Raw genomic sequence first — 72,089 nt, forward strand, 5'->3', positions numbered from 1 at the left:
CATTGGAAAAACAGATTTTGATTCAAAAGGATTATTCTCTCCCCCAAACAAGTGCATATGTTACAGAGTTGCTGCTATGGGTTAGGTAGAGACATCTGGAAGCAATTGGGGCAAGACTTCCGCAATACTCACTAGAAAGCAAATCCTATGCCAGGGCCCTGGATTTCTGAAGGACTAGGAAAATTTAGGGTCAGAATTAAGTGGAAAGTTTTTAAGGCAATAATATGAGAAATTCATTTAAAAATTATTTTAAAGGTATTAATAGCAATGCTTGAGATTTTGTTTGAAATTTGTTCAGCTTGACCCATGTTCATTGGTATTTGTTGAAAGGGCTTATCTGTCTCATTTTGCTGAATAGACACAAAATAAACTCATATGCAATCATGTAATAACCTACAATATAGTTCATACAAAAAATGTTCTAAATTTATGATATCTCAAATGGGCATTTTGGAGTTTTTGTTGTTTTTTTCCTGTTAGTTTTATTTATTTATTTATTTTTCAAGATTTTATTTAAATTCAAGTTGGTTAACATGTAGTGAAGTGTTAGTTTCAGGTCAAATGAGCATTTTTCTTTATTTGTTTACTTGCTTATGGCTGAAATAGTAGCTGGTTCATTACAGATGTTTAATAGATTGGATGTTTTAGTAATTTTTCAATCACTATTGTAAATTCCTAACAGATATTATCTTGTACTATATTGCCTTTTTAACTTAACTTCAACCAGATATTTCAGGGTTATCCAGTTTGGCTACATTCGGAGACATGATATGAAAAGAGCATATAGATATATAGATGTGGGTGGTGATTAAGGAGAAACTAGTTGGAAGTGACAATGTTTTGATGGATCAAAAGTAAGCAGGTAAATAAGCCAAAAACCCAAATGCTCCTGTTACTAGCTCCACAGGATCCTGTAATTAAAATCAAGTAAAATGCTAATCATGAAGAGCAAAATTAACATAGGTAGATTTCACTGAAACTGTAGAACATATAAATCTTTTTGATAAAGTTAATGTGGCATAAACGTTCCCCAAACTTCCACCTTAGAGCATATTATTTTTGCTCTAAAAACCCTTTAAAAAAAAAGCTCTGATATTTAGTAAACCATTATCTAAAATGTATCAAAATTAGAAGCTGAAAATAAGTATTTTAAGATAAATAGAAATTAAAGAGGCTAAAATTCCTCTGACTATAGTCAATTGGTCAATTATGTCTGTCTTATTATAATTTTTAATCTACTACAACCAGCTCTTTTTGACCCTCACTATTCAGGCAATGTTTAAAAAAATTTAATAATCAACATATTTATAAATAGTTCAGCATGTACAATTATACACATTTTCTCAAGTTAATACTCTAAACTTTGTCCTTAACTTTTTGAGACACGAAATTAGCAAAGTTCAGTAAACCCCTTGAGGTTTTAAATTTAGCTTTACATGATTCATGCCTCTAAGGACGGGGAGAAGACCATCTTCCATTTGCCTTTTCCTATAGAAGAGATCCAATTTCTGCCTGTTTTATAAAACATCTACAGCTGAGATCTCTTAACATTTTTGCTCTTATACCCCTATCAGTTAAAAAAAAAAAAAAAGGCAGCACTCTACTACATCCTTGATAAAACATACATAAAAAGACGATTTTTTAAAAGAATGAAATAAGGTTAAACTAAACAGTATCTTAAACATTATTAATGGTGTTAAACAATATCTTTTTGCTTTAAGACTCACTGTGCTTTTTTTTTGACCATGCTTTTTTTATGAAAAATCTTTGAAAATCTTGCTTTAATATTTTGTAATAAAGAGAGTTAAATGGTTATCTTCATTCTTTTTTTTTTTTTAAGATTTTTTTTTGAGACAGAGAGAATGAGAGACAGAGAGCATGAGAGGGAGGAGGGTCAGAGGGAGAAGCAGACTCCCTGCCGAGCAGGGAGCCCAATGCGGGACTCGATCCTGGGACTCCAGGATCATGACCTGAGCCAAAGGCAGTCGCTTAACCAACTGAGCCACCCAGGCGCCCCAGTTATCTTCATTCTTGGCTGTAAGAGTCCTGGTGGCTGAAGCAGGCAATACTCAGTTACATCACTCCAAATGGAAGAAACTTTGTATTGGTTGGGTGTTCTAAATCATGGCATTCATTTTTCAATCCTATCTACCAATTTTATCAATGTTTCCATTGAAATTGGCTAAAAAATTTCCATTTTCTTATGTCAATCAAGACTTTGAACTATTCTGTTTCATTGCAAACTAATCAGAAAGTTTTACATTTAATATTTGGGCATTTAGTTGGACAGTTTAGAAACTTTTCTTTCCAAGTGTTTTAGGGGTAGAGATATGAAGGTATTTATACTATGTTAGCAACAAAATCATATAGTGATTACAATAATTGCAAGGATATATTTTCAATATTTGAGGGTAGAATAGTCTCTTTTGAAAACCAGTTTCTCCCTCATTTATTATTTTTAAAGTTACCCTTGCTTGGAGGGTAATAAGTAACTGCTGATTACTTATTTTTGAGCCTCGCTTTGTCAGATTACTTCTCTCATCCACCCCCTCCCCACCTGTCCCCGCAAAACACCCTGCTAGGTAGCTTTCCATTGACACGGACTTATGGTTAAAGAAAAGGTCAGAGTTTCTTGGGCACCTGGGTGGCTCAGTCGGTTAAGCATCTGCCTTTGGTTCAGGTCGTGATCTCAGGGTCCTGGGATGGAGTCCTGCATCGGACTCCCTGATGAGCAGGGAGTCTGCTTCTCCCTCCCCCTGCTCTTATGCTCTTGCTTTCTCTCTCTCTCTCTCCCTCTAAATAAAATCTTTAAAAAGAAAAAAGAAAAGGTCAGAGTTTCTCAAGCATGTTGTTCCTCATTAATAAGAGAAAAGATACAACTTATTTTATAATAGATAACTCTCCTAAGAACGTTCCCGTAAGACTAACAGTCAACCTCAGGGTGGTATAAAAGATCTGTTAACTCACAATCTCCTTACAGAGTTTTATGAACATTCCCCATCTGAAGTTCTTAGTTTGTGAAAACAGCAAATCAAAGACTCCTAGGACGTGCACAGCTGTGCCCCAGCGGGCAACCGGCACCTGTGAGGGTCCTGCCCAGGCTGCGCGTTTGAGCCCTGAGACCCTGCGATACACAGACCAAATGAGGGTGACAGGTCAGCTTCTGTATGAAAAGTTAAGAAGCCTCCATCTTTTTTCTTATTTTTGACACAAGAGTAAAAGTAAGTACAAATGCTGCCGTCCCCTTATGAGGCAGGAAGTACACACGGACCACTTTGGAAATAACTGTTTTGTGGCTTTCCCAGTCATGTTTGTGTATTCCATCCTCCTGTCTCTGATCTGAGGTTTGGGACGAAGCAAAAGTATAACCATGTTACACATCGGGCTCCCTGCTCCGCGGGAAGCCTGCTTCTCCCTCTCCCACTCCCCCTGCTTGTGTTCCCTCTCTCGCTGTGTCTCTCTCTGTCAAATAAATAAATAAAATCTTTAAAAAAAAAAAAGTATAACCATGTTATATGATGTTAAATCAGCCCCTGCCAGTTATATTCGGAGAAAGCTGATGTTGATAACTCCTTCCTCTCCACGTAATGGACCTAGGAGTGGGGAAAGCATTGAGGATCTTTCATGGATTTTCCTGGTTTAAGTAGGAGTAAAAGCTCCATGAGCACCCAGTAGGGGCACGAGGAGCTTCTTTAACCCTCAGCAGTACACAGGGTTGGGACAATCCATGCTGGAGCCATGCGACAAGGCGTAAGCTGCTCTGAGCTGAACTCCCGGCAACCCAGGTGCTCTCCCCCTGCACGGGAGGATAGCCAGTGATACGCTGGGGATTTGGAGCCTGTTCTCTCAGCTGACTTCCCTTCTCAAAATCCAGTGGTGTCTGGATGAATATTCATATTCCCACATACTGCTTTCTATTCCCGCTGTGTATTCTGTCATTTAACCCCCTAGGTGTCTTCTGCAAAGAGACCCACCAGTTCCCACTTTCTAAGCTTCAGGGAAGACTGAGACCATTACCAATGGGTGGGCTGAAACATAAGAGCCCAGCCACCACCCCATCCTCAAATATCCCTTCTTGAGCCACAGTTGCCAGGTGCTGGAATGAACTTGATTCCCCACTGCAGAACCAGACAGCCCCTAGGGGGCAGTAGCGCAGACAGCCTGAATAAGAAGAGCCCACCCTTCCCCAAAGGGTTCAGTGTCAGTGGTGTGCACGGGGCATTCCTCATGGTCTGGTCCAATGACGGCCGTGCCTGTGTCTTTAGCAGACCAGCTGTGTGCTTTCAGTTTAAATCAACGAAAGTTGATCTGTGCTGCTTTAGAGCCAAGAACACTAACTTGTACAATGAGCGATTCAAATAGATTCCAAGGAGAATGTGAAGAGTTGCCACGGGCTCTCAGACTGGCTGCTGGCACGAGTTAGCACCATTAAGAACTCATCTGCCTCGCTTATCTCAAAGGCTGCTCAGCTCTTCCCACTAAACACTTGTTTATTGGCATCCGCTAGGCGCCAGGCACGGTGCACAGAGCTTTGGGTGTCATCTCAGCTAATCCTCACACGGTGCTCTGAGATCCTCACTGCTGTCCTCACCATTTTACAAACGAGAAAACAAGGTTTTTGAAAGATTGAATAATGTGCCAAAGCCCCACAGCTGTAGGAAAGATTTGAAACCGGTCCCATCACACACCCAAGTCCACGCACTGACCTCCAGTCCTGCCTTCTCTTTCCCCCAGATGCATAGTTATTTACCACCATGCAGACCAACAACACGTTCCTGACCCTCACTGGACCTCACGATTTGATTAGTACAAACTAATTTTAAAACTGGGAGCAGTTTTCAACCTAGACATTCAGACCTTTGCTGCCAAAATGCAGGTTTGAGAAATAGCTGTCAACTTGGCTGGTTCAGGTCACTGTAGCTGTGGCCATGACTTTCAGTGTCACTGAAAAAAAAAAAATTGCCTAAACCATGGTTGACTCCGCAGCCTTACGTAGCAGAAGAGAAACCTGTCTCCCACCGTGCAGCGGTCTGTGGTTCTCTCTGCTGGGACAGATTACTCCCTCAGGACCAGATACTCCATCAATGAATCAGGTGGTGAGTGATCTCAGCTGACCGAATGCTTACCAGGACACATTATCAGAATTTGTCCTAAGCATCTACTCAGCAGCCTTCCTGCCTTGTCTGAGTCAGTCCAAACCATGCTGGTGCTACCTAATTGAACATCTCTTCTGTCATCTGTCTTGAGGCTGAGCCATGCCATTACTGACATTGGGACAATAGAAAATCAGTGCACTGAATGCTCATTCATCGCAGATCCTAGCCCTGGTCACGCCTCCCTGTGCACTTGTCTTGCCAAGCAGATGGTTTAGTTTACTTTTACAAAGCTGTGTTGTCTAATCTAGTGACACCATCTACACTTCATACACTTCAGGAAAGGAGTTGGTTCTCTTCGCCACGGTTTTAATATTTTCCCTCTTTGTATGAATGTTAGTGCTAAAATGCTCACAGGAGATTGTCAACTGGCTGGCATATGAACTTCATCCAGTCCTGTTGTGTTTTTCTCCAGTTTATTCATATTACCACGTGTATTCCGTGAATGTATGAAGCAGGCACCCCCCCTCACACCCACACAAAGCTTGATTGTTTAGCAGCTGCCTGAAGATCATTTCACTGTGTAGTAAGATACAATGTCCTTTAATATGATCATTATTTTTCTTTGTGTGTGTAATTTCAGGCTAGCTTTTAGCCATGCTGTATATTTTATGGGTTATAAGTAAAACTAAGCCCCCAGAAGCAAATGAGTTAAAGCTAAACTACTCTGTTTCTCCTGTTTCCATAGGAAATTACCTGAATACACTGAAGATGCTACATCTTCAGATTACTAGAAGAAGTTGTTCTATTTTGAAAGAAGAAAATAAACAAAAGGGAAATTTTAAATAAACCTCAACAGCCCACCTCTCAGTAGGACAAAAAAAAAATACCACTTTTCTTTGCATTTCCTATCTCATAAAGAATCACAAAGCTTACTGTAATCCAGAGAAATGTTTTTCGTTTTACTGTTTGTTTTCTGTCTTCTTATTTCTATTTATTTTAACTTCAAAGAGCTTTGCATCCAAAAGGAATAGAAATTGTAAAAAGTTATTTTGGAACTCTGATACGAAAATGTCTCTGTTTTCATCCACAAAAGGGCAAACCTCTTTCCAAACGAAAGAAGTGGTAGTAAGTTGTTTGCTAGAGTCTGTCCTGTTTATTTATTTATTTAAGCCAGGTACGCTAATTTTCATAATGAGTTATAAGTAAGTTTGTTATAGCTGACATTTATCATACCAAGTCCCACATGTAAAAATAGACTCTTAAATTTTCCTTAGTTAATACTGAAATAGAGTAATTTTCTTAGATCTCAGGCCAGGCAAACCTTAGCTCCAGGCCACCATCACCACTTGCAGGGTCTCTGACCCACCTTGAGATTCATCTGAAGCCTGCAAAGTCCATCCCGACACAAAGGGCTTCTTCCAGGGGTCATCCATATTTTCCCATTTCATAAAGTGCTCTTGGACAACAGGGAAGACCATCAGCAGATTCAATGATGGGACCATCAACCAGCTCTTGAAATGCACCAACTTCCCCATCTATTACAGGAGAACTCATCCGTGATGCCACTAGCCAGTAGAGAACAGGAGCCAGGAATCTCAATCCCAGCTTGCTGATGATGGAGAAATCGCCACTGGGAAACCTAAGATATAGCAATCTGAGCAAAGCAGGGCATGAAAACCAGGTAGAGCTTCCAGTTATGCCGTGTATGTCAAGCCTTTCCCCAGTAATACTTTAGAGAAGATAGTGACTAGCCAAGCGATAGTAAAAGGAGAGGAGAGGAGAGAACCTCCTCACATGTGAGAAGCAAATGATCCTACAAATATAACTAAATATGGGAGCACCTGGGTGGCTCAGTCGTTAAGTGTCTGCCTTCGGCTCAGGTCATGATCCCGGGGTCCTGGGATCAAGCCCCACATCGGTATCCCTGCTCAACGGGGAGTCTGCTTCTCCCTCTGCCCCTCCCCCTGCTCATGTTCTCTCTCTTTTTCTCTCAAATAAATAAATAAAAATCTTTAAAACAACAACAACAAATCTAACTAAATATGTATGGCGACTGTCTGTAGCCCTGTCTCATATTCCTCTCTGCTTTCGTGTGGGAAAGGGAAGGGTTTTGCAACCCAATTAATGGTTCAGGTAATCTAGATACTGAAGTTATATTACATAAAGTGGAAAACAGAATAGAACGAGATAACATTTACAAGTTAGAACAGAACCAGAAGACAACACTGCAGTGGTGTCACCAAATTCTCCACCCCCAGCTAGAAATAAAACGTAAACGAAAGAGAAATCTGGCTTCCCCGGAGTTCAAAATAAACACAGCAAAGACAAGTCTACACCACTCCTCACTCACACCCCCACAAGGGAGTGAGCAGCCTCTTAAATACAAGCACAGAGGCTCACGGGCAATGTGAGTGCTTTGAGAAGATGAGGTGCTCTGGGATCTGGTGGTTACTCAAAATGGTGCTTGGATCTCCCTCTACTTCCAACCGAGATGCTCTGGGGTTGGGGTGGTCACTCAAGATAGTACTTGGATATTCTTCTACTTCCAACTGAGATGCTCTGGGGTTGGGGTGGTCACTCAAGATAGTACTTGGATATCCTTCTACTTCCAACTGAGATGCTCTGGGGCTGGGGGGTCACTCAAGATAGTACTTGGATATCCTTCTGCTTCCAACGGAGATGCTCTGGGGTTGGGGTGGTCACTCAAGATAGTGCTTGGATAGCCCTCTACTTCCAAACGATCCCTGAAATTCCATCCCTCCAGTTTCATTCTGGGTCAGGGTTTCATTTGCAGTTTAAATGCTGACACTTCAGACTTACTAATTATTTGCATTTTATGGGTTTATGAGAATAATTCTTGTTTTGTTAGGGAATAAGGGCAGAGGACATAGGGCACTCTGGTATCTTTGGGGAGGATGGGGCAAAGGAAGGAAGGAGGCCAAGTCAGATGAGTGCTAAACATGACCCAGGGCAGCACCAGGGAGAAGGGGATCTTTTTAAGACTTCTTCTAATCCTGATGCTCTTCTGTGTTTTTCTGTTGAAAAGAGTGGTGCACTTATGTAAACAGCGTCTGAAATACAGTGGATGCTAAGTAAATGTTTATTGAATGAATGCATGATTTAAAGTAGATGAGGAGGCTCATAGGCTGTTCAAGCAATATTATAATAGGAGGCCCACTACGCGGGAGGGCATAAAAGGAGGAAGCCCAAACTGCAGCCCCTTGCATCCAACCCTTTGATTCCTAGAGGGACATCAGTAAGGCTCCTCTGGGGACCAGGCACTGTGCTGTGCTTTACATAATTCACATCCCTCATCCATCCACCAGCACCAAAAAGTAACTATTTCACTATTATGACCATTTCCCAGATGAGAAGGCTGAGACTTGGTTTGCACAAGAGCTCACAGATTGTAGAGTCCGAACTGTAATCCAGTCTGCCAGGACCCAGAGCCCACTATGCTGCCTCCACTGTTGTAGAAAAAGTGAAAATATGCCATCATGTGTATCAGTATGGTTCTTTCCACTCTTTTTTTTTTTAAGATTTTATTTATTTGCGAGAGAGAGAATGAGAGATAGAGAGCATGAGAGGGAGGAGGGTCAGAGGGAGAAGCAGACTCCCTGCTGAGCAGGGAGCCCGATGCGGGACTCGATCCCGGGACCCCGGGACCATGACCTGAGCCGAAGGCAGTCGCTTAACCAACTGAGCCACCCAGGTGCCTGGTTCTTTCCACTCTTATCACATGTGTTTGGAAAGGGCTTAGATGTAACGTAGTAGATCTTCAGGGGAAATTTTAGGAAACTAATGGTTTTCCAATCAGGAGCGTATCTGCCGGCAAGTGATTCCCATACATGTGTGACTATACTTGTAACCGCAGGACTTTAATTTTCAAAAATATTCTCAAAGCCACATATATTTGCAAATGTGTAAGTGCGTGTGCATGTATATGTGTGTGGCACACATGCGTGTTGCTGTACGTGTGTGAAAAGAGGCGGGAACAGAGATGGCCAATGTCTTGCGCCTTCGGGTCCCATGTGCGTCTCACCTTTGCCCTCACCTCTGGGACAGTGAATGTTCACCCACACATCCGAGCATCATGGGGCACTCGCATGGGCTGGTGGAGAGCGTGCACAGATCTTCTGGGGCACTCTTTGCCTCCTATCTGTCCTTTGCTGCAGCAAGCCTTGTTTCTACGCACCTGTTGTAAACTGAAATCTCACTGCCATTCTTCTCGGCCAGGAACACTGGGAAATGGAGGATCTCAGCTGGTCAAATTTCCACCCCAAACACAAGGATGCCGATCCTAAATCAAAAGGCTAGGACAGGTGTTAGACAAGCAATCAGCCGCTGTCCAATACACCCTGGGTTATGTACTTTCCATATCTCATATGCACACCCTGGCCCCATGTATGTCCTTGATTGCAAACTTAGAGATGTTGAATTAAAATGTCACTGCCTCATCACAAGAGTAATATCCTTTGGAGAACATATTTCTTAAGATCAAGTTCACAAGCTACACTTTCAATGGCTCCTGAACAGTACATAGCATAATGCTGGGAAATCAACAAAAAGATTAGAGTTTCCCCTGGCTCCATTGTCTCCTTCCAGCAAAGCCCAGTTGATTAAAAATTCTTCTGCTCCTCCTTCAGGACAGGACTCAGTGCTGGGAGCGGCCTAAGAAAACCCTGGTTTTGCAAATGGGGAAACTGAGAGGATTAACTGTCAGCAGCAGAGTTGAAAATAAACCTCCCCACCCTCCACCTCATGGTCTCCCAGACTCCCTGTGGTCTCATGTTGCCCGGACTCCGGTTATCAATGGAATCTGTCTAGGAGAAGCCATGATTCTCAACACACTCTTCACGCTGGCTGTGAGCTCCCAGGGGCAGGATTCTATTGGATTCACATTTATATTTCTAGCACCTAGCTAGATGTCTAGAACATGATATTCATTCTCTTAATCATTCAGCAAAAACGTATTTCATGCACAGTTGTGCCATGCCTGTCCTGGAGGCTGGCCTGAGACCCTGCCTTCTCACAGTCACCGAGTCAAGTGGACTGGCATCACTCGATGAGGTCTGGGCTGCTGTGCGGGGTGGCCTGAGGCCCAGGAAGGCTTCCAGGAGGAAGCGACATCTGAATTCAGATCTGAGGGACATGTAAGAGGAGAAATAAGACTCAGTAAATATTTGTTGAACAAAGAAAAAAAAGGTTTTGAATGTTTTCCTTTCTTTGCGTTTGGCTCTCTGTATATGTCAGCTTTATTCTAAGAATGTTCAGTTATGTTTCTTTTCCTTATTCTTCTTTATTCTCAGATTCTTCCTGTTCTTTGACTCATTGGAGAGAGCTGCTATTTGTTTTCAAATTATTTTGTTATCATAGGATTTCCGTGATTGCTTGGGCAAAAGTCTCTGGTCAGAGACATGATTAACCACCGACTTATCTCTTTGAGCTGACTTGGCCAGCCATGGAACTTACTATCCAAGCTGGGGATTTTTGTTTTGTTCTTGTTTTAATTAAGTTTTCTATTTTAATTCCAGTATAGTCAAAATAAAGTGTGCTATTAGTTTCAGGTGTACAATATAGTGATTCAGCACTTCCATGCATCACCCAGTACTCATCATAACAAGTGCACTCCTTAGTCCCCAGCACCTACTTAACCCACTCCCCTACCCACCTCCTCTTTGGTAACCATCAGTTTGTTCTTGACACTCAAGAGTCTGTTTTTTGGTCTCTTTGTTTTTCCCCTTTTGTTCATTTGTTTTGTTACTTAAATTCCATATATGACTGCAATCATATGGTACTTGTCATTCTCTAATTTCACTTAGCATTTTACTCTCTGGCTCCATCCATGTGGTTGCAAATGGCAAGATTTCATTCTTTTTGATGACTGAGTAATATTCCATTATATATATATATATATATATATATATACACACACACACACATATATAAAATATATGGAATTCCATAATATATTCCATATATATAATGGATATATATAATATATATATATTATGGAACATATTATATAATGGAATATATTACATAATGGAATATACATTATATATAATAGAATATATATTATATATAATGGTATGTATTTTATACATATATACATATATATATCTTCTTTATCTGTTTATCTATTGATGGACACTTGAAGGTGAGGATTTTAAAGGTGTTGGGGCAAGACACCTGCATGTGTGGACTTGTCCCCTGGCAGCCGTTGTAATAACTACTGCTGTCTGTCCGGTGCTTTGTAGCTCTTCTGCTCCAGCACCCACCTCCTGCAGCCAGGCTCAGCTCTGCATAAATGCTTGGGCTCCATGGGAAGGTCACCTCTCTAGGGCAGAGTGGTGGACGTGTGTGGGGGAGGGGGAAATGGAGGGTCTTCTGTGCAAAAGTGTGTCCAGGGGTTTGGATTAAGATGTTAAAACTGAGTTACTGAATTCAAGTATAATATGTGGGGTCAGCCCTCTTCAAATGGCCTTCTAGAAAGCCGTCCCACCTCTAAAAACTGTCAAGTCTCAGGAGGTCTCTCTGCCGCCGTGGCTTCCATGGAATTGATGGCCACAGAGCACAATGTTAAATTCAGCGTGGGCCAGGAATGCCTTAGCCTCTCCTCCGTGAAGCACAGAATCAACCAGTGCCCCTCTCCCTACCTGCCATGTTCCTAGAGAGCTACCAAGTCTTGGCATACTTGCCAGTTATGTGATGGCAAGGAAAATGTCTCTGTATTTCATTCTGCATTAAAATATTAGAAAGATGAGTTGGAGGATCTAGGAAGGTATGGCAGAATCAACATGTAGCCTCTAATTCCTCTTCTTTGTCCGTCTTTCCTCAGGCCCGCTCTGCAACAAGAATGAATCCTTCAGGAGTGGCTTTCCCCAGCAGCTCACCTCACGGAATCACAGTGGCCATACTGCACTGAAGGGCACCAAGTCAACAGCTACCATGATGGAGACAAAAAAAAAAAAATGTAAGTACCACAGATAAAGTTGAATCACTTAGTTTGTCATGTTAAAAACTTACAAGATTATAAACCAGGAGCTTTTTGTAAAGTGGAAAATATTTTGATCCAGAAGAACCTCATGTACCTCCAAGAGGCAGCAAAGGCAGAATCGATGCAGTAAAGGAAAGAATTAATGATGCAGAATATATATTGAAGAGGAAATCCAAAATATAATTAATTCAACAAACATAATGCCTCATAAGGTCCTGCTTTCCAAGTTTTTGATCATTACGAGAGAGAAAATACAGACTTGAAGCACCAGGTGGAAGGGAGAGATGCTCTGAAATGAGATGGGGCACCCGGTGTCTGGTCCCAGCTCTGGACACGGACCCCAGCTTGTATGACCTTGGGGGAAGTCTGGCCTCAATGGGCCCCAGTCTCCTTGTGGCTGTGAACTCTCTGGCTAACCTCAAGGCTCCTCGCCACCCACCACAGGTAAATTCCACCTCTCCAAGTGTGAGAGTACCTGTTTGGCATTTCTCCCATCGGCTTTATGGTCAGTTGTTTCACTTCGACTGTTCTGGAGTTACTCAACCCTTCTCCCATTCCAACATGGAAGAAGTGAGTTCTGGCCTCAAGGCCGATAGCCTAACTGTACGGCTTGACCACCTGCCCGAGTCCACCTGCAGACACTATTCGTGTGGGTGGCCATGCCACCATCCTCAGTGTGGGGTCAGCACACTGGTGTAGGTCAGCCAATGGGTCCGCGTTAGACTTTTACGACCAGAGACTCCTTCCTAAGCACACTGTCTTGTTCTGGATGGACTGACTGTCTGCTGACCTCTTGTTGTATGAGCTTCGTTGGTGTGCGTGACTCAGTTTCTTACCTCCTTCTACTTCCCAGCACGATTTGCCAGCATATTTGCTGCTTTCATCTGACTCGGTGGATCCATTACAGTACAACATTAGGTCCCATCTAATCAATTGAGAGTCTGTGAATAACTACTACTTTAGGCACCAGGCTAAAGCATATGAAAAATCTAGAGATAAAATATGAGAAAATAAACTGTATACCCTTATAGTTTTCCTAGATTAATATGATTAATTTAGTTTTTTAAAGATCTTATATATTTATTTGACAGAGAGAGAGCACGAGCACGGGGAGAGGTAGAGAGAGAAGCAGACTCTCCGCTGAGCAGGGAGCCCGATGGGGGACTCGATCCCAGGACCCCGAGATCATGACCTGAGCTAAAGGCAGATGCTTAACCGACTGAGCCACTCAGGAGCCCCTGACTAATTTATTTTTAACCAAACTCTGGTGCTTTTTGAATATTGTGTCTATTTATAAAAGATTCCCCCTGCTGCCTGCATAAGGATAGAGGCTGCAAGGACACTAAGTTCTATATAAAAAATAAAACAGTTAGGGCTTAAGCTAGGACCTGCTGTGCCCTGATAGAGCTAAAGTAATATGGTCAGTACGTGGAGATGGAAAATTATGAAGTGTTCTTTGTCGTGAGATCTTAGCACAGACATCGTGATCTCTGAAACTCGAACTGGCATCCCTACATCAGGACAGCCCTGGCAGTCATCTGGCCTTCACCGAATTGCATGAAGGTCAAAAGAGACCATGTATTTGGACATCTTTTGAGAATTACGAAGTGTTACACGAACGCGGAGGTTAGGCATCACTATGGACTCCGTGATGTTGCAGTTGGTGACCCAGAGGACTGTTTTGTTTAAGCTCCACACTGCGTTAGAGACCTGCCCTTCAGGGAGACGAGATGAGAGCGCACACAGTTATGCGTGCACAGCTCATCACTTTGTATATACACCGCCCGGCAGGGCACGCCCTCACGCCGAGAAGTTCAGAGACTCGCAGCAGCGGGCAGCACTTTAGTGACCTCCTGCTCAACCCCCCTATCTTACAGACTGCGATAATCTGTTCTAGAAATTAGACTGTTTGGATATTTTACATGTAAAACAGGGAACTGTAGCACCAACCATCCAGATGACAGTTGCAAGAAATGTCCAAATAGCCCCGACGGTATTGCCTTTTTAGCTTGCATGTCTCAAAACACATCTAACTCAATGTTGTTTGGTTTTTTGGTTTTGGGGTTTGTTTGTTTGTTTACTTCTGAGAGGTAAAAAGCATTTACTTTTGGTGCTATGGGCCTTAGAGCTGGGGGTAGCACCTCCTTTGGAAGTTAGGAACCCTACTGACTCTGCCCCTCGAAAGTTGTATGACTTTTAGGCAAACCGCTTAATCTCTTTGGCCTTAGCTTTCCTATCTGTGAAGGGAGCTAATAATCATTCCAGTACTAAATCAAAGATAAACAGTATTTGACTGTGATAGTACGATGATGTAATCAATGGTAGAATGCCACACCAGATGGTCAGTTGAGGTAAAACATATTTCGTTTCACATAGTCAAAACATATCAAGTGAATTACAGAAATGAAGTTATTATAAACGTTTGCTATATGATTAATTATAATAGGACTAATCTTAACTTCATTCCTCTAGTACTGATACTCAAACTTTTCTCATTTAGGCTCCCCAAAGAGGCTTTTAGACATTTATTCCTAATTGCCCCCTGCCCCCATTAAATTGTAAGTAATGAGGCCATACAGTACACCTGTTTAAGCACCGTGTGCCTTTGGAGAGCCACAAACCATCGGAAGAGTTTTGTTTTTCACACCCTCTCCCCACCAAAACTCAGTTTTCACCCTCTTGGGGGCGATTTCACCATCATTGAGAATGTATGGTCTAGTCTGACATCATCGTCAGTGAGTTATTTTTTAGGGTGCGCTTACATAGCGCTTGACTCTGTGCAGGTTATGCTACCCTCATCCCCATTTCACAGCCACGTTAAGTAACTTGCCCAAGGTCCTCTAGCTGCGAGAGCTGAGCCTGGTGAATCTGGCTCCCTACCAAGCGTGCCACACTGCCTCTCATTTGACAAACATGTTTGAGCGTTGCTATGTGCGCCATAACAACACAGGGCGTGCTCGGATTGAATACCAGGGTTTTTGTGTCTTCCTGTTTCTGTAGTTGTGTGCTGCGCTGGCTTAGGGTGGTGTTGGCCTCATAAAGACTCTTTCTTGATGGTCTGATCTTATCCTGCCTCATCTACCAGCCCAACAAATGCCCATTATGGAAAGATTTGTGAAGGGACTGGGGGGGAGGAGAGGCAAACATAATACCCAATTTTCTTCCTGCCCTCAAAGAGCCAAGTAATCTCGTTAAGCAGATCAAGCAGTTAGACATACAGGGCAACCAGCCCGACAAGAAAGAATATTATAAGAAGCACATGAACGTATAGACAAAAAATGTTACTGAGGTCCTTTATTGTCTCCTGTCCCTGTTGATCTCATATTTTCCTTCGGTGTTAAGGGTCCCAAGTCTCGTCATTGGCCCCACAAAGACTTGTGACATGGGGTGAACGGATGGGTAAGCTGGGCCATCCTCATGCATCTCTTTCCCTATTTTGGGATGATTGTACATATCTATCTATATTCAGCAGTGGTCACCACATGTTGGATGGATGACTGGATGAATGAATGAATGCTAAGCTCACAAACATTTTAGTGGTTTCTTCTGATAATTGCCATGAGGATACAATGGAATGTAACCTTTAATTTCTGAAGCTCAGAAGACCATGTCACTCAGAAATACATCTAAACTACACTTTATTTTCAAAATAGAGTTTGTTCTAACTAACGTATTTTAAAAATGTAACTCAGATGTATGTCCCTTTCTAAGGACTCCTCAGGATAATGTTATTAGCTCTGCCTCCTCCTAAGGAAGCTGTATAAGATTTTTTAAATGTAATGTCTTTATCAACTACTGAGTCCTGCTGGGGACAAAAAAATGAAAACACTGACACAGGTGCTCAAAGGGGTTGAGTCATGACCAGACACCATTCCTGTCCTCCAGCCTCTCACACTCAGAGGCTTTTCCACAGTGTCACAGGCTGGGCACTGACGTCCAGCAAGTTTCATGAAAAGTCTATTCTCAGTGACACTTCCCATCTTCTGAGGACGCAGCAGTAGTAAAATGCTTTCAACCTTATTCATAGTTGAATACATTTCAGAATTCATGTTTTCATCCCTCTGACCCTTCTTGAAATTATCATTTTCTTCGAGAACTGACAAACATGGAATCTCCAAAGTTGCAAATGACTTGCATGATTATACATCTTTAGTCAGTTGTCCCAAGGACTGATTAGGAAACCAAATCTTGGCACAGGTATTAAAGGACATTGGTCCTTGTGCCTCCTGGGATAATGATGCAGTTGAGCTGTCCACTACTCTGCTCGCTAATACTTGAGACACTCTCCTAAGAAAACCAAGCCAAGGTGATCACTCGAGCTATGTGGCCAGCACAGTCCGTTCCAGAAAATGTGCTCATGATTCAGAGTGACTGGGGGAAGAGCAAAGGGTGGTTCTGACTCAGAGCCAGAGCTGACTGTAGAGGCTCTGAGTTAGGATCAGCAGTGTTTATGGGAAAAGACCACTCCCTAGGCATGTGAGAGGCCCCGTGAGCTGGTGACGGAACAATCACAGGAGTTCCAAGGGTGCCTCTGATTTGCCGCATGTTTGAGAACTCAGCCCCTTTGACTTCTTCCTCATCAACATGCCCAAAGTTAGTTATGAGTAGCTCTGACTCTTGTAACATACTGGTTGATACTGCTGAGGGTATCTTGTCCAGCTGCCCCAGCCAGGACTCTCCCATTATCACCAGGACCTGGCTACCAACGCTCCTGCTCAAGGCTTGGTCCTTGCAAGTAGCCTGGGGAAATTCCTTGCGTGGGTTGCAAGGGGCCCACTTCTGAGCGGAGCTCACAGCCACCTTATTACCTCCCAGAAAAGGCCCTCATCCCAATTCTATTACTCTAAGCAGATAGCCACGTACTATGTAATCACTCTAAGATAAATTCCTACTGTTGTTTTCATTATTCCCTTCCAGAAGCGAGCACACTCAGGGCAAAAGTAAAAACGAATACAGAGAGTGAACCCTACAGCTAGGACAAGGCAGAATGCGATGAGGGAATTTCTGGGAGCAGCGACTCTGGCTGGATATTATGTGGAGGGTCGAGGGTCACATCTTTAAATCCAAGACACTACATGTAGAAAATAAACTGGCAAAACACATTTTAAGCTGATGACATCATTCTGGCTATGTTCATACCACACCAGTAAAACCAGTTGGAAAAACAAAAATTGAATCAACTTGACTGTCAAGATGACAGCAAATTACTGGCTGGCCTGCTGGTTTTCTTTTTCTTAAAACACAGAATCAAATAATTATTTAACTAGATATATTACCTAATTTTTCTGCTAACGTGTGATGAATGACCTTGACATTTTTCAATTACTATCAACGCAGTTGCTTACTCATAAGCACACCATCCCTAACGTTCTCTCCTGTTGTTTGCTTGTTTCAAATATTCGCTGAAAGACTAAAAAAGCGTCAAATGACTAGAAGGCATAGAAAAGCTAAATACTGCCTAGGATGTGTTCTTGGTGACCAGGCTAATGTTCTGCTTGAACAGCCAAGTAGGCTATTTACATCATTTCCAACTGCCCAACATTCATGAGGAAACCAAGTTCCTGCTTTAAATACGATTGACCTTTGGGCAGCATTCAAATCCAACAAGTCATAATCTGCTACCCAAACCTCCTAAATGGGACAAGCCAGAGACTGGGAACAAAGTGGGCCCAGAGAGATGGTGCAAAGCAAGCCCAGCACGAAAGAATGCTCCTGCTCAACCTTCCCTTCTCTCCCACAGCAGGAGTCTTACATCTCTGAGATTTGCAAACATTGGCTCAGAATCCTCACAACATCCTTGTGAGCCAGGCAGGTGGTACATGTTATGATCCCTCTCATTAAAGATGGAAAGATGATAATGATGGTGATAAAAACTGAAGCACATCAAACAGTATCAGCACCATCCCATCCAAAGACCCATGGCTTTCTCAGGAAAAAAAGAAAAGAAAAAAGAAAAAAGAAAAAAACTGGAAAAGTAGGAACTGTCAAATGTATTCTTATCTATTTTACTAAATTTTACGCCCATGCTAAGGTCCCACTAGTTCTGAAAGTCTAGAGCATAAAGAGTTGAATTGTTACATTGTTCAAAGGGGCAGAGAACTCTCTTGGGAAATTAGGCATTCTTTTTAAGTGTTTTATTTATGAAAAACACTAGCAGAGTCAAGAAATGTTCTCTTGATTCCATCTGGTCCCATGGCTGCTCCTTATCCCAGTGTGAGGAGGGGGGGACATTTAGCCTAAGAGCCTGGAGAAACCTCCTGAGAGCTGGTGAAAGGCCCATGGAGGAGCTCTGCAGAGGAGAGGCCTCCAGAGAAATGCGAGGGCCCTGGCACATCATCAGCCCACCAGGGGAGCTGCCATGGACCGAAACAGCTTGTACTGCGCCCTGGGGAATTGAGAGAGTGGAAGCCATTCCCGCCTTTCGTCTTAAAAGCCACTGTCCCAAATTGACCATACCCAAAGGCCCACAGAACACAGATAAAAATCAAGATTTGGGCTGGGAGAGAGGAGGAACCAGAGAAGGGCCTCGGTGCACTTTCTTGGGGACTGACAGCGAGTGTTTCTCGGAGATTTCTCCCGTGTTTCAACAAGTCATTTGCCTCCTGGAAGGGGAAGAAGAGCAAGAGCTCCTGTTGCCTACACCATTCCCTTCACAGGTTGGGGCCTGTGACAGGGCTCCTTGCTCATGGGGGTAAGATTGTCGGCGAAGGCGCGCACTGCACCCCTGAGGGAGCCGGCACTGCAGCGTCCAGACCCTGAGCAATTTTCCAAAACTCAACTCCTCTTTGCACTAATCTCCTGTCTCTTTTTCTCTCCTGCGCCCGGACACGCGCGCGTGCCTACACACCCACACACTCCAATCCTTGCAAGCGGACTTTTCTCGGACCCCCTCCACGAGTCCCCCAGCCCTGCAGCGCCCCCCACCCCTTTTCGGAACACCTTTCACAAGTGGTGCCTCCACCCCCGCGGAGGGATGAGAAAGGGTCCAGAGTTCCCCGGGGTGGAGGCCGGGAGGGTGAAGGGCACCTCTTTCCTGGCCGGCGAGGGCGCGGCGGCCGAGGGGGAGGAAGGAAAGGGGCGCCGAGCCCCGGGCTGGGAGAAGGGGATGCTGGCGGGAGGGAGGAGGTTAAGAACTGGGAGGGGAAGGAAGGGGGCGGAGGCGCGGAGGGAGAGGGAGGAGGAGGTGGGAGGAGGAGAAGGGGCTGGAGCGGAGGACAGGGGAGGAGGCTGGAGAGGGAGGTGGGGGAGGCGGTGCCCCACGCGCCCTTTCAAGTCTCCGCGCCCCCGGCCCCCGGCGGCGGCCCGGGAGGCGGTGGCGCGGCATCACCGCCCCGACTCCTCCCCCGACTCCTCCCCCGGCCCACGGCCCGGCAGCCCCGCCGGCGGCGCTCGGGAAATATGAAGAGACGCTGCAGCTGCGGCGGCGGTGGCGGCCACTGCAGCACGGAGCGGCGCGCGCGGCGGCGGCGGTGGCCGGGGAGGGACGCAGAGGGCCCGGGTGCCGGGAGGCCGGGAGCGCGGACAGGGCCGGGCAGGGCGCGCGGGGCCCGAAGGCGCCCAGCGAGCGCGCGCCCCGCAGCCCCCGCACCGCGCCCCCCGGGCATGGGGCGCGCCGCGGCCGCCTGACGCGCGGGGCCTGGGCCGGCCGCCGGTGTCGCCGCGCCGCCGCCTCGTCGCGTCCTCCGGACTGGAGGCGGGGGGACAGAGCGCGCGCGGCGCCGCGGCCGTTCCCGGGGAGCGGCGTCCCTGGACGGCGGGCGGTCCCGGAGGAGGACTGGAGATGTCCGGTCTGTGCCGCCTCCTGCTCGCGTACCTGTTCCCGGCCCTCCTGCTTCACGGTGAGTTCCTGCGCGGGCGCCGGGGAACCCGGGCGCAGCCGCTGCTCCCCCTGCCCGGCCCCGGGAGAGGGGGCTCGCGGGTTCCCCGGCGGCGCCCGGAGCTGGTTTGCGGCTGGAGCTTGCTTTCTGGAAGGGTGCAGAGCTCACACACAGACACTTTTTAGCTCCTGAATGGATTGCATCAAGTTCCAGGGAAAACTTTTCTGTCCTGTTGGGGTTTCAAAGTACAGACTGTCATGAAATCGCGGGCTCCGCGATCCGGTCTCCAAAGTGTCAGGAGTGTTTGCCGGAGGGGCTCTTGATGTGGTGCAAGGTTTTGTGGGGCTGTAAAGCGAAACTGTGGTCATTTAAGGGGAAAAACAGCCCGCGCGCGTTTCTCTGTGCCCTCGGAGAGGAGTAGTGTTTGCTGAAGGTGTGGTGATGGGGCTCTCGCCCCAAGTGGACTGGGTGCAGTCGCAAGGAGCAGGGGACTCTTAACACCCCAAGATGTAATCATGAAAACCGGTCTCCGAAGGTTCTCCGGAACTGGACACCCTGTTTCCATCAGACTCTTGCTTGATGGTTTTGTTTCTGCGCCTCATGGGCCACATTTCCTCGGGGGCTCCGTAAACCCTTAGCTAGAAAACCCCAGCTCTTTCACAGAGTTCCAGGAATTGCACTGAGAAAAAGAAAGCAGATTTTGTGGTAGATTGGTGTTGATCCTTGCTGCGGGCGGTGGCAGAACATGTGCTGATTCAGAAATCCTGAGTGAACTTTCCCAAATGGTGGACACCTGACATTTCAGCAGAGCGTCTCCACCGGGAGCATGGCTCTCCTGCCTCCACACCACCAAGCCTTCAAAACCCCTGCAGGTCAGATGAGCACCCTCAAGACCGTCAGTTTCTGAGCAGGACCTGCAGCTCTTGGTGGAGCTTCACAATGCATTGATGCATTGTAGCTAGCACTGAAGACCAGGCTGTGACCCCCACCCCACCCCTCTGCACCCCCACCCTGCGTGATCTAGGAAGGCACGAGCCCGGGAGCTGTGTAAGTGGCTCTTTTCTTTGTCCCCCGGCTTCAGGGCAGACAGCTTGAGCACTGCAGGCCCGCTAAGGTGCCTGGTGGGGCCAGACCTGCCTGATTGCCAAGGTGTGTCCATTGAGCCCCAGTGATCCCAGACTTTAGAAGTCAGAATGGAAGGCTTGCAGTTTGAGGGCCAAAGAGAAAAGGTATAATTACAGGGTTGCACTCCTAGGCCCATCTGCTTAGAATTACAGAGCAGTTTTAATCTTTGGCTGAAACATGAAACAAATCAGAGCCAATGAGCAGATCAAACAGCAGCTGCCACACACACCAGAAGAAAGAGGGTGAGAGAGATGGAACAGAGAGAATTGTCCCCTTAAAAAAATCTGTTGTAATATCTGCGAAAAAAAATGGCAGGATCTTTCAAATGAGAAATTACTTGAAAATTTGGCATAAACAGGATTTTTTTTGCATTTTGGACTGCAAAAGTGGGCCTCAGAAGTGCAGCTTGGACCAGCTTATTCCGAACGCTTTCTCCCTCCTTTCAGAGGTGGGTGTTATAATTATAAATTATACTTCCTAGGCTACCCGCTAGTCCAAGCTGGGATAATAACTAATAGTTGGTAATAAAAGCCCCAGTAAATCCTTGTGAGTATAGCCCTAAATCTCCCAATTTGAGTCTGTGTTGGCCTGAATTTCTTGGGATAAGAGATTTACCCAGACCGGGTTGTGCTGGGAGAACCTTGTGGCGGAAGGGAGGAAGGAAGGGGGCAGTCTGCACTATAACCCAGCGGGGGCCCGGTGGGGGGTCAGACCCTGTGCATGTGTGCGTGCCTATACGTGTGTGACAAAGAGGATATAAGAGAAAAAAGGCGTTTGCAAATTGTAATTGGATGGCATGGATACCCTGCAAAAAATTATCCAATTTCAAAGTGAGTCTGCAATGGCAAAATTATTAACGCTGCCGTTGCTCAAAGATCCACTTGGATCCTGCAGGGAGTGTTGGACTCTAGCGTAAAAAAAATAAACAGATGGAATGGTTGTTCAATGTATAAATCCTTGGGATTTAAGAAAGGCTTGTCATAATTCGTTAGGATAATGTAAAGCACCAGGAAATAATTGAGTATTCTCCTTTTCCCTTTTTTCCTCCTGATTTTCCCCGATTGAAGTAGTTTTAACTGAAAATGGATATTAATCATCTTAACCCAAGAGAATGGCTTGATGAACGTGTCCTACTCTATAGTCGGAGGTTTTACAAACATTTAAAAATTCTGTAGCAACAGATGAGCTTGATCATATATTTTAATAGTTATGAGTCGAAATCTTCTTAGAATGGCTTGATGATTTTTTTCCTGATACCTAGGCATCTTATTTTACTAAACATAGGACACTATTTGTCTATTGTAGCAGTTTTGGTAACAACAGATTTGGGGGGTTAGGAGTGTGTTTGTGACAAACTTTAATAAGTGTAGTTTCAGACATCATTTATAGATTCTTATAGTAGCAAGTCACATTAATAAGATTAAAAAGTACACAAGGCCTTTATGAAGATTCTGTGTAAGGATGACATAGAAACTATGATGTTTGGCCTCCAGTCTTTGCTCAGTTTGTTGGTTACTTTTATTTCTACTAATTGCAAATCATAAATCACTCCTATGTCCTACTGGGGAGTAAATTAGGCTCTGGCTAGACTTGAGCCTGTTGTTTGTTTTTGCTGTTTTTTAAACTGTAAGTGTAGGGCAGGACACAAGTTCAAAATTTAATGGCATGAAAGTATACGTGTCAATTTTACTTTCCTCTCCTTCAACCTTTGAAAACAATTGAATTTCTTAATCCAAATAAAACCTATTGAATGTCACGGAGGTATGCAGCTGGAAGATGTCCATTATCACTGTTTTCTTTGCTTAGATGAAAAGCCACAAAAATCATTCGGCTCCAGAAACACAGATTAGCATGAGATATTCCAGAATAAGTGGTGCTTTAATGCACAGCAAAGTGCGGACTCTCCTTGCTAATGGAAAGATTTGATTTTAAGTTTTGGAACTGATGTTGGGGGAGATGTTCTATCCCTCTGTGCTGTTTATTTGTGTAGAATTAGTTGACTTTTCTGAAAGGGAAGGCACTTTTGAGCTATTCTCTTTCATTCAAGCATATTCTAGCAAAATGAAAAAAAAAAAAAAACCTGTAAATTTCCAAGTGAGAGCTTACCCAACAAAATCGGACGAAACACTTATATAGGGTAAAATAGGAATCTTTGAAATACCGTTTTACTGAAGAAGACAGTTTTTGTAACCAAGAAACCATTGTGTTTCCTGCACCCTCTCCCCCTTGGTCATAAAATGAAATCTTGAAAAGAAATATGACTCATTGGTACATAACAAGGAGCAAGGGTCTTAGGTGTTAAATATTCTCTTGCAGAATCAGTTGATGTGCTTCAGACATGTGGCTAGGCGCATCTATAGGAGCCGTGTTCATTCTTTTTCTCCTCAAATGAGAAGAGAACTAAACCTTAAGTGGATGATACGACTGTGTAATTACATACTGTTTAGGGACAGACTGATGACAACTTGATATAATCAATTAAAGTGAAGCATAAGACATTTAAGACTAGAGACATGAAAAGCTATGTTAGTGATTGTATACATCTGCTGAAAGCTCACACAGCAGGACGTGTCTTCAATAGACCCTGCCTGGTGTGTAGCGTTGAAGTGAAGACCCTGCCGTCGTCGTTCACACAAGCCTTCTTACTGTGTCAAGATTTTATGTGTTAGGGTCCTTATGGGAATAGAATTATTCTGTAAAGTCATGTGATAGGTATCAAGGTTAGAGAAATGATAGTGTGACACCCTAAAATTATTAAGGGTATTCTGTTTGGTAAGGGTTTTCCACTTTCATTCATTCAGCAAGTACGTTTATGAGGCCCTACTGTGTGCCAAGTACCCCCGCATGCCAAGGACAGGAGCTGTGAGGAGGTGCATACTCCCTTTCCTGCAGAGCCCCAAAGAATATCAACGGGTGAGGGAGGAAAGCTTGTTGCAGGGCCCCAGAGCGGGGAGGATGGCATGCTCTGGGTGACTGTAGTGCTTTCCCTGCTGAGAATCCCACCAAACCGCCCCAAACATACACATACCCCACGTACACCATACACACACACACACACACACACACACACACGCACGACCGTGCTGAAGAGCATGGGTGTGGCAGCAGCAGTGAACTACGGACGCAACATGCAAATTGTGCAGTTTGTGGTTCAACCCCAGTGTCTAGCCTGGGGACCGTGGCATTAGAAGAAAATGACATAGAAAATTACCTCATTTGCAGCTTTGGTTGAGTGGAGCCAGGAATTTGAAATCTTGACTTTATTATATTTCTCATAAAGGGAAAAATACTTTTAGATAAAAAGGTTTAAAGATTGGCAAGAGCAGCTCTTTCAGCTTTTATCTCAAAAAACAATTTGGAAATAAAAAGAAGAGCTTGGTAGGCATAGCTACCCACATGGTAGTAAAATCCAGTTTGTCTGCAATGCATACAGGCTTTTATTCCAACACATGGAAAGCTCTGCTGGAGCTTATCTAGCAGAATCCACGGTAAAGCATACAGTTACAGTAATGACTGCTTATTTAATTGGGCAGGACAATTTCATGGCTAAGTAATTACCTGCATTTAATCTAATCAGTCACATTTTATCTGCTTTGCGTTTTTACATATCACACCAGTTCTAACTTGAGAATACTTTCTCACTCTGATTATCTAAGTAATACATGTCACATTATTTAAAACAGAAGCGTGCAAAATGAGCAAGAAAAGAATCACTCAGAAGCCCCTCTCCAGAGACAACCATTGTTAATATTTTTACATATGCTTATTTAGCCTTTAAAAAAAATTTTTTTAAAGCATTGAACTACATATTATAGAGACTGACCTGATCAAAGATTAGTTCAGGTCAGTCCCAAGTGTGCTTGAAAATTGTTTCCTTCCCCACTAATTTTACATTTTATTACATGTAAAATGGTTTGGAACTTTTGGTTCTCGATCTCGATCAGCAGGTGAGAAACTCTGGAATGTATCTAGATAATTCAAATTTTTAAAAATGTTATTGAAAAATTGGGGATTTGGACATGGAGTATACTTTCCTTCTTTTCTTGTTTCCTTTCATTAAAAACAACGGCCCATGCGCGAGTGAGAACCTCACGTGTAGTAGGCACTTAGCTATTTGGTGAATGAATGAATGTTGACTTTCAGAAGGCAAGTAGTCACTTGCTGCTTGCTCCCCTGGTCTCCCACCCTTCGCTCTTCTCTTTAGTCCCTTCCTGTCCCTGGACTGGTTGCTTCCTGAAAACACCATGGGTTTAAGAACAAGCTTTGCTGGGGACGACCATAGCAAAAATAGTATATTCATTCCCTTTGACAACTATGCTAAGGACTGCTTTCTGAATGCATAATCTGGTGAATTCAGTGGTGTAAACAGTCATCTGGTCACGCACGCGGGCTTTAGATTTAGGGTGTCAATCTCTACATAAATGGCCAACTCTGTGCTTCCTTTCATTTCGGGAAATCTGGTTTTTTTATTGATACCATTGAGAGTTTTCAGTATCTGAACTGTAGACTTTACAATTATGATAGTGGTTAAGGTCATTCTGCAGTCATTTTGGATTACTGTTACTTCCTGGGAGTAAATCACTCATGTGCACGCATGCATGTGAATAAACCTTCCAGAGCTCCAGGATCTCGTTTAGTTCTCTAGAAGTGGTAACCTGTAAAATAATACCGTAAAGCCTTTAGGAATTAATTTTTTTCAACAAGTGAATAATTTCCTTCCGAAGTCTACTATTTTCTCCCACACTTACTTGAAAGAAATACCCACTTGTCATCATAATTTTATCTGAGCCCAGGCCCTGGGACCCCCAGTCTTGGAGACCATTTTATGGTGAAGTCCTTTTCCTAATTCACAACTCTCCTGGACAGGGAACAGTGCTATGGAGAGCTTCCAGCTTATTTGGTGTCATGGACTGGCCGTTTATAGAACACTTCACATTAAAGAGTGGTTCTCTGCTTGTAACTTTCTGTACCGAGGTAGTAACTGGCATTTGATAAATGAGATAGCATATGCATAAAGTAAATTGTTAAGTGTTACACAAACTTTAGTTATTATCATTATTGTAATTTTTACTTTGATACAAGTAAAAGGCGCATATTGGATGACCTACCCCAAGCCACCCTGAAGACCAAATTCACAGTCACTTTCTTACTGGATGGTGGTGGTTTTTTAATCCTTTGAGATACTCTTTTCCTTGGATTCATTTATAGCAAAATCTTAGTAGAAGAACCCAGCTAACTAATCTTCTCAGTTAAGCAAAATATCTAGAATCCTCAGTTAACCAAAATGTTGATGTTCTTTGTACCTGCACTCCCACACACAGACTTCATCAGCTTATAAAAAGTGAGGAAAAAACCTTTCATGGCTTAAACAGAGTTGTTACCTGTTCACTCCAGTATCTCTGTATCCAGAGTACCATCCTACAGGGACTGATGTTCCTAATAATGACCTTGAGCCACTTTGAGAACCTGAATCATCAAAGAACGACCATAAATGTCAACTGCATTCAACATACAATGGCAGAATTTTCAACAACCAGCTGTTGTGATTAGTCAACACTTCCAGTTACATGGGTAGTCCAATTAAATGGGGGTATTAAAAAGTTGTTATATATAGCAAGCAGATATATTATAAATAATAGGGATACTCAGACAGCAGCTATTCGAATAGTTGCCACCCCTGAGTACTGCATTGCCAAGTACCAGGATGACAGATTTACACAATGTAAGATTAAAGTAGGACATATAAATATTTTGCACAAGTGTCTTTTCAGATGTAGTCCTAAATTAGTATTCGTTCCTACTTTCCTCTCTCCCTCCCTTCCCTCCTCTTTCCTTTCTTTGACTATAACTTCTTATATACCTTCTCCACAACATGCATAAGATGGTCAGGACAAAAAACTGAGAGACTACAAAAGAGATTTACTCTGTTTGTCCAGAGTGGTTCCCGTCTCTTATCTTTCTCATTTATTCAGGCAAAAATGATATGCTGAGCCATCATCACAGAAGTGTCAGAATGGATCTGCCTGTTTCCCATCTGCTTCCCATACCTCCGAAAATGGGAAAAGTGGTCTTCCCAAAATGGAATTCCTATTGTGCTCTTACACTGCATAACATCTTTTGGTGGTTTCTCTTAACCTTTCCAGTGAAATGCACCCTCAGCATGCTACATGGTAATCTTGATCATGGCCCTGCCTCTCTTCTTCTGTTCCTCTTTGTGGGCCACCCTGTGGTCCCCCTCCCTGAGCCCGGCCCAGTTCCTCCTACGTGAACCCCTCCTGTCTACCTCTTTATGTTTGAATATGCTGTATACTCTGCCCAGATCACTTCCATTCAGCATTCAAGGCATGGTTGCCCCTCCATGAACCTTCCAAGGATGAATTCAGAGCCTGCTCTCTCTGTCCTATGAGTCCCTTTACAAGCCCACTTGGGGGTCTGGTTTCTGGCCCAACTGAGACTCCCTCAGGGTATAATGTTTGTAGCTTCCATGTCCAGAACAGAGCCTGGCCCTTCAGAACCTTTCTGATGGTTTGAATGAATGAGTTGCTAGTTTCAATCCCAAACTGGAGTTGACATGCTCTGAGCGATGCAGTGAACACAGGGGTCCCTGGGTTGACCAGAAGTCTAAGGCTGGTTTCCTTGGAGGGCACGCCATGGGCGATCCTGAGACAGAAGTCTTGGGGAATAAGGAAAGCTGTTCATCTTGACCTCTCCTGCAGGTAGACTTGGTGCTTCAAATGATCTTTTAATTCTAAAAGCCATTTCATAGAAGTAGCACTCACGAGAAGGCCAACCAGAGTTTCTCCACCAGACAAGCCAAGTAAATATTGGAGACCACTGTTAGCAATTGACTGAAAACCTAAGAGACAAATTTCTCCGATTGTACAGCAGCTCCGGCTTTCACATGACCCATTTAATTTTGTTCCCACCAAGGTGATGGGTGCTCGAAGGGCAGAGATAGAAAGGGAACCAATCCCATTTTTTCTACCCTAAGAATATAGTATCGGCCTCAAGTGCAGACCCTAACTCACTGTATGCCGAAGAGCCGTGCTAACTGTAGAGTTCTCCTCCACCTGGCTGCCCATGCTGCTGCTCTTCTGCCCTGACAGTCTTGCCATTTTCTGTGACCTGTGCTCGTTGTCCGGTAAGAGCGATGGCCAAGTGGAGATTTGTCTCTAGAAACCCGAGCGACATAATGATCTTTTGCCTGCTTTCGAATGATTGGCGTATTGGTGGCTCTGGGATTTTATTTCTTCCACCCCTGGTTAAAAAGCATCACTGTAGGCTCCCTTCCTGTGTGACTGGCCTTATGAACGACTCATGCAAATTCTGACCACCACTCCCTTTTCCTCTGCCTTTGAACTCCCAGCTTCCTTCCCAGAACCCTCCTTCATCATCTCCACCCTTGTTCTTTGACATTCAGGCCAGTGAGTCCTTGAGAGCCTCAAGGTCAGAAAAACTTACTTTCATTCTTCTTCATGCTTCCAGCTCCTAAAATATACAAAGTAAGAGTGAATAGGTATTTGTTAAACTGAGTAGAACTTGTCAACAACCACAGAGCCCAGCGCTTTGGGTCCTACCCCCTTCTGCGTCAGGGTCATCAGTTCACTTAGGGAGCCCTGTGTCTTTCTTTACTCTGAGCATTCTGTCCTTCTCAGAGCTCAGAGGGAGCCTGGCTCTGGCTGACTTTTACCATTATTTTAACTCTGCTGTTGGCTGGGAAGGACTTTTTGAAGGCGATCTAAAAGCCTAATCATTATTTAAAATAATAACCCATTTAATGAGAACTATGTCTGTGCTAAGGAAGACAACCCTAAGAGATGGGTAATGTTATCCCCTCTTTACAGATGAGTAGACGGAAGCTTGGTGAGGTTAAGTCATTTGTTTCAGGTCACCACGCTAATGGTGTGTTTCATCGACTGGAAAATACACTTTTTTCCCCCTATTTTAAGATCTCTGCAGTGGATGTGCGTCCTCTGGTCTGTGGGGGTCCCAGGCCCTGTCAGCTTGCAGGCAGCAGTCATGCGGGCGTGCTGCAGTCTTCCCCTGTGTGAATCTGGACACAGCAGTTCACATTGTCATCACATCACTTCCTTTATATGGCCCCTTGTTACTCCACATCTATGGTTTCGTTGCAGATAGGTCAGTTTTGAAAATAGAATAAATGTTTGAGCCACGCGTGCTTGGTTATTTTCTCCATAACTCACTCATAAATTTCACTCTTCAGAATCAGCGTGGCCTTGTAACAGAGCCATGGAGTGTGAGTTTGACATCATTGAGGCAGATATTTATCACCAGGAGAATAAACTGCAATTCCCTATTTTCTCACATAGCAACAGTCAATTACATAGAAAGGAAGACCCACAAAAAGATGTGGCTGTGTTCGTGTTTTGCTGTTGAGATACATACAGAGCAAACCCCTTACCTGTCACACGTGAAGGGTTGCAACTGAAGACAAGAAACCTTGTCAAATCTCTTTGAACAGATAAAAGCAACGTCAGAGCAGTCGGGTGCTGCTGTGCAGGATGCAGGGGGATCGCGGGACTGTTGTGTAGGCATCGTTGAGCTGCAAGTGTTTTTGTCACGGGTAGTAAAATAATGATGCATCTTCACCGTCACAATCCGTGAATTCTTGGATTTGATGAAATGCTTTAAGTGGTGGATCCAGTTTCAGACTCGCACAGCCTAGCTCCAGAGACTTCACCCATATCCACTATCCTTCCGGCTTTTATTGTCTTTACAGGAAAGCACTTGCAGGGTGTAAAGGGGTTTACAAATCAATTTTTAGAACATAACTTGGTTGATAGGGAGATGATGATTCTTTACTGCATGCTCAGTGTCACATTTAAAGCAGAATCTTCCCCAGCTCCCAATGCTTCATAACTTGAATTAGAATCTGTTTTAAGTTGCCCACACTGTAATTGATCACACAGGCAGTTGACCCACCAGACAGCAAGCTGTAGTATCTTTCATTTCTTGATTGAATAACAGGGAATTCAGGAACTGCTTCCCATCATCAAGATAATTACAGCTCTTGGGATTGGTAGAGATCCATACTACTCTCTTTCCCTCCTCCAGTTCAAAGCCAACTGAGAGATCAGCAGAGGTCTCAGACAAATGGGGATGAAAACATAAGAACTGTGATAAATACTCAGAAGACACAGTATAGTGTCCCATGGTGGGATTGTTAACAGTTCACCCCCGAATTTTTCAGCCTTTCCACCTGGCCTAGTGCCATAGCCAAACAACTGAAGGGTCAGGGTCCTTACTATGTGGCAGGGGTAAGCGCTGATCAAAACGCATGTGCAGTTGGCCCTTGAACAACACAGCTTTGAACTGTGTGGGTCCACTTGCATGTGGATTTTTTCTTCTGATATAGTACAATACTGTAAGTGTATTTTCTCTTCATTACAATTTTTTTTTAAAGATTTTTATTTATTTATTTGAGAGCGAGAGAATGAGAGACAGAGAGCACATGAGAGGGCGGGAGGGTCAGAGGGAGAAGCAGACTCCCTGCCAAGCAGGGAGCCCGATGCGGGACTCGATCCCGGGACTCCAGGATCATGACCTGAGCCGAAGGCAGTCGCTTAACCAACTGAGCCACCCAGGCGCCCTTCATTACAATTTTCTTGATAACATTTTCTTTTCTCTAGCTTACTTTATTGTAAGAAGACAGCGTATAAGACATATGACATGTTGTTCAAGGGTGAACTGTACTTTGAAAAGAGGCCAGTTTGGCAGACAGAAAGAGACGAATGGCATAGTCACGCACACCTGTTTCCATCCTACACACAACTTCATTGGGGAGGGTTGAATAAGGAATGGGGAGAGAATACTCAGAAATGCAATCTTCTTTCCTCCATGGAAGCAGGGGCCACTGGTAGGAAGGGCCTCGCTGAACCGCCAGGAGCCCATGAGCACCCACACCACCAGACGTGGATTTCGGAATTTTAGTGTTCCTCTCATTCTTGCTGGGGTCCGAATCACCTGGTTGGGCTAAATGGGGTTGGTTGTGAGTTGCATTCATTTGAACGTAGCACCATCATCTCATTTTCAAATCTCTTTTCACACTTTTTATTTAGTTGAATCATACTCATGGGTGTCTCTGCCTTGTTGCCTTTCACTTCATTTAAGATCCATAGGGAACAATCCAAAGTTGCTGCTCTAGCCCAAGGCCAGCATTTTGCTCAGAGGAGAAGCCGAGTTCCCACATGTCTTCTTAGTACCAAAGACTTTCAGCAGAAGATTAGTTCAGCCTTCTGAGTCATGGCAAATATCTGAATATTTTATAAATATCTGAATGTTATCAACATGTGGGTCTGAGTTTCTCCAGTAGGTTTTCACCATGTTGCTCTAAGTCACCATGTTCTGGGTCTAACTTTGCATTTTTAAATGATCCCCCATAAACCCTGGTTTCTCTATGAAGTTATTTAGGTGTTGATTGCCAAATATATAATTGCCTCTTCATAGTACAGTTCTGATGGGTGCATTTTATTTATTTTGTGTATATTTTTATTTTATTTTTGTCTATTTGTCTAGGGTTTTTGGTTTTTGTTTTGTTTTTTAGCACAGTGCTGAATACTTAGTAGGTCCAAAATAAAGACGTATTGATGTGTTCAGGAGTGAATCTCAAAGGGAAGAGTGGGCTTTCAGATTATAACTCAGTTAGCTGGCAATGGCTTCTTCTGAACAGGGGCTGCTGGTTATTTTGCATGTTTAAGGGTCCGCCAACCTAAACTACTTACACTGAAGATGAACTTAGTCCTAATATTCCTTTACCTGTGGAAAATAAAAATATGTAGTCTTCTTGTAGTTATTCTTTATTTAGAACCCTATATTAGCATTGCCTTCGTGGGTGTGAGGGGCTGGAGTGGGAAGGTAATTGGGGAAAAATGTCCCACACGTCCCCCACCGGTGGTATATGACTTGCGCCCCACTGATGGGCAGCCCTGTAGAGGGTGTCCATCAGAGATGGAGAGAACCAGAAGATGCATGGCTTGGTGGGAGCAGCGGGGAGCCCAACCAGGGAGCAGATGTCAGTTAGGAGCCCTCTGAGTTATTCCTGGGCCTTTCGCCACCCCATCAGAATTCCCCTTCCACTGAGGCTGGTCTCCATGCTCTTCCTCCTCCTCACCTAAATGTGTCACTGCATGAGTCTCCCTTCCTGCTGACCCCTTTCTTACCCCTCCCTTGGGTGGCTTTGGAACACGTTCATTTCTCTCTTCAGCCCCTGTTATATTCATTTGTCTGCACTGTAAGCTGCTCACTTAGATGCACCATTTTATTTGCGGTTGCACAGACACATGGATTTGAGCTCAGCCTTTGCCAGGAACTAGCCAAGAGACCTCCCAAGAGCCTGTGTTGTCTCTGTGGGCCTCAGCTTTCCCGGCTTTCTCACCTGGGAAATGGTCTCCCAGGATGTATCCCCCTTTGAGATGTTAACTCCAGGAGAGCAGAGACAGTGATAAGCCTGGTGGGGTAAGAGTGCATTTCCTACTTGCAGTGATTTCTTTTCTTTTCTTTTTTTTTTAATAATTTTTTAAAAGATTTTATTTATTTATTTGAGAGAGAGACAGCAGGAGCAGAGGGAAGAGGCAAAGGGAGAAGCAGACTCCCCACTGAGCGAGGAGCCTGAGATCATGACTTGAGCCAAAGGCAGACACTTAACCAACCGAGCCACCCAGGCGTCCCCCATTTGCAGTGATTTCTTGCCAAGGAGGCAGTTCCTCAGCCTGACTCCTGTCTGCTGCGAGCTCTCCTTTCAACGAACTTCCACTTTTCTTTCAGGGCTGGGAGAGGGTTCTGCCCTCCTTCATCCAGATAGCAGATCCCATCCCAGGTCCTTAGAGAAAAGTGCCTGGAGAGCTTTCAAGGAATCACAGTGCCATCACATGCTCAAACATCTTCACAATGGTGCGAGGATCACTGTGCAGATGCCACCAGCAATTGAGGGCCACTGGGTGTCCACCGGGTAAGAGGGCCGGGGACTGGACCCGGGAGGGGGCGGGGAAGTGGGGGGGAGGATCGGAGAGCACACGTCTTTGGAAGGCCTTCCTGGGGGCTTCTCAGATGCAGAGACTGTATCCTATCTCAATGGCGCAGGTGTTATCTAAGTTCTAACTAAAAACCAAGCAACACTTTGAAACTCCGTTTGGTAAAGAAACAGAGCTAAGGACTGTAGAAATGTTAGCTAAAGCAGAGATGCGTACCACTGTTAATCACAGGCTGTGAGTGAATAGGTCCTTGTTTACCGAACTCTGTGGGACCACTCAGGTATAAAAAGAAACCATTAGCAAGTGAAATTAGGAGTCTGTGTTTCACCAACCCTGAAACATGACTTGCAAGCTTCTGAGGGTCTAAATATTCCAGCCATATTCTGGTAATTTAATATATGGCTTCAGGGTTCTAAGAGTAAGTGAAAAGGTACTCAAGCTACCTCTACTAGCCAGGGCATAGTTCTTGGACTCTTCCAGGCTACAGAGCTGAGATTTATCCCAGTTTGAGCTCTGGCTTATCTTCCATTAGAGCTTTTAAAAATAGCCTAGAGGCAGACCTGCAGGTTTTCCCCTACCCATTAAATTGCTGAGAATTAACAAGACTCACTCTGGGATCTGATCACTTCTCCCTTGCAGCCTCCAGGTACCTTGGGGAGGGATCAAATGCACACAGAGAAGAGAAAAAAAGGAATTTTTATAAGATGATGAAGACCCAGAGGTGGTTTTTTTTTTTCCCCTAAAGATGGGGTTTCTTAAAATAACCACACGATAAATATTTGCACGATCTTAATGTGATGTACTTTTAAATAATTTATCATTTTATTCAAACATATTTATTGAGTATACAAATATTTACTGTGTGCCCAGCACTGTTCTAGATTTTGTGTATATAGCAGTGAACAAAACAAATCATGGTCCCTGTCTTCAGGAATTTTACAAATAAACATACAAAGAAGTACTATGAAGAGGGTAAAAAACAACAGGTGCTAAAGGAGAATACCAGGGGCCTTATTTTAGGACGGGGGTGGGGTCAGGAAAGGCTACCAGAGGAAAGGACACTTGAGCTGGGATGTCCTTAGCTATGCAAAGACCCAGGGAAGAGCTTTCCATCTGGAAGAACGAGCAAAGATGGGGTTGGAGAAACAACTGACCTGGAGTCCTTGTGGGGCGGGGGGAGGTTCGTAAACCTGGGCATAGGGACCTGGGCGGGGGACAGCTCCAGATGAGGCTGCCAGGGAAGGTGGGGCCAGCTCCAGGGCAGTTCTGGCCAGATTGGGGTTAGAACTGGACAGTCACTGAAGAGTTTGCAGCAAGGACTGTGCTTAAGACATGATCCAGCTTTCACACAAGGCACTCAGATGCACCAAATGGCTGGTAGAAAGTGTGAGAGGAGGGTGACCAGTTAAAAGATGGTTGCAGCAGGTGCATCTAGAGGTGACAAGGCCTAGGTGAGGGGGTGGTGGCCCCGGTGGAGTACGCAAGGACTTGAGATACGTTGAGCCCTGAGGCCAGGCAGCACATCTTCCATGGCCTTATAAACAGACCGCAGTTACAGCTCACCGCTCACGCTGAACAGGGCCTCCTTTGTAGGGGGAGGACCCTTGCGGCTCCTCTCTCACCTTCTCAGCAGAGCGCAGGGCTCAGGGTTCCGCCGAGTGCCTTCTGTGCACTCGCCCACACTGGACTTCCCTGACAGCCTTTCCCAGAGGGAGGAGCCCGCTTGGGATGATGTTTACCTTTCACCAGTGTGTTAACTGAAAAATGGAAATGTTACCGATTTTGAGAATAACAGGTCTTTGGGATTTCAGCTCCACTGTTTGATTTAGCCATGCTGAGTCTGCTCAAACCATAATTATTGTAAATAATACATATATCACAGACTCAGGCAGAGTTCTAAGGCCAAACCTGAAGGATGCAAATCATGATGTAACTGAAATTCTGATCTGGTGGAGAGTTACAGAGGTCAGAATCTTTGGCAGATATGTTGAAGAAGCCCTCCAGCGTTTCCCTGGTGTGGGCTGGGCTGCAGAGACAGGAACTGGCCCCAGGTAGGGCAGTGATCAGTTCCTGCTGGCCATGTATGCCCCATAGACCTAGTCTAAGTATTTCTGGCCAACGAATCTAGCATTGATCTAAGGCCACAGCAAAAAACTACTTTGTCGTTGTCATCTTGTCAGTCAGCACAAACAAAAGGAGCCCTTACCTGTGTTCCGCTAGCTTTGCTTTCACTAATGGACCCTTTTCCCCAGTAGAGGGAACATTAATTCTCACTGGATGGGAGGGTGGGTTTCCCCTTGCCCCTAGGTGACTCCTCCCCAGACTAGATTCCGTTTTGGAGTGGCAGACACCCCACACCTGCCTGCTGTACCCAAGGTCCATGAACAGGAGTGTTCAGGGGATCAGCTGTTTTCAAGCTAGCATGAGGAGACTTCCTTCATAGGCCAGCACTACTCTCTTCCCTCTTCCCACCCGAAAGACACTTCCCTGAAGTTAGGCCCCCAGGTGGAAGTGAGAAGGGCAGGTTTGGGCTCTCTTGGCTTGTTCCTAGAATGAATAAAGACTGTGGTGTAGAGAGATTAGGAACACGGCCTGGAGTCAGACTGCCTGCATTCAGGTTATGTGGCCTGGGGGCACTTTCCCTGATCTCTCATGCCTTGGTTTCTCCAGCTGTAAAATGGAGACAATACCTCCTTTACTCCTCAGTTGTTGTGAGGATTCAATACATTGGTGTCTATGCAGGCACAAAACAGTGTGTGGCCCAGAGTAAACATTTGTTATTATTACCATAATTTCTTGACACCCTAACGCATCTGTTCCTCAGTGCCTTTGGGCTTGAAAACGTCTTCCTTTCCCTTTTCCCCTTCAGCTGTGAAGTGAGGTCGGGCCCAGAGTTCATCACAAGGTCCTACAGATTCTACCACAATAACACCTTCAAGGCCTACCAGTTCTATTATGGCGGCAACCGGTGCACCAGCCCTACCTACACCCTCGTCATCCGGGGCAAGGTCCGCCTGCGCCAGGCCTCCTGGATCATCCGCGGGGGCACTGAGGCCGACTACCAGCTGCACAACGTGCAGGTTGTCTGCCACACAGAGGCTGTCGCCGAGAGGCTCAGCCAGCTGGTGAACCGCACGTGCCCGGGCTTCGTGCCCACTGGGGGCCCCTGGGTGCAGGACGTGGCCTACGACTTGTGGCGGGAAGAGAATGGCTGCGAGTGCACCAAGGCCGTGAACTTCGCCATGCATGAGCTGCAGCTCATCCGGGTGGAGAAGCAGTACCTGCAGCACAACCTGGACCGCCTGGTGGAGGAGCTCTTCCTCGGGGACATCCACACTGATGCCTCGCAGAGGATGTTCTACCGGCCATCCAGTTATCAGCCCCCTCTGCAGAATGCCAAGGTACCCTGCCGCTGACTGCACTCGGGGCCCGCGGGCTGTTCTTTATTAAGTGAGATGAGCGACCCACAGGGAGGCATGGCAGTGGGGTCCAAAGGGACCTCTGAGAGGAAGCACCCTGCGTCATGGGGGAGCTTGTGGAGGGCTGCCCAGGGAGGGACACGCAGCAAGGTCAGGACACCTGGCCGCACCGCCAACTTGCTCTGCAGTGAGGGGCTGTGGTTTTCCTCATGACATGGGTGATGGCGGCAGGCTTGTTGGTGTGCTAGGGGCCCTGGGGTGGTGGTTCTAGAAGATTCCTAAGGCTCTTCTCAGCTCTAACACTCCACGAACATCTTCTTTGATTCTGAAAGGAAAGCATAAAGGAAATTCGGAGATGTTAATAACCACACTGTGGAGAGATGCCACAACAGGAGTGATCCCAGCCCTGGAGGAGAGGGAGAGGCGCCTGAGGGGAAAGTGACAGTGCTGTTGTAGGCTGGAGAGCTTATAGTCTCCCACCCACACTACTGCTTTCAGGCTTCAAAACGACCCCCTGAGGCAGATATTGCCGCCCTCTTAGGCAGAAGGGAGAGGTAGCGGAGATTCAAGGGCTTGTTGTCTTTTGCCCTAGGTCACCCGGGTAGTGAGGTTCTGCGCTGGAACTTGAACCCAGACCTCCTTCTCCAGACCCCACATTCTTTCCATTCAACTAAGTGAAATGTAAAGTCACTGTGATCACAAGGGAGGAAGGAGGGGGCAGGAAACAATTAAAACCTTATAATGTTCTTTTCTTGAATGATAGTCCAGTAATTATATTTGGAATTCACAAAGCATTTCCTTCCCATGGGCTCAGAATCCGTGTCAGCCTGTAACACGATCTTGTACCTCAGAAGTTGGAGAAGCTTGAGCTGGGGGGTGTGTGCAGGGAGGGGGTCAAGGGAGATTTCTCCAGTGGCCACACACCCCCCTCCGCTGCCATCGGATTGGCGTCTGTGGAACCCTCTCTCCAACAATGACTCTCTAAATGAGGGGCCCCATATGACTTTTGTTTGATAGTTTATTCATTTTTTTAATCTTTTTTTTTTTTCTCTTAGTCCTTTGAGCTTATTTATGACTGGTAGAGATATCCCAGAGTACTTCCCCTGCCAAAGACCACTCGGTGTTATCTTCTGTTTATCTGTGTTATTGTGAGCTCCCGTAATGAAAGTCGCCTTTATTATAATTGTGGGAAATCTGCTGAGGAAGCCCACTTGGCCGAGGCTGCTTCCTCTAGATGCGCCTCACCAGGGACGGTCCCCATGTGCGAGGAGAAGCCAGACTGAGGGCCCCGGGCCCCAGACCCAGCCCTTCCTGGGCTCACAGCATGACTTCGAGTGCAAACCCTGGAGTCAGCCCCCTGTGTCCTGCCGTGAGGTTGCAGATTTGCTGAGGAGGAAGAGGGGAGGTAGGGCAGTGAGGGAGAGGGTGGCCTTTCTTGCCTGCCTTCATCCCAGTGTCTGCCTGGGACTCCCCAGGCCTCCTCAGGAGGGGTGGGGAGCGGAGGAGCTGAAGCTGTGCCCATTCCACACATCATGCCAAGGCATCAAGAGGATAATGCTCCATAGGTGGCATCTAGGCAAGGGTGTGGTTTGGGGGGGCCAGATAGGAATCCAGATGGAAGCGTCATCCAGAGTCGGTGCTGAACACTGCAGCTGAACAGCTCTTCTCTTGAACAAATCTCTGGTGTGAGAGAGCAGAGGGGTAAAGGAGCTTTTCATCTGAACATTTGGCTTCCTCTGAGTACAGTCTAGCCAACTTTTAAATTATCTCTAGTAATGGGAGTAAGAATGTCATGAATAAAAACGGCCCACAGATAATCCAGAAACCTGATGTCAGCCAAGAGCACCAACCCGGTCCCACCCTGAACCTTTATGAAGATCTGCTAAGCACACAGTCCTTTTCATGCCTGCTCGCCCTCCAGCGGAGACACTAATAGGCAGCGAACAGCCAAGAGGCAGGAACAGTGAGGCAGGGAACTGAGTAAGGAGGAGGCAGTCCGAGGGAGGAGGCAGAATTGCTGCAGGAGGAGGCAGGTGCCGTCCCAGAGCTGCCTGGGTTGGAGTCTGGCCGCTCTCCTATCCACACCTGACCTTGGGCTAGTCCTTTGCACACACTCAGGTTCAGATTCCTTTTCCTCAACTGCAGACACCCACGGAGGCTCTTTTTAGGACTGAAAAGAAAAAAATATTAACCCTAACACCTTTCTTTTCTTACATCTGTTCCCTCACTCTGATCTTCTGGTGGCATGCCCCATTAGGAGGCCCAGTAGGAGAAGTCAGTATTCCTAAGACTTGCAACTCTGGAAGATTCTCTCCCACTCCCTCCCCAGGCCTGTAGGAGGCATTTCTCCTGCTGTCAATCGACTCACTGAACAGAGCCTGTCTGTTGGGAGAGCAAAGGCACACACTTGTGGTTCCTGAAGGAAAAATTGTCTTGACTGTGAGTTATTACCACTGGCATGAGGACTAAGGATGATAGTTGTAAGGCCAACCTTAGAGTTTTTGTAAACAAAAAGGTGGGAGACATGCTCTTTTTTTTTTTTTTTTTTTTTTTTTTTGAATACTCTCTGGAGAAGCTGGTGAGAATATGGACTTTGGAGGTGGTAGCCAGTCCGGGAACCCACTTCTCCTGTGGCCATCAGCTGCAGGTGCTAGTGGTGTCGTCTGACCTTGGGGAGCCTTGATGTTTCTTCTGTAAAGTGGCAAGAATAGAAGAATCAGCTGGATTAGTGTGCAGAATGCTGCCTGCCATCGGAAAGGACCGTTCACCAAAGTTCCCTTCTCCCCACTCCTAGAGTAGGTAGCCCTTCTGGGCAGGTGTCTCCTGGAGGGATGACAATGACATTGACGGGGGGCCTCAAAGTGTTTGATGATGCCTCACCATGAAGCATCGCCTCCCATTTTCTCCTCCACCCCCCTGCTAAGGCAATCGTGAGGACATTGACCCAGATACTTAAAAGGTAGACCCTCTAAAACCTAGGCCTGAGGCCCTGATTTAAGAAATTTTAAGTGTGGAAAGAACCTTCGGCATACTGTTAAATACAAAAAAAAGAAGATCTAGAGTAGCGTGAACAGTATAACATTGTGTGAAACTAATAATGAAAGAAGCATAAGATGAACTTACAAAGGAGGCAGTATTTCTGGAAGAGCACATGAAAAACATAACAATCCGAGGAAGGGAACAGTTGGGGGACAGTTGGACCATGACTCATCACTGTATACCTTTTTTGTACCTTTTGCACTTTGTGCCATGATCTTATATTATCCAAACAGAGTCATCATGCAAAATTAAAATAAATTTTGGAAGCTGGGGCTCTGAGCTCAGAGGAGCTCTGCGGCCACCACCAGAACTGGTGGCAGGGCTGGGAGGCCAAAACCTGATGCATCCAGGGCCAGTGTGCGCTGCCCTCCACTTCCACAGCCACCCCGCGTGGCCATGGGTGTCCTTCGAAGGCCAGTGAGGTCTGCAAGGCTCTGGGAGCTGAAAGGGCCCGTTCTTCTAATGTTGTCCCTGGCGTCGAATGTCTTGGCACGCAGCATGCTGCTGAGTCCTCAGGAAGTTTTTAGATCCTTCCCCAGGATAGCTCTGAGAAGGAAGAAGCGGACTTTGCCATTGGTGCCTTTCCAGAGTCCGCGCAGGCAGAGCCCCAGGTGCTCCCTGCCCGCGGGCCAGTGGCAGGTCGCCTCGCCTGCTGGGAACTGGGAACGGGAAGGAGGAGGGCTGGGAGCGCATCCGGAGAGACCACACTCCCCCCACCACCCACCTCTTTGAACTCTTTGCCTCCCCTAATTGCAGGTCCATAGAGACCTGGCTGAAAATTAGTTTAAATGCTAAATTGAGTTTGAAACCACTAGTCGCAGCCCCTCTGGAAACGGGACACCATGTAAAAATAGAAACTTTAAATCAACTTGTTTTTCTAAGCTTAATACAGCTTTGCTGTGAGGTTCCGAGTCCTTTGGCAAATACATCGTGTTTGAAGAGAATCAGGTGTGCTGGGAGGATTCTTTCAGGATGAAATTGGCCACTCTTCACTATGAAAAATCAAGACCACATAGAATAACCCTGAAAGAAGATGCTTTCCCTCAATTGAGTTTAACATCAGGGCAGCTGTCACCCTCTGCCTAGATTTTTGTGCAGTTGAAGGGTTAGCGAGCTGAATTCTTTCAGTGGTAGAATCAAATAGTAATTAAAAGCAAATGATCACCCGGGTTGTTGGAAATGCCAGAGCCTCAGGATCAGACTTGTAAGCAAACGGAATTGGTCTTTCTCCAAAATCCTGCACTGATTTAGCCACAGGGTCGTAAATCAAAGGGGTTGTCTAAAACCAGACAGCTTTCCCCAAGCCATGCATCTCAGATATTCTGGCCCAGCGCATTCATGGCACATCTGAGAAAGACAGGCACCGAAGTGTTTTCAAGGGGAGCTGAGCACTGAAAATGAAAAAGGTGATGCTCATGTGCTTTCTCTCTGGCATTCTGTAGACTCTGTAGACTGCGAACGAGCATTTGATTTTGAGGGAGCTGGCCTTTCCGAGCCTTTTCAGAGTCTGCGAGAAATACAGATGAACTGTGAGACTTTCTGTATCTGTGACATCCAAGGCACTGTGGACCAGGTGGCCACGGGCAGGGCACTTTTCAGCCCAGCCCCAGGAGGTGGCTCTGCCACAGGACGGGGGCCCCTCCTCAGGCATGTGCTTGGCGGGGCTCCCGGGGGGCTGGGTGAGCAGGTGTCACACGAGTAAGGGCAGAAGAGCCGGAGAAGGTGGTTGTGGAAGAATTCACCTTCCTTCTCTTTCTGCCACTGGACGGAAAGGAGAGGGGTTTGTGGAGGTGACAGGGAACAGAAGAAGTGGTAGAGGGCCGGGGAGTTCAAGGAGTCATGACCTAAAAAGCCCGTCTTATATCAAGGATGAATCCTTTCTTTTAAGGTGTTTTTTTTTTTTTTTTTTTTTTGAGAGAGAGGATAGAGCACAAGCAGGGGGAGGGAGCAGCAGAGGGAGCAGGAGAAGCAGGCTCCCCGCTGAGCTGGGAGCCCAACGAGGGACTCGATCCGAGGACCCTGAGATCATGACCTGAGCTGAAGGTAGACGCTTTAACCGACTGAGCCGCCCAGGCGTTCTCAGGGATGAATCCTAAAGAAAAGTGTGGCCCTGCTCACCAGGGCTGGGTGTTTATTATAGAGCAGCAAATGGTGCACATTGTTCAAGAAGACGGAGCTGATGGTGGGTGTTGGATGATGGGGGCTTGACTCGGAAAGGATTGCCTGTGTGGACCTTTGATTTGGGCCTAAGTGTGAAGTGTTGTGTAGTCGCTCGCTGCACCCTACAACGGCTGGCGTCCACTTTTCTTGCAGAAACAGTTCAGTATTTCTTGACTCCAGGGTATTTCAGCAGATAAACAGAATTGCAAGGTTGCTTTGTTTAAGGAGTTAGCCGACCAGGAAATACTTGTTGTCAGGGACAGTGTAAGTGGTAAACAGTTCCTCCCTTAAAAGGCAAGAGAGCCCAGAGGACTGAGTGAGAGCCCAGGCGTGCCGGCAGTCAACCGTTCAGAAAGTCTGGAGTAGGCCTGTAGTATGCAGGGGTGCCGGCCCAGCACTGCGGGGAGTGTGGAGGAGGGGGAGAAGGCCAGACCTGGGGGGAGGGCCCCTCTGGATTTACAGTAGATTTAATGTCATTATTAAAATGAATCTACTTTAACTATTGAATTTAAATTGATGGAGTGGAAGAAACAAACAAGTAAAAACATCAGTCAGAAATTTTTTTCCGAAATCATTCTTGAAGTCCTTTGTTTTAAAGAACTGGCTTCTCATGGCCCTTGCTATCTGGCTGTTGAGTCTGTATGTAGTGTGTGTATAGGCAAGGTGGAAGCAAACTTATCTTTGGTGTGATTTACTAATGTTTTGTAAACTGGAAAGGCTTTTGTGAGCTAACTTCTTGGATTCTAAACTTCTTAGAAACCTCTTTCTTGAAAATGAAGGGTTGCTCCCAGGGACCCCCCTCCCCCCCAAGTGCCCCTTCTTAACTCCAGGACAGTGTTGAGTTGACTTTCGTCTCACTAAGCGGTCAGGAGACAGATGTGAGGCCTGAGACGTCGGCAGCTCACCCTTCTTGTGTCCTTCCATCATCCTTTCATTCCCTGTCCCTTCATGGCTACTGCCAGCCACTTCCAGCAGCTCTGAAAGCTGCTCTTTGAGACACACGACAAGTGTGACCATGGCTATTCTACTTCCTCCTGAAAGTGGTATCATCAGGACCCACTGAGTGGTCAAAATGAGCCCAAGTCCATCAATTCCTGCGACCCCAGATCTGAAAGGCACCCCGAGAGGCCCCTTCCACAAGGCGGTCAGCTTTCCTCATTTGCGATGACCACTGGCCTACTCTATTCATATTGTTAAATAGCCAGTGACGGCGTTCCGCCACCTGTGAGCCTTCACCATACCTGCCGCGCTCCCCCAGATGTCATGAGAAGTAGGAGAAAGGGAGAGTACTCTGGTCTTGGCCTCCAAGAGCTTGATGAAGTTCTTCTCCAGTGAAATGGAGAGGCCCCGGGAAGACTGCATGTGTAGGAATACCTACAGTAGAAATGGAATCAAATGCATGGAGAATTGCAGTTGTAAAAACAAACAAACAAACAAACAAAGCTTTCAGCTTCAGTCATTGGCAGGTTTCTTCCTGAGAAACACAAATGTGTTTTTTATCCCATGGAAGAAAGCTCTGTGAAAGGAAGTTTCCATCATCTGTTGCCATTTCTCCTCCTCCTTAGGCAAAACCTTTAGCCCAGGAAATGTTTTATTCATCCTGCTTCTCTGGTTGATCTGTTCATGGGAAGATGATATCAAGTGATTTCTTCCATTCTGGGAAGACGCTGGAAATGAGTAGATGCTGTCGGCAAATGTTGTTGACGAACCACCTCTCCAGAAATAAATGTTGGCAGGGAACAGGAGAAAGCCTGGAGAATCCCTATCAGCCATCGGCCAGGGAAGACCTTTTCTAGGGTCCAGGGTCCTTGACAGGGAGACATCTGTTCTCAGCCCGAGGGGCAGCCTGGGGCCAGGGATTAGCACTCAGTAAGCCCCAAGACCAAATTATGTTCCAGACTCTACTTTTGGCTTGTAAAGTCATCTGGGCCATGCTATTCAATCTCTCTGTGCCTTGGTGGCCTCATCTGTAACGCATACCCATGGTCTCTTCGAGAGGTTGTAAAGCTAAGGGGATGGTGTACTTCCTCAGACTCACATGTCCTGTACGTGCAAGCTGTGGGTGGCTGGCCTCATCTGTAACATGTACCCATGGTCTCTTCGAGAGGTTGTAAAGCTAAGGGGATGGTGTACTTGAGCTTCCTCAGACTCATGTCCTGTACGTGCAAGCTGGGGGTGGCTGACGTGTTGCCAGGGCGCCTGCAGGAATCAGAATGCGGAGTGAGCAAAACCCCACTCTTTGCCTAGGACATTGCGCACTTATGAAGTTGAAGGTTGATTTTTCATTTTTAGAATAAGTCTGATTGTTTTCTTTTAGGAAATTAATTACATGGGGATCTTTTTTTCTCCCCTCCTCCTTCAGAATGAAAGCTTTTTATAGTTGGTGTAGAGTAGCAACAAGGAAACACATTCTGATCCTTCTGCTTTAACCTTCAGATCTTCTGTATACAGAAACCCTAACTTTAAAGTAGCCTTTTCTGGGGCGCCTGGGTGGCTCAGTCGGTTAAGTATCTGCCTTCGGCTCAGGTCATGATCCTGGGGTCCTGGGATCGAGTCCCGCATCGGGCTCCCTGCTCCACGAAGAGCCTGCTTCTCCCTCTCCCTGCCACTCCCCCTGCTTGTGCTCTCGCTCTCTCTCTCTGTCAAGTAAATAAATAAAATCTTTGAAAAAATAAAAAATAAATAAAGTAGCCCTTTCTAAGATTCAGGGAAGGGAGTGAGGTAGAAGCCCAATGGGACAGCCTACAAAAGGATAGCTTCTCAGAGGAGAATTAGGTATCAGAGCAGGGACCAAAAAGGAGAGGGATTTCATAAAGCAAATAATATTTCAGAGTACACATCACTCTTAATGACGAAAAGCTCTTCCCATTTATTCTTTTTGAAAAATTGCTGTTTATTTTTTTAAGTATTTATTTGAGACAGAGCAAGAGAGAGAGAGCACAAGCAGGGGGAACAGCAAGCAGAGGGAGAAGCAGGCTTCCTGCCGAGCATGGAGCCTGATGCGGGGCTCGATCCCAGGACCCGGAGATCATGACCTGAGCTGCAGGCAGACGCTTAACTGACTGAGCCACCCAGGCGCCCCGAAAAGCTGCTGTTTAAGAAAAGCATCCCGAAAGAGAAACTGTACAGCCAGTATATGGGCCTTAATTTCTGCTTCCACATAATTGTTCCTATAGGTCTTTCAAGTTTTATTCCAGCCAAGGATGGTTAGAATCAAGAGCACAAATTAGATTTTTTAAAAATCTGTCCATACAACAGAGAGGTTCCCCCTTACCTAACCATGGCTAAACCTGTCCACTTGGTGACAGTATCTACGGAGAGGCCAAAAATCCCACCCATGTTTATGACATCTTGGTTTCTTAATGCCTGCTCAAGAGTTGTTATAACAGGTTACTAGTCAGTTCAACAATAACAAGAAAAACAACCCTATTAAAAAATGGGCAAAGGACTTGAATAGACATGTCTCCAGAGAAGATATACAAATAGCCCGGAAGCATATGAAAAGATGCTCCAGATTACTAATCATTAGGGAAATGCAAATCAAAACTATAGTGTGATATCACACTATACCCATTTGATTGGCTATTATCAAAAAGAGAAAAAAATAGTTGTTGGCAAGGATGTGGAGAAATTGGAACCTTTAAAGGTGCACCGTGGGTGGGAATGTAAAATGGTGCAGCTGCTGTGGAAAAACAGTATGGTGGTGGTTCCTCCAAAAGTTAAACACAGAATTATGGTATGAGCCAGAAATTTCACTTCTGAGTGTGTGCCCAAAAGAATTGAAAGTGGGGTCTTAAATAGACTACACCTATATGCTCATAGCATCATCATTCACAGTAGCCAAAAAATGGAGTGTTCATCAGCTGATGAATGGATAAACAAAAGTGATGCATACATACATTGAAATATTATTCAGCCTTAAAACGAAAGGAAATTCTGACACAGGCTACAACATGGACAAACCTTGAGGATATTATGCTAAGTGAAATAAGCCAGTCACAAAAAGGACAGATTCTGTGTGCTTTCACTTCTGTGAGGTACCTAGGGTAGACAAATCCATAGAGACGGAAAGTTGAATGGTGGTTGCCAAGGGCTGAGATTGAAACAACGGGGAGTTGGTGTCTATTGGGTACAGAGTTTCAATTTGGGAAGATGAAAAAGTTCTAGAAATGGACGGTGGTGATGGTTGCACAACAGTGTGAATGTGCTTAGCACCACTGAACTATTAAAAGGGTTAAGATGGTAAGTTTTATGTCATATTTTACCACAATAAAAAAAAAAATAGGAATTTGGCAACACTAATAGCTAAGGGCCAGGTTCCTCCCACTCTGTCCCTAAATTCTCACAGATCCAGCTGATGGACGGCAAGCTTCCCTTGCTTGTAGCTTGCTTTTCTCTGCTGACGAACAGAAATGCTTCAGCCGGGTCCCCATCTCTAAGGTCAGGCCTCTGTGCCGTTGTTCTTAAAAGCACCACTTGGACTCCACACGCTACCACGGCACCTTTCCGAGACAGCCTGGGCCCAAGGGCTGTGCCCACCTCCTCTCACCGAGCCTGTTCCTGTTCTGACGGAAGAGCACTTGATCCCTGATGTTAATGCTGGGGGCAATAGCTCTTGTGAGAACGAAGACCCCTGTTCTCCCACCCGCTCTGCCCCGTCCAAGAAGCTTTCTGGGAGGTTCCCGAATTGATATTGGTGTTTGAGGAGACAAATCTTACCAGGGAATGAGACTATCTTAGAATGGCCAGAAATGAAGTGGCCACAAATGATGTTAAATCCCCGAATTACAGATCGCAAACCCATTTGTGGGGAATGAAACGAAAGAGAAACTTCATCTCACTCTGTGGCTGCCTACTTGATATTATCATCTACAAGCCACGAACGGTGTTAGCAAAGGAAGCCCTCTCTCCCCTAACTTACAGCTCTAGGCTCCTCTGATGAGCACAGCAACAAGTTGGCGAGCTTTGAGTTCTCCTTGGAGGAGGCTGTAGAGGCATGGCGGCCGAGAGCCCTTCCCCGCCCGCCCACTCTCTGAGATCTCTGAGCACCTAGCCAGACAACTGCAGCGTCACATTGAGTCACTGCTGAACAAGGAGAGGCCTTGGCAATCCGGATTTCCGGCTCTCGGAAGCACGGGCATGCCCTCCTGGGCGTTCCTGTCAGTGCCTGTCGTCAGGCCTGAGGTCACACCAGGGAGCTGCTGCACACCATGGATCCCATGGCTGGGGGGGCCCAAGGCCAGTGTCCATGAGCTGTCCCCCCGACTGTGGGCTACGACTGTTACCCTCCCGCCACCACACACAGGTGTCCCATGGCTTCGATCAAACAGCCAGGCAATGGCAGGTATGGCCCAGAACCCAGCTGTCCTGCCTTCCAGACTGTGGCATTTTGAGGGGAGCCCCGAGCCCTCTGGGCAAATGACGTTTGTACGACTGGCAGCCTCTGGCCACCTCTGCTCCTTGGAGGATTTCTCAGCCACAGCTGTGGACAGACAGCGTTGTCCCCGAGGCTGTGGGAGTGTTCTAAAGCAGACGCCCAGGGAGGCAGCCCCTGAAAGGCTGAGCTGCAGCTATCTTGTGCTAAGTAAAGGGCTTAAAGCTATAAAGCAGGAAGCGAATTAAGAGCCCGTAAACCGTCAAACCCCGAGGCCCCAGACGCAAATGGATGACAGGTGTGCAGGCTGGCTTCGCCGAGGTCTCGGCCCCTGCCCTCTTGCTGGCCTCCTCCTTTATGCCTTCCTTTGAAAGGACCCCTGCTTTACTACACAGCTCCCTTTGTCATCCCAGCAACTGGAAGGCTGGCCTTTTTTTTTTAGTTTTGTGTGTTGTTTTTAGTTGTTTTTTAAAGGGAAAAATCTGATTGTAAAATACACATAGCATTTCCATCTTAGCCATTTGAGGTGTCCAGCTCAGTGGCATTAAGTACATTCACAGGGTTGTGCGACCATCTCCCCCATCCATCCAAAGAATTTTTTCATCTTCCCGACCCGAGGCTGTGTCCCCATTAAACACGAGATCCCCATCTCCCCTCCCCCAGCCCCTGGCCACCAGGATTCTACTTTGTCTCTGAATTTGATTACTCTGGGTCCCTCATAGAAGTGCAATTGAGGTGGTACGGTATTTGTCCTCTGGTGTCTGGCTTATTTCACTTAGCATCATGTCGTCAAGGCTCATCCGTGTTGCAGCCTGGGTCAGAATCCCTTTCCTTTTTCCAGATTGAATAATCTTTCATGGTATGTGTGGACCACATCTTGTTTCTCCATTCACCCGCGGATGTATACTGGGTTGTTTTCATCATTTGGCCGTGTGAATATGCTGCTAGGAACGTGGCTGAATGGCTGTCTCTTCAAGACCCTGGTGTCCTTTGGACATAAACCAGAGGAGGGATTGCTGCATCATATCGGAGTTCTTTTCCTCAGCCACTGCACCATTTTATCTTCCCACCAGCAGTGCACCCGGGTTTCAGTTTGCCCCGCCCTTGTCCACACTGTTCTGTTCAGATTTTTTTCATTGCAACCTTCCCAGTGGGTATGAGGTGACGCTAGCCTTGCCGAAGTCAAGTGTCTGGGACATGTGATAGGATTCTAAAGCGAGTACACATCCCAGCTGACATATTTAGACAAGTCCCTGATGTCAGCCAAACACACATGTGCGCTTGTGAGCCCACACTTGTGTGCGCGCACACACACACCCCACCACCCTCCCATCTGTGCCTGAGGGCCTAGCCCCAGGTGCCTCTCGGGTCCGCAGGTGACAAGTGATGGAGCCCCGGGGGGCCCTGCCCGGTCCCACTGGTGAGCCTCCTTTGAAGGGAGCATGTGTGCACTGCTCTGTCATGAAGACAAAGGTCTATCCGTGTGTGTGTCTCTTGTCTCCAGAACCACGACCATGCCTGCATCGCCTGCCGCATCATCCACAGGTCAGATGAGCACCGCCCGCCCCTCCTGCCCCCCAAGGCTGACCTGACCGTCGGCCTGCACGGCGAGTGGGTGAGCCAGCGCTGCGAGGTGCGGCCCGAGGTCCTCTTCCTCACGCGCCACTTCATCTTCCATGACAACAATAACACCTGGGAAGGGCATTACTACCACTACTCCGACCCCGTCTGCAAGCACCCCACCTTCACCATCTATGCCAAGGGCCGCTACAGCCGGGGGGTGCACTCCTCCAGGGTCATGGGAGGAACGGAGTTTGTGTTCAAAGGTAGGGCTCCTGCCTCAACTCCCAAAGTAACAGCCCAGTGGCTGAGAAACTGAGCAGTTTGGGGACCTTTTTGTCCATGCAGAGCCTGAGGGAAAGGGGAGATGTTGAGGGAGAAATTAGGGAGTCCTTTCTGCTTTAAGGTCATCGTTCACATCAGCCTTCGAGGTTCCCCTCTGCTCAGAATGGGGCCAACAGGGGTGGCTCAGCCCTTGGGCCACAGTGCAGGAGGGCCCACACTGTTATGCGTGCTGTCAGATGTGGCCAGGGAGTATGTGACTAGGAATGAAACCTCATGCCTGCACCTTTCCTATTTGTTTGTTTGTTTGTTTATTAGAGAGAGAGAGCACAAGTTGGGGGAGGGAGAGGGAGAAGCAGGCTCCCCACTGAGCAGGGAGCCCGACATGGGCCTCGATCCCGGAACTCTGGGATCAGGACCCGAGCCGAAGGCAGACGCTTAACCGACTGAGCCACCCAGGCGCCCCTACACATTTCCTTTTTTGTGCACCGCTCAGGGTGATTCTGAGCTGCCCCTGTGATAACATCACACTTACTTGCCACATTCAGTGTGCTTTCTGGAGTGAGCAATAAAGAGCAGGTGTTAGTTACACCTCAGGTGCTCAGCATTGTCCTTTCCAACGCCGAGTTTGTCATGCACTTGAAAGTTGTCCTGTGCTTGGAGGTGGGAGTTTGGGATTTGTTAATGATGACCTAAGTGAGGAAGGTAAGGGGTGAAATTCACCAGGGTGTTGCCAGCAAGGGAGGTCTCATGGCTTCTTTTTCTAGAATTTCTTTTTACACTTACACATCTTTTTAAGATGGTGTCAGTCATGTCACAGACAAAAGAGAGGTGGCTCAGATACTGGGTATGACCCCTTCTAGGGTGGCATTCCATGGTTCAGTCTATTTAATATGAAGTATTTTTGATAACCCAGAGAAGACCAAGGGCATCTTAATCCTCCACTTAGGAAGGAAGATTTTCTCCAGGAAGGACGGACCTTTGCTAGATGTGGCCAAGAGAACAACCATCTTGGTCTGGCTCCACACCGAAGCTGTCGTGGTGTACATAAAATAGTCCCCTGGGGTCCTTCAGAAACAGCCCTCTCTTAAGTGCTGGGATTTCTATTTAATACATTCACTGATGTTTTTCTTACTTGCAGCCTAGTTCATTTTAGATGCCTGATATATGGGCCAGTATGAATTTGCAAGACTGCTAATTAGTATAGGCATTCAACACCAAAACTATTTAAAAACCTCAAAACTTTTTCATAAAAACAAAATTCCAGTTTGTGTTGAAATATTGTGGCAATCCCAAAGAGTCAGCGTCACCAAGGGCAACTCCTTGGAGACACTGTGTGTGACAGTTTGAGTTCACGTTAGCAGGCAGTCAGGGGCAGTGTGGGCCCCGCACTTACACGCCGAATGTGGTCTACCGGCAGTATATTTGGTGTGATGACCGTTCACGTCCACATGCTGAACCTTCACCACTGGGAGGCGCTTTTAGGGGGGCTCTGACCGGTGGGTGGCTGTGTGGGGTTGGGTTTAGAGCAGATGGCCTTTCCGCACCACTCACCCCCCACCCTTCGAGTCACCGACCTGTCCTCTCTCCTTCGCAGTGAACCACATGAAGGTCACCCCCATGGACGTGGCCACCGCCTCGCTCCTCAATGTCTTCAACGGGAACGAATGTGGGGCCGAGGGCTCCTGGCAGGTGGGCGTCCAGCAGGATGTGACACACACCAATGGTTGCGTAGCGCTGGGGATCAAACTACCTCACACCGAATACGAGATCTTCAAAATGGAGCAGGACGCCCGCGGCCGCTATCTGCTGTTCAACGGCCAGAGGCCCAGCGATGGGTCCAGTCCGGACAGGCCCGAGAAGAGAGCCACCTCCTACCAGATGCCCTTAGTCCAGTGTGCGTCCTCTGCGCCCAGAGCCGAGGACTTCTCCGAGGACCACCGGGGTCACCAGTATGGGAGCTGGGCGCCCGGGAGGAGCGCTTGTCCCCTGCTCCTTGCTGTGCTCGCCAGCCTTTTGACTCTACCACACTGGGATGTCCTCAGATAGAAGTTTTTAAAAAGCTATATTTTTCCAAACCAGGATTCCTTACAATTGACAGATTTTCTTTACAAAAAAAGAAAGGGCGCTGCTTCTTGTGATGCACTTGAATGCCCCAGAACTGTGGCTCCTTTTCTGCTGCCCAGCCCCCTCCCACCGGCCTGAGTCCTGAGCAGCGCGCTGTTTGAAGTTTCTGCTTTGAACTCTGGCCAGTGGGATCCCAGGCCGGGGCATCTTCTCAAGAGTAATTGCACTTTAAGACCACAGAGAGTGGCGAGCTAGTATGTTTGGTAGGGGGGGCAGGGTGACAGCTAAATCCTCTTCTTTTCTTCCTCATAATTATTATTCTATTTCTGAGTCACACTTAGACGGATATCAAGCTCCAGCTTTTCCTGCCACTGTACCACTTCCTGTCCTCCCCTGAAACCGTGTTACGACCTGGAATCCAGTGCAGAGTTGGTTTGGGACAGCAATCAAGACACCTATTATTAATAAAGAAGAGACTTGAGTGTAGATATGTACATGGGGAAAGACACTGGGTTTAGCTTAACCATCCTGACAGCCTTAATGCAAAAAAAAGGAGGGAATCCCAGCTTTCAAATGTTGAGTGGAAAAGTATCTGTAATTAAAGTTTCAATGTAATTTAAACTATTGTTGTTCTAACTTGTGGGGAAAGGAGACTGGTGAAATGTTGGTTTCTGGGTGGTTGTGGAATGCACGCTGCTTGATGACTGCTTGGCTGGCGAGGGTGGTCGAGCAAATATCAAAAGCAGGACACACGGGAGCAGCAGTGTATGGGACGGTGACAGTGCATTAAATGCCACCTGAATGATAAAACAGTGCCTGTTCGTTCCACAGTTTCCTCTTCGTGGGACCCTTGTCCTGGCTCATGCTGTATCTGGTCAGGGGTGAGCAGACGGAGCCTTGCTTGGCCATCTGGGCTACCTTCAAAGATGACTATTCAGAGCCCACGCTTTGCTGTTCAAAGACAGCATAGCGGGGGCATCCTCACCGGGGCTGCACTTGACCCTCAATGTGTGTGAAGCCCAGGCTTTGGGTAAAGTCCCCTTATCACCGGACGCACCAGCTTGACTCCGTTTCTGACCTGCTGTTGCCTTTGTGGCTGCACAGGATCTCAGGGTCACCTTCTGAAGAGTCCGTGAGCTCCTTCCTCACAGACGCTGGGAGGGGGCATGAGTCATGTCTACCCATTACTTTGGATTATTACAGATGGTGCTATCTGAACACCAAGTGGCACCAACGGGAAATAGCAAGTCACCAAAAGCTTGGATGGAACTGGAAATGAGCGTGGAAACCACAATCAAGGTTGAGAGTCATGCTTGTATTTAAAAATTATGAAATGCTGCAGCATTCAGTGTGGTGAGAAGTTATAGGATAGCGTGGAGTAACAAAGTGCTTTATGTTTAGAATATATTTTAAGTTGTGGTGCATACTGAGGGGGTTTATTCAAATGAAAATACTAACTTAATGTCTGCCAAGTTTAATAAGCAAAGATGTCAAAAATACTCCCACAGAATACATTTTACCTGTGGATCTATTTAATTAACACTAATGCTATCTTTAAAGGATATAATAAAATTATGTGAAAAACTTATGTTCACTGCTAAGGAATACCTTAGTGATTTGCCATAGAAGTGATAGGTTTGTAGCCATTTAATTCACAGGCACTCACCTAGACTTAGCTACTCACACACATATACATGCACACATGTATATCCAAATATATAGATATTAACATGTATATAATGTATGTGTATGTATATATGTCTTGGGGACAACATGACATTCATTCATGGGCTCGTATCACATTCTGATACACTATAAATCATTACAGAGAATGGCCAATATAATTTACTCACAAATTATCAACACAATTAGATGTACACCTGTCGCTTGCTCTATCACCCATATATATCACATCTTGTCTTGGTTATGTCATATTAACACAAATAAGGGTCAGTAAGTTCGTGGCATGTAGCTCCACTTGTAAATACTGGGTTTGGTGCAAGAAGTAAGTAAATAAAGGATGGCTCTTCTCGACCTCCCTGGCGCCTGGAGCTAGACTTCCTCTTTTCCTGGGTAGTAGGCTGATGATGGTCAGGGTCAGAAAGTTGCTCCTTGGGCAAACCTTGTCAACTCCAGGTGGACCTGGACTCAGAAAGGAGCTTCCTACAGCCTCCAGTCACCCAGTATGGAACAAAGGTAACTCGTGCAAACATGACCAATCTGGTCATCTGCGTAGATGCCCAGTACCTGCGACTTCCAGGTGGTGTCCATCCTGCTATCCTGAACAGTCCATCGTGGCGTCCTGGTGCTGTGGCCACCCGCTAGGGTAACTCTCAGCAGCGCCCAGCACCCAGGATCCCTGCGCGAGGGGCTGGGGGTCAGGGTGTCCTCGGCAGGGCTTCACACACACCTTGTAAAAGCGACTGGAGTGTAAGACCTGTGGTTCCTGGTTGAAGGGACAGTTTTTGCAAGAATAGAAGAGATTCTCCATCCCACCAACTCTTTAAATAGGTCTTAAAAACAAAGATGATGTTCAAAGCAGTCCACACACACATCGAAATGTTTCATTTTAAAATGGTACCCCTCCCCCGTCCCTATGACTTGTCAGGCGCGTGGCAGTGGATGCAGCAACCAACCGATAGCATCTCACTGGGCTTTTCTGGACACCATCCCCAAAGGAAATCACAGACCGTCCCCAGGTGGCGTTGGGGAAGCAGGGATGGTGGGTGGAAATACACGGAGAGTAGACCTACTCTGGCACGGAGAATTTCTCTGCCTGACACAGATTTTTCTGGCCTTTTTGAGACATCTAAGCTTTTGTGAATCCAAACATCTTTCATAAGGATACACCTGCATCAGGAACAAATAAAGGTAGCTTGGATAAATGTTTCTCACTGATTTCTAGATTCTTGAGAAAATGTGTAAGCATTCTTTTCTTACAACTAAGAGAATCGTATGTCCTAAAGGACTAATTGAATCCTTTAAATCCCTATAATGATCCAAGAGTTTTTGGCTTGCACGGTAAATGATCTCTGCATGTCTGTGGGGCTCCTATTTTATCACAACCCCATTCCCCTGGGGTTTCAGTAGGTAGAAGTAACACTATCACAAGAAGAAAAAATACTGGGGAGGTTATGCCCTCCAACTTCTCCATTGACTGAGACCTGATGACTGGGACACTTGACACAATCACATTGCTCCAGGGGCGACCTAACTGACACCAAGTGGTATGCCACAGTATGCCACACGGGGCAAACCCACATCTCTACTCAAGTGCACGGCACACTGGACAGCAAGTTGCAGGATCTGACCGGTGGCCTCCCGTGGTTTCCATGGATTTGTTTGGATCTCTTGGTTTCGCACATCCATTGTACAACCACCTCTGCAACCCCTATGCCCTCTGGAACACCACCCAAGCAATTCCACGCCCCCTTCACAAAATCAGTCTTGTAGAGCTATTATGTGAGAATCTGGAGGCCAGTGGGTTTGTGAGCATAGAGAGCAACAATTTGCAACCCCGGGCCTCCAGGCTTTGACAACCACCAGCTTCATCTTTATCCTGAGCTGGAGGGGCACCTGGTAGCTTTGTCCACTGCTCAGAAACAGCTCTAGCCTCTTTATTTCTCATGAAGTCTCTCCCTCTCGAGTGATATGAAAGGCTGAGAAAGATCCTCAGCAGGTTGGGAATTGAAAACGTGCAGCATTTGAGGCTCAGGCTTTTTCTGCAGCAGATGAGGCAACATATGTAGGACAATTGAGAGGACTTGACCTTCAGAAAATCAATGTATAATAAACAAGCGAGGGACTCTGTGTGGTAAGAAAGCTCATCTGCAGAGTGTCTTCTGGTTCCCTAAATAACACAGTCCATGTTCTCACACGTTGGGCCCAGGGTAATACGTCTGCCCTGGAATCAGTTGGAAACACTGAGCTATCTCACTGAAATTGAGATCTCTCATAGATTGAAAAATCGAAATATCTGTTGCATGTTGCAGTTTTATTCTCCAACTTATTTGGGAAGTGGAGTTATATTATATTTGAGTCCCAGCATCACTTACGTGAAAGAGTCAAGTTAATCGGCCTCATAGTATTCTCAACTCATAGCACCTAAGTAGAACATTAAAAGAAAAAAGTCCCTGAGAAGAGTGTATCGTCTCGAAGCAGAAGAGAGTATATTGCATTGTATTAGAAACAAGCAGCTTGGCAGGGGAAGCTCGTGTAGGCAAGAAGAGAGCTCTCTTCCACTATTGCTGCCTTGCTATCCCTGGAAATAAAAGGCACCTTAGTAACACATAAGGCCTCTTTGCCTTAAAAGCCCTTTGCATAAGTTAAGCTTTTGAAATGAATTCTCTCCCCAATATCAGATGGAGAGCACAGCAATATGAGTACTATGTTCCATTAAAAAGAAATAGCATTCGTTATAGAGTTTGCTGCCACTTACGTAGAAAGCGGAGCAGTCAGGATCCAATTCCAGTGGGCATTTGTGTCCATTTTCAATGCTTTTTCCACCCTTTGTCAATGTGAAGATCTTTCTGGTTTTTAATTATATGTATATTTCACCAATGTACAAATCAATTCTTCTTTCCCATTACATGTTCCAGATTAAATCTGACCCATTGTTAAAGTGTTTGTTAAAGTAAGGCTAGCAAATAGAGCATGGATTCCTTGGAAATTTTGGCTCTAGAGAAGACCAAAAAGGCATCACTAATTTTAGGTTCTAGATGATAAAGGTGTAGCTCCCTGGGGTCGGGGATTAGGGAATCAAAGAGTTATTACAGAGCTGTTCTTTTCCTGCCACGGAATTTCAGCCTGACTTTCTCAAGCACAGCAGCCGTTTCTTGAATGCACAGTCTATGGCATCATAACTGGTTCTTCGCGTACATTATCTTGTTTCTTCACTACAACCTAGTACTTTACCATTTTGAATTCTCGCAGGGAAATCCGGTTATGGTTTGCAGTGTGCTTGTCCTAACGCCCCACAAAGCCAGTTTTTCTTTAGAGACTTTAACACCCACCCTTCCAGAACATGCAGAGACACAGTGAAGCTAGTGAAGCCTATGTTAGTCCCTGATTTCAGGGGAGAGAGAGTAGAAACTAGGGTGGCATCAGTCTCTGCTTTTAACTTTGAGAGCTCATTACATGATCATTACTCTCTGATCAGGCTTGGGGAAGCCGAGGGAGCCTCCTTCCTCCCAGAAGTCTTCGGGAACCATCTGGACAGAACAACACATGCCCTCTTTGCAACAAGTGGACATTTTCGACTTCCAAACATCAAGTCAGGCTTCAGTAACCCTCAGTTCCTCAGCCAGCCCAAGATGATTCCGTCCAGATCTTCCCTGGTCCAAGGTTTCCAGACCAGTGAGTGAAGGTGCCTTCGGGATGGGCTTCTGCACACACGAGCACACACTTGATATTTCAAGCTCAAAGGACAGATATTTGAGCAACTCGGGTCAAGCCAGAGAGAGATTTAATGCACTCGGTGAAACTCCTGAGAAGAAGCATGTTGTGCAGTGTGAGGGATCCTCTGGGTGGACGTACACATACCAGTGTCTGCACTCTCGGGGACCGAAGTATGTTTTAGCGAATTGTTGGAGCAGGCTAGCTTTCATCTTGGCCCTGGCAAGACATCCACGTCTGCCCGTGCTTATTAAATGAGCACTGCCCAAACAATCACTCACTTGAGCTCTCCATACTTTCTTTCAGTCTTTGTACCCAAGTCAAACATTCAGCCCCTGCTCCCATCCGTGGGGTGGTGGTATCCGCCAGGCCGTAAGCTGGTCATTTCAGATAGACAGGCTTGTCCACATCTTGAGGATGAAGTACTCAAAAACCATGCTCAGCAAAAGAGGCCCAGAAGAAAATCCAAGAGAAGCACGCCATGGTAAGCTGGGCAGGAGATTGTCCACTGGGCTCTCCAAGTCCAGATCCGGGCTTCCCCCTTCCCTGCCTGGGTCCCCACACAGACTGCAGCCATGGGCTCCCTTGCCTCCACCATCTGACTGGATTCAGCCAACAGGGGCGTAGGCAGGCAGTTCCAGCCAAGGCAGGAGGAGAGGGGTAGGTGGGGGAGTTATCCCCCCTGGCTCTTCCTGCTGGGTTGCTGTGGGTCCGCTGCCAGACCCACAGCTCCTATCAGATGGTCCACTCCAAACAGCTGCCCTCTCTGCTCTCTCTGGAAGCCCTTCCTCCCATACCCTTCATGGCTCCCCACCAGGCCTATCCCCTGGAGTACCGCACTAGCCCTTGATGCTTGTCCTTAACTTTTGGTACATTCCTTCATAAATAAGAGTCATTTCCCCTTTTGGTGACCAGCTCTATTTATCTAACTTTGTGGCTCATCTGACCTTATGAGAGGAAACACAGAAATATGAGTTTGAATTATTTTGTCAGAGGATGCCTTAGCACTTCTAGGACATCTGGGCAAATTTGGTGGCAGCCTTTCCGAGAAGCTGCTTCCTTTCGTAAGCAATAAAGTCCTTCCTCACCTGACCCAATCTTCCAGTGGCCCCTCACACACTGCCAACTGCATTTCCATGGAGGCAGGTTAGCTGCTGGGCAGGACAGATGGACAAACGAGAAGAGGAGAGACGTGGACGAAAAGCTGAACAGCTCAGATTCCACGAGGGCATGCTGAGTGAGAAATATTTTCCATATTACACAAACTTCACTCTCCATTTAGGGGAGGGGAATAACTGATCATTTAATTCAGATCAGATTTCATGGTTTTACCCCAAGCTCTTTTCTATTTGTCTGCATTCTCTGTTAATCTTCCCATGGATGACTTACGTAGTCACTATAACTTTGAGTTAATTGATATTTCTATTTTCAATATGAAAAGTTCAACGCTGAGACATGCTGTGTATTAAAATATATATCTATTAATTTTTCTATTGTAGTAATAACATTTAAAATGTCTAGCCCTTTAACAAAATTGGAAATGTACAGGACAGTATTGTGAACTGGAGGCACAATGTCGTACAGCAGATCTCTAGAACTTACGTATCTTGCATAACTGAAACTTTATGCCTATTGAAGAGAAATACGGACAACTACTATTCTACCCTCTCATTCTATGAATTTGGCCATATTGTATACCTCATATAAATGGAATCCTACAACATTTGTCCTTCTGAGTGGCTGATTGCACTTAGCATAATGCACTTCTAGCTCATTCATGTTGTAACATTTTGTAGGATTTCCTTCTTTTTTAATGCTGAGTAATATTTCATGGTATGCATATACTACCTTTTGTTTATCCATTTGTCTGTTGATGGACATTTAGGTTGTTTCTACTTCTTGGTTATTAGAAATAAGGCTGCAGTGAACATGGTACAGGTAGCTTTTTAAGAAAATGATCTTGTTTCCTTTGAATAAATACCCAGAAGTGGAATTGCTGGAACAGATGGTAATTCTATTTTTAATTACCTGAGGAATCACCATATTATTCTCCACAGTGGCCACACCATTTTGCATTCTCATCAACAGTATACAAGGATTCCAATTTCTCCACATCTTCTCTAATACTTGTTAGTGGTTTCTGGTGGGGGAGGGGGTATAATGGCCATCTAAGCAGGTATAATGTGATATTTCATTGTGGTTTTTATTCGCATTTCCCTGACAATATTAGTATACCTATTAGCCATTTGTATAACTCTTTGGAGAAATACCTATTTAAGTCCTTTAGAGCAGTTTAAAGTTCACAGCAGAATTTAGGAGTAGGTACAGAGATTTCCCATATACCCCCTGCCCCCACATATGCACAGTGCCCCCCCCCCCGTTATCCACATCCAGGCACCATATTGGTACATTTGTTAGGACTGATGAACGTACATTGACATGTCATTATCACCTAAAGTCCAGAGTTTACCTTACAGTTCACTCTTGGTGTTGTACATTCTATGGGTGTGGCTAAATGTATAGTAACATGTATCCATCATTATGGTGTCATACAGAGTATTTTCATTGCCCTAAAAATCCTCTGTGTTCTGCCTATTCCTCCCTCCCCCATTCCACCCCACGAAACCCTGGCAACTACTGATCATCTTACTGTCTCCATAGTTTTACATTTTCCAAAATGCCATGTAGTTGGAATCGTGCAGTATGTAGTGTTTTCAGATTGGCTTCTTTCACTAGTGATAGGCATTTAAGGTTCCTCCATGTTTTTCTCATGGCTTGACCGATCATTTCTTTTTAGCACTGAATAATATTTCACTTTCTGGATGTACTGTAGTTTGTTTATCAGTTCACACACTGAAAGACATCTTGGTTGCTTCCAAGTTTTGGCAATTATGAATAAAATTGTTATGAACATCCACGTGCTGGTTTTTGTGTAGACGTGAGTTTTCAACCCCTTTGGCTATGTACCAAGGAGCATTCTTGCTGGAGTATATGATAAGAGAATATTTAGTTGTAACAAACTATCAAACTGTCTTGCAAGTGGCTGTACCATTTTGAATTCCCACCAGCAATGAATGAGAGTTCCTGCTGCTCTACATCCTCACCGGCATTTGGTGTTGTCCGTTCTAATAGGTGTGTAGTGGTATCTCATTTTAATCTGTATTTCCCTGATGATATATGATATGGAGCATCTTTTCATGTGCTTATTTTCCTTCCCAATCCATATATCTTCTTTGGTGAGGTGTCTGTTAAGGTCTTGAGCCCATTTTTTAAATTGGGTTGTTTGTTTTCTTATTGTTGGATTTTAAAAGTTCTTTGTATATTTTGGCTAACAGTTCTTTATCAGATGTTTATTTTGTAAATATTTTCTCCCAGTCTGCAGCTTGTCTTCTCATTCTCTTGACATATTTCACAAAGCAGAAGTTTTTAATTTTGATGAAGTCCAGTTTATCAATTATTTTTTTCATGGATCATGCCTTTGATGTTATCTCTAAAAAGTCATTGCCATATCCAAGGTCATCTAGGTCTTTTCCTATGTTATCTTCTAGGAGTTTTATGTTTTACATTTAGGTCTACAATTCATTTTGAGTTAATTTTTGTAATGGGTGAAAGGTCTGTGTCTAAATTCATTTTTTTGTACGTGGATGTCCACTTGTTCCAGCACCATTTGTTGATCCATTGCATTACCTTTTTTCTTTTGTCAAAGATCAGTTAAGTACAATAATGTGAGTCTATTTCTGGGTGCTCTCTGTTCTGTTCCATTGATCTATTTGTCTATTCTTTTGCCAATACTATACTGTTTTGATTATTGTAGCTTTAAAGTAAACCTTGAAATCTCAGCCCTCCAACTTTTTTCCTCTTCAGTATTGTGTTGGTTATTCTAGGTCTTTTGCCTCTCTGTATAAATTGTAGAACCCATTTGTCAATATCCACAAAAGAACTTGCTGAGATTTTGATTGGGAATGCATTGAATCCAATATCAGGTTGGGAAGAACAGACATCTTGACAATATTGAGTCTTCCTATCCATGAATATGGAATGTTCCCTCATTTATTTAGTTACCTTGTTTCTTTCATCAGAGGTTTGTAGTTTTCCTCATATAGATCTTGTACATATTTTGTTTGACTTATAGCTGAGTCTTAGTTTTTTAGGGTGCTAATGTAAATGGTATTGTGTTTTTAATTTTAAATTCCACTTATTTGTTGGTAGTATATAGGAAAATGATTGACTTTTGTATATTAACCTCGTGTTCTGCAACCTTGCTATAATCACCTATTAGTCCTGGAAGGTTTTTTGTTGATTCTTAGATTTTCTACATAGATGATCATGTCACCTGCAAACAGTTTTATTTCTTCCTTCCAATCTGTATACCTTTTATTTCTTTTTCTTGACTTTTTGCATTAGCTAGAACATCTAGTATGATATTGAAAAGTGATGGTGAGAGGGCATATGCTGGCCTTGTACTTGATTTTAGTGGGAAACCTTTCAGTTTCTTACCATAGGTATGATGTTAGCTGCAGGTTTTTGTAGATAGTCTTTATCAAGTTGGGGACTTACCCAAGTCCTCTATTCTTACTTTAGTGAGAATTTTTATCATGAATGGATGCTGGATTTTGTCAAATACTTTTACTGCATCTATTGATATCATCATGTGGTTTTTCTTTTTCATCCTATTGATGTGATGGATTACATTTTTGATTTTCAAATATTGAACCAGACTTGCATACCTGAAATAAATTTTACTTAGTCATTGTGCATAATTCTTTTCATTATTCATTGTATAATCAGGATATTTATTTTTTGTTCTTGGGTTTTAAGAGTTCCATATATATATATGTATATATATATATTTTTTTTAATATTAACCCCTTATCAGATATATAGTTTGCAAATATTTTCTGCAATTCCATATCTTGCTTTTCACATTAGAATGAACTTAACTAAGTGAAAGACTTGTACACTGAAAACTACAAAACATTGATGAAAGAAATTAAAGAAGACATAAAAAATGGAAAGGCATCCATGTTCATGGATTGGACAAATTAATGTTGTTAAAATGTCCATACTATCCAGAGAGATCTATAGATTCAATGTAATTCCTTCAAAATCTCAATGGCATTTCTTATGGAAATAGAAAAAATAATCCTAAAATTTATATGGAACCACAAAGGACTCTGAAGGGCCAAAGCTGTCTTGAGAAAGAAGAACAAAACTAGAGGCATCATACTCCCTGATTTCAAAATATATTACAAAGCTACAGTAATTAAAACAGTGTGGCATTGGCATAAAGACACAGACCAATAGAACAGAATAGAGAGTCGAGAAATAAACTCAGATTTATATAGTAAACTGATCTTTGACATGGGTACTAAGAATACATGGGAACAGTCTCTTCAACAATGGTGCTGGGAAAACTGGATATCCACACCCAAAGAGTGAAAGTGGATCCTTCATCATATATAAGAATCAAATCAAAATGGATTAAAAGCTTAAAGTCCTGAAACTGTAAAATTCCCAAGAAAAAAACATAGAAGAATAGTTTCATGACATTGGTCTTGGCAATGATTTCTTGACTCCAAAAGCAAGGGCAACAAAAGGAAAAATAAACAAGTGAGCCTATATCAAACCAAAACCTTCTGCACAGCAAAATCAATAGAATGAAAAGGCAAGCTATGGAATGGGAAAAAATATTACAAATCATATATCTGATAAGGGGTTAATATCTAAGAAATATAAGGTATAAGGAACTACTACAACTCAATAGCCAAACACAAGGAAAATAACTCAATTTTCAAATATGGGCCAAGGATTTTCTCCAAAAACAATATTATATTTTATATTGTTTCTTCCTTGACTTTTTCTAAACTTTTCTAAATTACTTTTTTTGCCTTGGAAACAACTGAATGATGTCACAGACAGATTCATAAACATGGAAGTTCAGACTTCACAAAAGAGTTGGTCAAAGATGAGAAATAGCTCTGATTTCCAAATACAAATCATTTCAATGGCCAAAAAAACAAAGTCCCTGGTACGATAAAATGCATTCTCTGAAGAAACTTCTTTGAGTGTGTTCCAGCACAAATGTCTATCTACAGTATTCATAGCAAACTCTAGCCAACCTCTGCATTTCCTTATTAGCTTGAAACTAAATGGCAGGAAACACCCAGGGGCACCAATAACACTTGAGAATCTTGTGCCAGTTCCAAACTGGGTAGACAGTACCATGGAGCTCGTTTCTTAATACTTTGAAAAATTCCATTGAAATGAGAGATAACAAACTTGAAAGGCAAGTCCCTTTTTTGCATCAATAAATAAAACATCAAAGTGATTATTGAGCCAAAGATCCAAAGAAGTGATGTGTAATTCTCAACATAACAAAGCAGTGAATATGAATTCAAATGAGCAGCCTGATTGGAAACAACAACAACAACAACAATACTTTCTATTTCTGGAGCAACCTTTCTTCTAAGGAATGATATAGGCACTAACATCACCGTATTATGCCCAATTGTTCATTTGTGCCTAGTTTCTGATCATTTTTCCAGACAACAGAGAGCCAATATGTTAACTTTCCAGTTGCAATTCACTTGAAGAGCACCAGGATGTTGGAGCAAACGGTGGTGATAAAAATAATCAAAAACTCATAGGAACCCTGCAAGCCCCAAATGTTCGTGACAATACATAAATTTAAGGAAGAGAATGTGAGGTCTCTTACCTTTAGCTGACCCTTCTAATGATCTGTATGTATGAGATCCAGAAAATCACCAATCTTGCCCTGGAAACTGTTCTCTCCTTTTTGCTGTTTCCTCTGAGCAGGCTGGGCAGAGTTGCCATCATTTCCTACAGCCCTTCCCTGGGCATCTTGTGCAGGACATCCAGTGGTAAGATCACGGGCTTTGGAGCCAAACAGACCCCTGTTGAGTCCCTGCTCACCCAATGCCCACTTGCCCTCTTTGGGTAAGTCCTTCAGCTTCTCTGTATTCAGCTTCTGCGTTTATATAATAAGAATCATAAGCTAGTGAAACAGAAGCTTTTATAGCAGACCTGCACTTCTCAGTGACCTGAATTCACGGACTGTCCCATTCCCTCCAGAAAATATCCTGGCTGATGCCACGGCCGGCTTTAGCACCTTGCTTCTCAGAGTGGGGACCGTGAACTAGTGGCATTACGTCACTTGGGAGTTTGTTAGAAATTCACAACCCCAGGGGTGCCTGGGTGGTTCAGTTGGTTAAGCGTCTGCCTTCGGCTTAGGTCATGATCTCAGGGTCCAGGAACAAGTCCTGCTTCTCCCTCTCGCTCTGTGCTCTCCCTCTCTCTCTCAAATAAATAAATAAAATCTTAAAAAAAAAGAAACGCACAATCCCAGGCCCCATTCCAGACCTGCTAAATCAGAATCTGCATTTCAATAAGATCTCTCTCTCTAGGTGGTTCATGTGCACATTCAAGTTTGAGAAGTCTGACTTTAGCTTGCTCACAAGTATACTCAGCACTTCTGTTGCTACCAGCTGACTTGTATATCCATTAAGAAGTTGTTTTAATTCCCACGCTCATTTATGCTTGCTTTTTTTTTTTTTGCTCTCATATAAATAACTTCAAAGCTGATTTTTAAAATGATAGAAAAGAGGGACGCCTGGGTGGCTCAATCGGTTAAGCATCTGCCGTCAGCTCAGGTCATGATCCCAGGGTCCTGGGATCGAGTCCCATGTAGGGCTCCCTGCTCAGCGGGGAGTCTGCCTCTCCCTCTCCTCCCTGCTTGTGCTCTCTCTCTTACTATCTCTGTCACTATCTCTGGCTCTCTCTCTCAAATAAATAAATAAAACCTTTAAAAATAAAATCATAGAAAAGAGAAAAATTAATAAACAAAATAATGATTTAAAAAATTTCAAAAGAGAATTGTTGTCTCCATGAAATTGACATTGAATGTGTTGGGAAGACAGGATAAAAAGGGAATGAAAAATGTTCCTGCTGAGTAAGCTGGAAATAAGACAACTGCACATCACTGGCTAGGATGGTGGGACATAACAATATAGAAGGAATCTGAGCTCTAATGATTTCACAAGGGTTTCAAAATTCTCCCCCTTCTCTTGGAGGAAACCCAAACTGGAAATTGGGAAACTGGGTCATGTGCTATAAGTGAGCTGTATAAAAGAAATCAATGAACCGATGGGAAAAGGAAATTCCTAGTTCCTTATGAAAAGAATAATGAGTAAATGTATGTTTGTATGTTTTCAGTTAAAATAAAATGTTCAAGGATATATTTGGATCATCATCTAGAATATTTTTATTTTATTGCACTCTTGGTATCAGCTGACCAATTGTCATTCCCCCCTATCCCCGTGGCATGGGTACCCTGTGGTACCCACTTTGCAGAATTGTTGTAAAGATTAGAAATGATGAATGTGCTTGGTTCAGGGTAGGTGCTCAAGAATTTAAGTTATTACAGTGGTCATGCTGCTTGTCATCGTGCATCTTGGGGCTTTGGGGCTATGATGCATTTGGGGAACTCTTTCCTCCCCATGAAGCATTTTACTCTAAGGACGTTGAAAGCAGCACTGTGAAAAATACAAAGAGATTAGTACACTGACTCTGGCTTCCAAGCATTTGCAATTGAATATTGATAAAACAATAGTAATAACATTCATTTAAGGCAAGCTGTTATCTGTGCATTTTGATATTCACTTTCAGAAAAATGTGACACCCAATGAAGTATAGACCATGTCTATAAATTACCATTTGAATAATAATGGTTTTTATTGTGCTTAAAGTCACATAACTTAACATTCTCCATTTTAACTACTCTAAAGTGTACTGTTCAGTGGCATTCAGTACATTCACAGTGTTAGGCACCCATCACCACCATTTAGTTCCTGAGCATTCTCATCCTAAGCATTCTCATCACCCTTTAAGCAGTCACTCCCATTACCCACTACTCCCCGCCCCAGGCAATGACTAATCTGCTTTCTGTCTCTATGGATTTGCCTATTCTAGATATTTCATTTGAATGGAATCATACAATATGTTACTTTTTCTGTCTGGCTTCTTCACTCAGCATGTTTTCTGTGTTCATCTATGTTGTGACATTTATCAGTACTTTATTCGTTTTTATGGCTAAATAATATTCTATTGCATATCACATTTTGTTTATTCATTCATTAGCTCCTGAGCATTTGAGTTGTTGCCAACTTTGATCTATTGCAAATAGTGCTGTTATGAGCATTTGTGTACAAGTTTTTGTCTGAACACCTGTTTTCAAATCTTTCGGTTTTTTTCCTGGGAGTAGAATTGCTAGGTCATAGACTAATGTTTAACTTATTGAGGGACAGCTGCATCATTTTATGTTCCAACCAGCCGTGTATGAGGGTTTCAATTTCTCTACACCCTTGCCAACACTTATTTCCCTTTCTTTGTTGTTATAGCCATCCCAGTGGTTGTGAATTTGTATCTCATTGTAGTTTTAGTTTGCATTTCCCTGATGACTATTGATATTGAGCATCTTTTCATATGTTCAGTGGCCATTTGTACATCTACTCCAAAGAAATGTCTATTCCAGTCTTTGGCACCTTTTGAATTGGGTTATTTGTCTTTTAGTTGTTGAGTTTTAAGAGTTCTTTACATATTTTGGATCCTAGATCATGATCGAATATATGATTTGCAAATATTTTCTCTGATTTGAAGGCTTTTCCTTTTTTGTTGACTGTGTTCTTTGATGCACAAAAGTTTTTAACTTTGATGAAGTTTAATTTTTTTTCCTTTTCTCAAATATACTTTTGATATTATATATAAGAAATCATTGCCAAATCTGAGATTATATAGACTTACTCCTATCTTTTCTTCTAGGAATTTTATAGTTTTAAACACTCTCACATTTAGATCTTCAGACCATTTTGCATTAATTCTTGTACATGGGGTGACATAAAGGTCCACTGTCCTTCTTTTATACTTGAATGTCCAGTTATCTCAGCACAATTTGTTGAGGAGACTATTCTTTTCCCATTAAATGGTCTTGACAGACTTATTGAAAATTAGATGTATAGGTAATTTATAAAGTCTCAATTCTATTCCATTATATGAATATGATCTCATATATACCTTTATTTATAGAATATCCTTAGGACAATACCACATTATTTTGATTACTGTAGCTTTGAAATTGAGAAATATAAATACTGCCAATTTGCCCTTCTTTTTCAATATTGTTTTGGCTGTGTAAGGTGCTTTGCAAATCTTTATGAACTCCAGGGTTGGCTTTCCCATTGCTGCAAAAAAAAGGCTCTTGGAATTTTGATTACATTGGATCTATCAATTGCTTTGGGGAATACTGCCATTGTAATAGTATTAAGTCTTTTTTTAAAGATATATTTATTTATTTGAGAGAGAGAGAGGGAGAGAAAGGCAGAGGGAGAGAATCTCAAGCAGACTTCTGGATGAATGCTGAGCCTGACTTGCGACTTGATCTCACGACCCTGAGATCATGACCTGAGCAGAAATCAAGAGTCAGATCCTCAACCGACTGAGCAACCCATGCGCCACATCAGTATTAAGTCTTCTAACCCATGGACACAGATGACTTTCCATTTACTTAGGTCTTCTCGAATTTCTTTCAACAATACTTTGTGGTTTTCAGTGTACAAGTCTTGTACCTTTTCAGTTAAGTTTATTCTGAACTGTTTTACTCTTTTTAACCTTATTGTAAAAATGCAATTGCTTTTTTAACTTTCCTTTAGATTGTTCATTGCTAGTATATAGAAATACAACTGATTTTTGTGTGATCTAGTGTCCTGCAACTTGCTGAATTCATCTATTAGCTCTAATAGTTTTTATAAGGATGTTGTAGGATTTTATATAAGATTATGTCATATGTGAATATGGATAGTTTTATTTCTTTCTTTATAATTTGGATGTCTTTTATTCCTTTTATTCCTTTTCTTCTTATTTGTTCTGGATAGAACAATCAGTAAAATTTTGAATATAAGTGGCAAAAGTAGGCAGCCTTGTCTTGTTCCTGATGTTAGGAGTTATCAGTTTTTCACCGAGTGTGATGTTAACTGTGGGGTTTTACATAAATGCCCATTGCCATTTTGAGGATGTTCATTCTATTTCTAGTCTGTTGAGTGTTTTCATGATGAAAGGGTATTGGATTTTGTCAAATGCTTTTTCTCCATCAATTGAGGTGATCGTGGGTTTTTTTTTTCTTTCTTTGTTCTATTAATGTAGTGTGTTGAATTGATTAATTTTCTTATGTTGAACCACCCTTGCATTTCTGGGATAAATCCCACTTGGTCATTATGGATAATATGTTCACTATGCTACTGGATTCAGTTTGCTAGCATTTTGTTCAGGAGTTTTTAGTCTATATTCATTGGGGATGTTGGTCTATCATTTTCATTTTCTTGTAATGTCTTTGTCTGGCTTTGGTATCAGGGTAATGCTGGCCTCATAGAATGAGTTAAGAAGTTCCTTCCTCTACTATTTTTTTAAAGCATTTGAGAAAAGCTTAGGTTTAATTTTTTTAATATTTGGTAGAAGTCACCATCCTGGGCTTCTCTTTGTTGGCAGGTTTTTGGTTAATCACTTAATCTCTTTACTTATTATTGGTCACTGAGATTTTCTATTTCTTCTTCAGTCAGTTTTGGTAGTGTTTCCAGGAATTTGTTCATTTTGTCTAGGTTATCTCATTTGTGATGTACAGGTTTTCATAGTATTGTTTTATAACTTTATTTACACAAGTTGGTACTCTCATTTCTGATTTCAGTAATTTGAATCTTCTTTTTTCTTAGTTTTTCAATTTTGTTGATCTTTTCAAAGAACTAATTTTTAATTTTTTTGTTTTTCTACTCTCTATTTCATTTAGCTTTGTGCTAATCTTGATTATTTCCTCCCTACTGCTAGCTTTGGTTTTAGTTTGCTTTTGCTTTTCTAGTTCCTAAAGGTGGACAGTTAACTTATTGATTTGAGATCCACCTTCCTTTTTAATGTCAATATCCACAGTTAAAAATTTCTCTCTGAGCACTGCTTTCACTGCAACCCATAAGTTTTGGTATGTCATGTTTTTGTTTTCATTTGTCTCAAAGTATTTTCTTATTTTCTCTTGCAATTTCTTCTTTGATCCATTGGTGGTTTAAGAGTGCGTTGTTTAATTTTCACAAATTTGTTCATTTTCCAGTTTATTTCCATTATTGATTTCTAGTTTCATTCCATCAGAGAAGATACTTCGTGTAATTTTAATCTTTTAAATTTTATATAGTTGTTTGTGGCCTAACATATAACCATCCTGGAGAATGTTCCATGAGTACTTGAGAAGAATGTGTGTTCTACTATTGTTTGGTAGTATATTCTATAGAGCACAGAGCCTGATGTGAGGCTGGATTGCATGACCCTGAGATCACAACCTGAGCTGAATCCAACAGCCCGTTGCTCAACCAACTGTGCCACCCAGGCACCCCTATCTAGTGACTTTTCTAAATGAGTTTTGTAAAGACTGTATTCATTGTTACTCAAGGTTACTGAGGTCTCTGTTTAATTAGCTTTGTCATTAGACAGATTTCCTTAAATGCCTGGAGCTAAAGAAAAAAAAAATCCTGAGTTCGCAGGTTAGCTTTTGTTGGGACACTCTTTCCACATTTAACCAGGCTGTTGACAAATCTGTCTTAACTTTCATTTCCCACTTATCCAGAGCCTAATGGTCAGCCAGAGGAGAAAGGTCAGTGTCTTCTCAGGTCTTTTCTGAACATCTCTCTAGCCTTGGGCATGAGCCTTCTAGATTCCCGGGTATACACAGGAGCTTTTCAAAGCCCTTGTTTCCCCATGGTGCCCAAGGTGTCTCCTTCCTAGCCTTTTCCTTCCCTAGTTTTTTGGTCTGCTGCTTGTTCTTTGGTGGGTGGCTTCTGCTAGTGTATTTGTGTTTGAATGCACTTGACAAATACTCCCTAGCAGGCCATCCAGCCCTGAGAAAGCTCCAAAGCAGGAAAACAAAAGTCATCTCCACGGACCCCCACCCCAGGCTCCCCAGGACTAAGCCTCAGGGAGCCACTGGACAGATCAAAGCCCACACACACAATCCTCTGATAACAAGGCCCACACTGCTCCCACTGGTTCTAGCAAGCTGCATCATGGATTCCTGTTTGCTGCCATGCTGAGGCATGGTCGATCATGGGTAGGTAAGGAAAAATGCCACCATTATCTCTTATTGAATTTTAGTAGCTTCTTCCTTCTTTTTTTTTTTTTTAAGATTTTATTTATTTATTTGACAGAGAGAGACACAGCGAGAGAGGGAACACAAGCAGGGGGAGTGGGAGAGGGAGAAGCAGACTTCCCACAGAGCAGGGAGCCCAATGCGGGGCTCGATCCCAGGACCCTGGGATCATGACCCGAGCCAAAGGCAGATGCTTAATGACTGAGCCACCCAGGCGCCCCTAGCTTCTTCCTTCTTTAGTCATTCCCCAGTTGTTCTAAGTTTTTAAATTATGTTCCAGAGAACATACTACATTACATACAGAATTAACTCCAAAGAGTTAATTTTGCTAACTTAATCATTGCTTTAGTGAGGGGTGGGGATAGGGGGAGGTAGTTTTGGAGTTCTCTATACTATAATTTTCAGTTATGTAATAATTTTTTTAAAAGATTTTATGTATTTATTTGACAGAGAGAGACACAGCGAGAGAGGGAACACAAGCAGGGGGAGTGGGAGAGGGAGAAGCAGGCTCTCCACGGAGCAGGGAGCCGGATGCGGGGACTCAATCCCAGGACCCTGGGACCATGACCTGAGCCAAAGGCAGACGCTTAACGACTGAGCCACCCAGGCACCCCAGTTATGTAATAATGTTTTAACCTAAACTTTTCTACAACTGTTACTCATGTTTCATATTTAATAGCACGATTTGTGCTGATCCCAGAAAGGATCTTTGTGCTGAAAGTCCAAGATCTTGCCACACTCGTGAATCAAATTTTCTTTACATATTTTCTTTTTTTAAAATTTTTTATTTAAATTCTATTTAGTTAACATATAGTGTGTTATTAGTTTCAGAGGTAGAATTTAGTAATTCATCGGTTGCATATAACACTCAGTGCTCATCACACCAAGTGCCCTCCTTAATGCCCATCACACAGTTACCCCATCCCCCCACCCTCCTCCCCTCCAGCAACCCTCAGTTTGTCCTCTGTAGTTAAGAGTCTCTTATGATTTGTCTCCTTCACTGGTTTCGTCTTGTTTTATTTTTACTTACCTTTCCCTATGTTCAGCTGTTTTGTTTCTTAAATTCCACATATGAGTGAAATCCTATGGTATTTGTCTTTCTCTGATTGACTTATTTCACTTAGCATAATTCCCTCTAGTTCCATCCACATGTTGTAAATAGTAAGAGTTAATTTTTCTGATGATTAAGTAACATTCCATTGTATATATATACCACATCTTCTTTATCTATTCATCTGTCGATGGACATCTAAGCTCCTTCCATATCTGGGCTCCTTCCATATTTTGACTATTGTGGACATTGCTGCTATAAATATTGGGGTGCATGTGCCCCTTCGAATAACTATGTTTGTATCCTTTGGGTAAATACTTAGTAGTACAATTTCTGGGTCATAGGGTAGCTCTATATTTAACTTTTTGAGGAATATCCATACTGCTTTCCAGAGTGGCTGCACCAGCTTGCATTCCCACCAACGGTGTAAGAGGGTTCCCCTTTCTCCACGTCCTCGCCAACATCTGTTGTTTCCTGAGTTGTTGATTTTAGCCATTCTAACTGGTGTGAGGTGGTATCTCATTGTGGTTTTGATTTGTATTTCCCTGATGCCGAGTGATGTTGAGCATTTTTTCATGTGTCTGTTAGCCATTTCTATGTCCTCTTTGGAGAAATGTCTATTCATGGCTTCTACCCATTTCTTGACTGGATTTTTTGTTTTTTTGGATGTTGAGTTTGATAAGTTCTCTATAGATTTTGGATACTAGCCCTTTTTCTGATATCTTTACATATTTTCTTGATGGGCATTGAAGTAGGGTCTATTCCATATATTTTTATGGAACAAAAAATATGGGAAAAAATTGTATGGTAATCCTTGATTGCCTCAAAATAAAATCTATTTATTGACCATGTCTTAAAAACTTAGGCCTTCTTTTTTTCTAATAAATTTTAGGACCTGATTCTTTAAAATAATACCGTCTGTGAACAACAAGCTGGAGACTAATACTGTTTTATTATGTCCTATCTCTCAGAACGGACTCAAGAATAACAGTTGGGAATGGGAACTTGGCTCTTCATAGTTATCAGATTATTTTTGGTACATTTTGGGTGACTTGTGACTTCAAAGCCTTGCCCCACAATCCGTGATTCTATAGTCTTATTACCAGGCACTCTGGTAAAATGGAAGTAGGGTCTGTGAAATCCCAGCATCTTCCTTCATGCAAATTACATGTCCTAACTGCTTTTTACTAGGAGTTATGCTACAAGATAGTGGTGCATGCAGATTAGCTAATCTTAGATGGCATGACTTAAATTAATTATTCTAAAGTTCACATATTTATTTTGATAGTTTTTCACTTATTTTTACATGATCAACATTATGTAAACCGATCATTGGGCTATGCCCTTCCACGATTTAGCAATAGCAAATATGTTGCAACAAATAGAGAATTTTACACCCAATGAAACTTTGAATCTATCTAGTCCTACCAAATACCCAGTGCAGTGATCCTCTCAATGCTATAACTGATGGGGACACCCAGTATTAGCTCAAACACTTCCAGAAGCATTGCTTAAATGAAATT

At 44.3% G+C, this 72,089-nt stretch overlaps 1 protein-coding gene across 1 annotated transcript; it reads left to right on the forward strand.

Moving 5' to 3' along the window:
• The first annotated feature begins 19,726 nt into the window (after positions 1–19,726).
• APCDD1 (APC down-regulated 1) lies at positions 19,727–52,963 on the forward strand. Its single transcript, XM_045887045.3, has 5 exons — positions 19,727–19,934; positions 32,823–33,006; positions 35,898–36,429; positions 48,525–48,846; positions 50,460–52,963. Exons 1-5 carry the CDS (start codon positions 19,877–19,879, stop codon positions 50,909–50,911), a joined length of 1,548 nt encoding a protein of 515 aa, XP_045743001.1. The 5' UTR covers positions 19,727–19,876; the 3' UTR covers positions 50,912–52,963.
• The last annotated feature ends 19,126 nt before the right edge of the window (positions 52,964–72,089 follow it).

The sequence above is a fragment of the Mirounga angustirostris genome, unplaced genomic scaffold, assembly GCF_029215605.1.
Source record: "Mirounga angustirostris isolate CCGP_5_RB_7025 unplaced genomic scaffold, mMirAng1.0.hap1 SCAF_14, whole genome shotgun sequence".
NCBI classification, from domain to species: domain Eukaryota; kingdom Metazoa; phylum Chordata; class Mammalia; order Carnivora; family Phocidae; genus Mirounga; species Mirounga angustirostris.

Bases quoted from the DNA above. Each gene is read 5' to 3' on its own strand.
- APCDD1 (XM_045887045.3), top strand. From the start codon at position 19,877: ATGTCCGGTCTGTGCCGCCTCCTGCTCGCGTACCTGTTCCCGGCCCTC. The intron at 19,935-32,822 runs GTGAGTTCCTGC...CTTTTCTTTCAG, and splicing joins CCCGGCCCTCCTGCTTCACG to GGCTGGGAGAGGGTTCTGCC. The intron at 33,007-35,897 runs GTAAGAGGGCCG...TTTCCCCTTCAG, and splicing joins GGCCACTGGGTGTCCACCGG to CTGTGAAGTGAGGTCGGGCC.